This window comes from Lampris incognitus, chromosome 20 (genome assembly GCF_029633865.1).
Source record: "Lampris incognitus isolate fLamInc1 chromosome 20, fLamInc1.hap2, whole genome shotgun sequence".
NCBI lineage: Eukaryota > Metazoa > Chordata > Actinopteri > Lampriformes > Lampridae > Lampris > Lampris incognitus.
In genome coordinates this window covers 26,656,333-26,728,065 of record NC_079230.1, presented here as the reverse complement: position 1 = coordinate 26,728,065, position 71,733 = coordinate 26,656,333, and the positions used below count along the sequence as shown (strand labels likewise).

The 71,733-nt window shown below is 45.6% G+C and overlaps 2 protein-coding genes across 2 annotated transcripts; one reads left to right on the top strand and one right to left on the bottom strand.

The window, feature by feature from the left end:
- Positions 1–5,249: 5,249 nt before the first annotated feature.
- Positions 5,250–22,714, bottom strand: cckar (cholecystokinin A receptor). The gene is made up of 5 exons (XM_056300578.1): positions 22,385–22,714; positions 21,171–21,422; positions 7,869–8,130; positions 7,343–7,470; positions 5,250–6,698 (listed from the first exon to the last, which is right to left on the bottom strand). Exons 1-5 carry the CDS (start codon positions 22,509–22,511, stop codon positions 6,100–6,102), a joined length of 1,368 nt encoding a protein of 455 aa, XP_056156553.1. The 5' UTR covers positions 22,512–22,714; the 3' UTR covers positions 5,250–6,099.
- Positions 22,715–26,179: 3,465 nt separating this feature from the next.
- tbc1d19 (TBC1 domain family, member 19) lies at positions 26,180–56,866 on the top strand. The gene is made up of 21 exons (XM_056300644.1): positions 26,180–26,300; positions 26,991–27,063; positions 27,448–27,493; positions 29,575–29,650; positions 29,948–30,022; positions 30,427–30,490; positions 31,531–31,577; positions 31,666–31,776; positions 31,993–32,065; positions 32,916–32,954; positions 35,665–35,777; positions 42,290–42,364; positions 43,521–43,583; positions 48,853–48,937; positions 49,073–49,117; positions 51,114–51,146; positions 51,282–51,391; positions 51,693–51,784; positions 54,026–54,141; positions 54,462–54,532; positions 55,816–56,866. The coding sequence occupies exons 1-21, from the start codon at positions 26,205–26,207 to the stop codon at positions 55,888–55,890; spliced, it is 1,578 nt and encodes a 525-aa protein (XP_056156619.1). The 5' UTR covers positions 26,180–26,204; the 3' UTR covers positions 55,891–56,866.
- The last annotated feature ends 14,867 nt before the right edge of the window (positions 56,867–71,733 follow it).

Sequence of the window (71,733 nt, the reverse complement as noted above, 5' to 3'; positions counted from 1 at the left end):
GATAAAAAGTCATAATTTATGAGATTAAAAAAGTCAAATTATGATAAAATGTCATAATTGTGAGATTTTTAAAAAAGTCGAAATTATGAGATAAAAAGTCATAATTATGAGATAAAAGTAGAATTTATGACATAAAAGGTGGAAATTATGAGATAAAAAATTGAAATTATGAGATTAAAAAGTGGAAATTACGAGATAAAAAAATCGAAATTATGAGATAAAGGGTTGAAATTATGAGGAGATAAATCGAAATTATGAGATAAAAACTCATAATTATGAGATAAAAAGTGGAAATTATGAGATAAAAACTCATAATTATGAGATAAAAAGTTGAAATTATGAGGTAAGAAGTGCGCATGTGCTCCAATGGCGCTGTCGATAAAGGTGTCATCATCACCTCACTGGCCCAACCATCGAAACAATATGGTAACTTTTTTTTTGTGTTACTGGCGGAAATGAGCTTCCATACTACTGCGTTGAACTCGCAGTTCGGTGTGAATTTGATGTAACCTCCATATTAGCCTCACACCCCTGTCTTGCATTCGTTTTACGAGGGGTGCAGGTGGAGGACAGTTCTGTTTACATGTTCATTTGCCTCTTCACCCCCCCCCCCCGACTCCTCTTCATCATACATGGCCATGCGAGTCTGAACAGTTTGCCTACAGTACACTTACTTAAACTAGTCAAGGACAGGGCCGGCCCAAGCCTTTCCGAGGCCCCAAGCAGAGGTTGACCCCCCCCAACCCCCCCACACTGTGTCCCACCACCGCTTTGTTGCGGGACTGCACGTGGCCGCATCACTGTATAAGCAACCGCTTAGTTTGCTTACGCCTTGGGGCCGCGCGGCCCAGCCTCCGTGTATTTACACGAGTGGAAGGAACACGTGCGCGTTTCTGAGCGCGTCCCGTCGACGCTCCCAGCTGGTTCACGGTTTACAGTTCAACGTGTTCACGTCTTACGCGTCCAGAGTAAGAGAGAGACGGGAGAAAGGGAGGATCCGGAATAACTTGATGAGCATGCACGCCCCCTGCTGGCGGCGCCCGGTAAAACGGCCGAACTGTCAAGGGGGGGGGGGTCGATAAATGTTACACGCCTCCTTCTGCGCAAGCTACGTTAACCTCGGTGAGGAAATAAAACCGCGTGAGCGTTTGCAGCGCTTTTTGTTTTTGTTGTGTTGTGTTGTTATTTTTCCTCCAGAAAACATCCACTTAAACTGGTTTCCTTTCACTCGTTGTGTAAGTCTCGTCATACGGTTTGTTTGTTTTTAATCCTTCCGAAAGCAGCTGTTCTTGTTTTTTTTAAAAATTTGTTTTGTTTTATAATGAGCTCTGAACAAAGTATGTATCCTCCAATATGCCAAATGTCTTTTTTATAACGTAGAGTTTTCATGCACTGCTGAAAAAAAAATTCCAAAAAAAATAAAAAAAAACAGGCAGAGTTAGAGGCAGCTTTAAAACAAATGGAAAGGTGTGTGGAGCTCTTTCTCTGTCGCACTCAGCCTTACATTCTCCTTAAGACTATTTGGCTGTTTGCACTACAGAGCGCTAACTTTACCCCCTCCCCTCCCCTCCCCTCCCCTCCCCTCTCTCTCTCTCTCTCTCTCTCTCTCTCTCTCTCACACACACTTTTTCTTCCCCTTCATCCTCAACTCTTTCTCCTCCATGTTCATATATGTATGTTTGGAAGTCCCCCCCTCCCCCTCCCCCCCAGCCTCACCACCCCACACACATGCACATGTAGCTTGTTTATGCTTAGCTTTTTGCTACGGTCAGATCAGTTGATTTGTTGTCATTTTCCCCTTTTTCTTCTTCTCCATCTTCTTCTTCTTCACGTGTCCTTCCACGGTCTCCTCCTCCCCCCTCCCCCCCTCACTCTATCTGTGTATTATTCTAGTGATGGTAAGCAGAGGTGTCAGTGTGGTAGTATACTCAGTGCTCAAAGGGTTGCTGATGATAGAAACCTGTGCCGTTTGTAACATTTAGCAATAACGTCAAAACAAAGGGGATGTGTTTTTTTTTGTTTGTTTCGTTTTTGATAACATACAATAGTTTGTTTTTTTGTACATATTGCAGTTTCAGATCATGCGCAAATCCGTATGTCATTTGAAAAAAAAAGGAAAAAAATTGCAATATTGGCATAAAAAATAAATAAAAAAGGTGATATAAAAATGTCATTGGGTGTGCGTTGTGTCGCTCGAACGATGTTGCGTCATTTAAGGGTTTGATGTTGTGGCTCGCGGAACCCGCTCGAGGTCACGTGACGCCGCTAAGCGCTGACATGATGAGTCGATTAATCGTCGTCAGAAATTCAATCGCTCTAATTTTGGAAATCGATTCAATTGATTTGGTCGTTTGCTTTGTGAAGACGCCGAACATTTGCTGGTTACAGTTTCACAAACGCTTAATATTTGCTTGCCTTAACCTTACCGTTTTAATTAGGAAAGGAATACCAACTCAAGACTAGGTAAACTGAAGAAACTATTTTCTACTTTTATTTTCTTTTCTTTTATTATCAAAAAGATTTCTGCTCCACTATGAGTAAGGCGTCCTTGCGTCCCTTGAGGGGCGCTGTTTGGATTTAAGTTGCTGTTGTTGAAGACGTCACTTCCGGCTCTGGGGACTTGTGGTGGGCGTCTGTCAAGTCTTTTCAACATTTTCTTAGCAGCTCATTAATAGGAAAAGTCATCGATAAGAAAACTAATAACTGTTAGTTGCAGCCCTGGTGCTTCTGGGAGCCAGCAGAACTGCAAATCAAAATACACGTTTATGACTTGGTCACCTTATGCAAGTACTCGGCTGCAACCCCCCTGTTGGGATGTCTGAAAACGAGCAGAACGGTTTTCATAACCTGCCAAACCAGTGATTTGTCAGTGTCTGCTGAAGGCAAGGCAGGCATTCGGACCACCACCCTCCACCCCAAGTCCCCCCCCCCCTGCAAAAAGAAGCCCAAATGGAGCTCTTATCCCTGGGAAGAGGTCCCGGCAGAGTCGTCCTCTGTCGGGAATTCATTTGACTGTGTGAGTTTAATGCCCCTCTGTCATTTAGACCCACTTTATTAAAGCTGTTAAAAGCAGCACGTTGATCTCTCCCGTGTCTTTGTAGGAACAGTTGTACATTTCACACTGCAGCAAAAAATCTCTGTTTGGACAACCAGGCGTAGGTAATCTGGATGACCTGCTGGTTTATACATTACCAAGAGAACAAGTAAGTACTGTTTGTTTGTATGAGGGAACATTTTGAGGAGAAGTGTAAATGGAGGGGGAAAAAACAGTTCGAGGATACGTTGAAACAAGGCTTTATGCGCCTTCAAGATTTTTTTTGACAGATGACAGGATAGGGTTGTAGTTAAAGCTGAAATCCATGCTTTTTCCCCCACTACTTGAATAGTTATTCTATCCATCTGGACAATGGAGTCAGGTTACATAATAATTATCATCTTGACCACGGTTGGAGGCACTCTCCATGTACTGCTGTTGGATTTTTGGACTGGGCAGGATGAACACTGGTGCAGCAGTAAACACAAACAAGAAACAGGATGGAAACATGACGATGATGTGGTGATGCTTCTGTTGGACAGACAATATCACCGTACAACAGTGTTCCCATGTAGTTTGATGCAGTTTGCAATACATTAAACCAGGGGTGCCCAACTCCAGGCCTCGAGGGCCGCAGTGTCTGCAGGCATTTGTTGCAACCATGCACTACACCGCCTGATTTAACTAATTAGCTCACCTCTTGGACCAAGGAGGGAAAGGAATTAGTTAAATTAGGTGGTGTAGTGCATGGTTGCAACAAATACCTGCAGACACTGCGGCCCTCGAGGCCTGGAGTTGGGCACCCCTGCATTAGACTGTCTGTGTTAGCTTTGGTCCCAGGATGCATTTCTACAAGGAGCTGTTTACTGCTGATCAAAGAAGGTTTAATCAGTTCATCTGGATACAACGTTTATTGACAGATACGTTTCATCACGCAACTAAGTGACCTCTTCGGTCTAAACTGACTGCAGGTATCCCCACCCCTTATAAACGATACAGTACAATACAGTTGCATCACGACGGAAACCAACGACCAGTTTCATGTGACTATGAGTGTGAGATTAACTGAACAGTCTCTCGTCCTCTGAATGGCACACGTGGCCATTGAAACTCTAGTTAGTGGTCACCCATATGCACATGAAACTGGTCGCTGGTTTTGGTCATGGCAGCTGTGTTGTTTATAAGGGCGGGGGGTACCTGCAGTCAGTTGAGACTGAAGAGGTCCCTTAGATGAGTGATGAAACATATCTGTCAATAAACGTTGTGTCCAGATGCACTGGTTCAACCTTGTGTGATTTTCTTACCCGGATTATTGCGCATAAAGACACGTTTACTGCTGAGCTGATGACACACCAGCCATGACGGCTGCTACACCTTGTTTGTCGTTCTCACTGCCAGGTGGAGGGACGGATGAATTTCACCTTTAAATGTCTTAGTGGGCACTGGCAAGCAGTGGCGGATCTAGAGATTTTTTCCTGGGCTGGCAATGGGGTGGCATGAGGTTCAAGGAGGGGGGGGCAATGGACATTATTCTAAACGTATTATTATTCAAAACTCGGATTTCATCGAATGTATTTTGTTCTCTACTGTTTGAGATGAGTTTGGTGCGGGTCTCGTTGACCTTCTCCATGCATGTACATAAAATATACTTTAAAAACATATTATCTGATTTTTAAATGGGGTGGCAAGACTGTGTCCCAGAGGTGGCAGCTGCCACCCCTGTTGCCACCCCGTAGATCCGCGCCTGCTGGCAAGTAAATAGTTGAATCAGCATCATGTAGTAACACCGTAGACCTCTAAGAGGAGGAGTTTTACATCGCCCACATGTTGGTGACGGTTTGCCACCCAGTGTTGCCGCAGTCCAAACGGTTACGTGGCAGCGTGTTGTGATGGGTAAACAGAGGGGGAAACAAGTTGCCACTGTTGCGCTGCGGTATTTAACAACATGACTCACTGGATGTGGGGCGACACCGACAGTGCTGGGAAATGGTTGTTTTCAGCGAGGAGGCAGGTGACACAAGTCCCATGAGACGATAAGGCCGCTGTGTCCCCGGCGGTACACCTAGTACATAAAGGCAAATATGTCCACACTAGGTCAAGGACAAGAGCGGGTCCGTTTGTGGCCCGAGAGATTATTTTAGAGATGCTGAGAAAGGGGTTATGGTGTGATAATGTACATGCATATGAGCTGCTGAGGATGACAACTGAATATTATTTACACCTGTGAGTATAATATCTGCCGTGGACTCTTGAAAGAGGTTTGGTTGATTTGGTGGGGTAGGTTTTACGAGGCATCTTTAGCACTTTGTTTTTTAATCTTTTTTTTTTTTTTTTTTTTGCAGTGCCAAGTGAAAGTGCCGTGCAGATGCTGTGATCCCTTCACATAAAACAATCCAACCAAGTTACCAGTCTTTAAATAAAGACTATCATTCTTCACATCGTCTGAACATCTCCCCTGCCGTAGTGTCCAGTGTGGCAACAGCCACCTCACCTGCTCCTTAATATAGATTAAAACAACTGCTGGATTATCAGCACGTGCTATTTTGACTCAGGTTAGCATACACACTTATAAGTGCAATTTCAGTTTTTGTGCGCAGAGAGTACATAGTAGATTAACTGGAACGTGTCTTGCAAGAGCGGGTGAAGAATTTACAGCTATTCTGCTTCATAAACAATTTACACTAAATCAGACTTGAGATCCGACAAGGCTCCATGTGGTCTTTTGACCTTTGTCAGTTTCAGTCTGGTCGCTTGGGAGGACTGGACGGAAATAGATGCCATAAACTCTAGGAAAGCAAAAGAGAGGCTGCATAAAACATGACTGTGCTGATCTGTTGAAGGTTGGTGGTCTGTAAAATTACTGAATGTACACCACCTCTGCAGCACAGAGGATATCATGTCACACTCCAGGCTAAGGCAGCAATTTGGCCATTCACCAGTTGCGTATAGCGCTTTAAGGGCCTTACATAAAATCAGGATCGCAAAGCACACCACAGATCCTCCTTAAGTCTTTACGATGGTCGTTGCAATTTTCTCCATCCATTCCACGTTAGCTTGATCCGAGTCTAGGTATGGACACTGCTGTAGGATACGGGTATGGCAGCGCCGCTTGAAGGAACGTAGCCATTCTCCTCAGCACTCATCCTCCCTCTGACTGTCCCTGTTCCTCCGCCTCTGGCCGTCCCACTTCCGGCTAACCTCCCCAAGCCGGCGCCGGCGCCTGCATCTGCTCGGCCTTCCCTCAGGCAGCTGCAGCAGCTGAACGTGGCCAGCATGCCCTGACGGAAGCGCCTGTTCATGAAGCAGTAGATGATGGGGTTGACGCAGGCCGAGGTGTAGGACAGCAGGTGGATAAAGGAGATGGGCGCCCCCGTCAGGCGGTAGGCAGAGCGGCGGTCAAAAGCCTGCCATGCGTTTACCACGAATACAGGAGTCCAACAGAGGAAAAAGAGGAAGACAATAACCAGGAGCATGCGGATCACGCGTTTCTTGGCCATCAGGTTCCCCGTCGGGTTGCTGCTGCAGACGCGGGTCAGCACAGGCTTTGCGGCACGGCCCGTGCCACCGCTACTGCCCCACGTGGTCAGGCTCTTCCTTTTGGAGGGCTGCAGGTAACAGCCGTCACTGTCACCCGGCTTGATGCTCCCAGTGCTGGACTGCCTCTCTGTCGGGGGTTGGATAGTTAGAATAAGATTAGGAAATGTTAGGCCACACTGGAGATTCTTGGAAAGGGCTTTATGATCAGCACATTAACACAGCAAAGTGAAGGAAAACGTTTCAGAAAGTGCGCCAGATCAAAAGTAACAGTAACCATGTTTCCATCCAAGTGATTTTAAGCAAACATTGTCATTTCGACAAAAATAATTTTGATGGGAACCGCAAATGTTGAATAAAATCCAGAAAATTCCCATACACGTTTTTATCCTCGCTTTAGATGAATAAACGCTTCGTTCGATAAGAAAACAGACATGATAAGTTGGAATGAAATATCAATTGCCTAATTAAAAAAGAAAAAGAAATGCAAATACAACTGAATCGGCTGTTCTTAATCTGAAGTGTGGACATATGACGCAGGACAAGTAACAATCAGGGTTTTATTCATTTAAACTTAACATGATTTTTTTGTCACATTCAATTATCCATTTGAAATGTATTTGAAAGTTGGATGGAAACATAATCAGTGAAAGATGCTTTGAAAAGGTCAAGTTTGGGTTTCCTTAACGCTCTTTAGCAAAAAGAGTAACACAATTATACTGTAAGTGAAAACACAACATAATACAATATGCTTGATGTGACCCCTTTCCTCACCTCTGCTGGATTTCTGACTGATCAGCTCAAACTTGATGCCGCGGTACAGCTCCACGGTGATGAGTCCGTACGCCGTCATCATGACGATTCCAGGAATCAGAAAGAGCAGCAGCAGTAGGGACACGTACCTGTAAAACAGAGGTCAACCAGTCCACAGGAGTGGGTGAGGGGATATGTACCAACAAGTACTTTTAAGTGCAGTTGTATTCGTAGAGGATATTGAACAGGGACACTTCAAAACTGTACTGTCTTGTTTTCATTTTTTGCCAACAATTCTTCTACAATTTCCCAAATGTTAATGTGTCATTCTAGAGGACCAAACGCTGGACACGACCCCACCACCACCTCAATGTCCCCTATATTTTCTCCTGTTCAGCAACGCCTGCTGCACAAAGCCCTACTAAATTGGTGCTGAACCCCCCCCCCCCCTTAACACAGAACTGCTGTGTGTCTAAGGCTAATGAAAACCTGAGAGGAGCATAACAGGTGAGAAGCCCTCTCCCATGCCCCCCCGCCCAATCCTCACCAGGACTGCTGGATGACGTCATTGGACCAGACCAGGCGGCACATGTGTCCGGTGCTGTTGTCGAGGCGTGTGAAGGGCTTCAGTGTGCTCGAGATGGGGTAAGGCAGCATCAGTATGAAGGACGCCGCCCACGTGGCCGAGATGACCTTGGCGGCGTGCGACTTGGTCTGCCACGTCATGGAGGTCAGCGGGTTGCAGATGGCACTGTAGCGCTCCAGCGAGATGGCCACCAGGCTGAAGGTTGAGACGCTCACCGAGACACCTGCACACGTCAGACCCCCCAAAAAAAGTAGTATTTTGATTTCATGAAAAGGGATAGTTTGGGTCTTATTGACTGAGTCATAATCAAGGCTGTTTTAAAATACCACATAAAGGCACACATACTGCATAAATATAAGTGTAATACTAATGCCTAAAGGGCAAAGATATAGAATCATAGTCACTGACATTATCATCTAGGTACCTTAATTAGCTACCTTGTGGAGGAACACTATCGCCATTATATTGTAACCGGTTATCTTTTTGCCCGGTGCGGGATTCGATACGGGTGTACTGCACCACAAGGCGACATCACTAACCGCTCGGCTAAAGGGTCAGACCCGTTACCTAGGGGCTAACGTGTCTTATTAGTAGTTTACAATATGTTATTACCAATTACCATTGATTAAATACGAGCTTTAACTGTGCAAATATCCTTGTGAAACATGGTGAATTGTGCCCTTTTGCTTAGACCTAGAAATGAAAAGCAGTTTACATTGTCTGAATCAACGGTTTTTAAAAATATGCTTCCTCCTGACTGGCACTGTATATGTATTAACTGAATGAATGAAGGCGGCACATTGTCGTGGTAAAAAAAAAAGTTGCGTTTCTGATGGATTCTTAAATCAGTTTGCTACACAGCGACTTACAAATCACACCGCGATCACTGCTGAGGGGATCGATGGTGAAGTTGACTGCCAGAGCTGAGGGGAGATGAGGGGCACATCCGGTAACCCCCAAAATGTACAGCTCGCGTTAGTTTCTGACCGCTGGCAGCATGATTTGTGACGACCACCGATAAGTAGACTCGCTAGCCCGTCTAACGTTAGCCAGTCGACTAACTGGTTAGCGTAGTCGCCCGTGGTGCGGGAGACCCGGGTTCGCGTCCCGGCTGCGGCGGTTCCCGGGCGTCACCCCCCCCCCCCCCGAATTCGTCACAGACTCACGTGCACAAAATGTTGACTTTACTGTGACAGACCGTAAAAATAAAGGCCGTTTATTAATTGGATTAATGTTTAAACGTTTTTTTTTCTTTATTCTTTGTTTAGCTCTGGTCTTGAACACAGGAGACTACAGTCGTTGGGTAAGTGATTTAAAACTTGCTTGAGTTTTGACTCGGATTTAGGCCGTTATCAGGCTTTCTTGTGCCGAGTAGCTGCCGGTTTCACTCTCTGAGCTTCAGTAGCCGGGTCAGCAGACGCGGGTCGCGCCCTCTATTGCTTCCTATTAGACGGGGGCGGGTTCAGCTGTGGTACTTCCTGGTATTTAAACACAGAGCTGCGCCGTTGCGTCACCGGAAGCGTCAGCCTTCGTCGGGTCTAAAGACCTGCGCGAGGACACTGACTGGTAATTCCCTTTTCTACTATTCTCTCTCCTTGCCTGCCTCACCCACCATGTGCTACAAGACACCCCTGTCATTCACGGTTATCGAAAAAAATCGCATCTGTCGCAGACTATGCAACCCTGAGAACCTCCATTCACTCATGAAAGGCTCATCTACTCACTCCTCCTTCACTTTTGGCTTATGGAATTGCCAACCGGCTGTAAATGAAACAGAATTTATCCAAGCACTTACTGATCTGTCAGACATTCAGGTATTAGCCCTGACCGGAACCTGGATACGCCCAGAAAACACTGCCACACCAGCCGCACTCTCTCTGATGACGCTGCTTTCTCACACACACCCCGTTCTGTTGGCCGTGGAGGCGGTACGTGTGTCCTCATTTCCAAAGACTGGAAATTCACTAAGCTTTCCCTGCTAAGCAACAACTCCTTCTTTGAAGACCATGCAATCATGGTTACTGCTCCTATTAAGCTATTTGTGGTTGTCTTAATATACTGCCCACCGGGATTGCCATTGTCAAGATTGAGATGGCTTGGACATGTGTGGAGGAGACCTGCTGGGTATATTGGGAGAAGGACGCTGAATATGGAGCTGCCAGGGAAGAGGAGAAGAGGAGGGCCAAAGAGGAGGTTTATGGATGTGGTGAGGGAGGACATGCAAGTGGCTGGTGTGACAGAGGAAGATGCAGAGGACAGGAAGAAATGGAAACAGATGATCCGCTGTGGCGCCCCCTAACGGAAGTAATATATACTGCCCACCAGGGTGTCAACTGGGGAACTTTGTAGTCGAACTAGACATGTTACTCTCAGCCATTCCTGATGATGACACACCACTGACTGTCATGGGAGACACGAATATCCTTACTAAAAAAAAAACCCCAAGCGACTAACTTCCCGTCTCTTCTGTCCTCCTTTGACCTCAGACAGGTCTCCACCCCTCCCACACACAAAGCGGGCAATACTCTTGACCTGATCTTGCCCCGGAACTGCTCCACAGCAAATCTGTCACCCTCCTACATCAGTCAGACCACTTCTTTATTCACTTTATGGCCTCCTTACTGGAACATCCTCATGGTCCTCTACAAAGGGTCTCCTTCCGCTGAAACTTTCAGTCCCTTACACCGACCCAGCTCTCCAATGAGGTCTTGGCTTCCATGCCTCCTCATAATGTCATCGAGGCTACAGACACACTGTTCCTCACTAGCCTCCTCTCTTAACAATCTCTGCCCTCTAGCATCCAAACCTGCTCACAATGCCCCCGCCCCAATCCATGGCTCACTGAGGTCATCAGGGAGCAAAGGGCGGGCCTCAGAGCGGCAGAGAGAAAATGGCATAAAACCAGAGAGTCCGCTGACCTCAGTGACTATCAGCATCTCCTAGCGTCATTCTCCTCCAGCTTAAAAACAGCTAAGACCACTTAGTACTATCAGTACTAAGTACTAGTATCCACTCTGCTCACTCCTGACTTCTTTACCTCGTACTTTACTGATAAGGCTTCTGCCATCAGTAACCGGTTCTCTGAGCCTGACCAACTCCATCTGCTGCTGCCAGCTAACAGTGCCACACTCACCTCATTCTCCCTCCTGACTGGGGAGGAAGTCCCCAAGCTTCTGCTGGACTCTCGTCCCCCTACCAGTCCGCTGGACCCGATTAAATCTCACCTCCTACAGACCATTACCCCCGCACTTAATCCTGCAGTCACACACTTCACCAACGGCTCGCTTACAACGTGTGTGTTCCCCACTGCATTTAAGTAAGCTCGGGTCACCCCGCTACTCAAAAAACTTACACTCAACCCAGCCCAGGTTGAAAACTACAGACCGGTTTCACTCCTATCCTTTCTTTCAAAAATACTTGAGCACACGGTCTTTAACCAAGTCTCTGAAAACAATCTCTATGATCCAAATCGGTCTGGTTTAAAGCGGGGTCACTCTACCGATATTGCACTCCTGTTGGTAATAGATCACTGCGTTTGGCTAGAGCTGCTGGTCAGTCCTTGGCTTTATTGCTGCTAGATCTGTCAGCTGCCTTTGACATGGTTAACCACCAAATCCTCCTCTCCACACTCACTGAGCTTGGTATGTCAGGAGCTGTCCTCCGCTGATTCAAGTCCTACCACTCGGGGAGATCTTTTAGAGTATCTTGGAGGGGAAAAGTGTCCAAACTGCATGGTTTATCCACAGGGGTACCTCAAGGGTCAGTGCTCGGCCCCCTTCTTACCAGAAGGCTTCCGCTTTCGGTGTGGGAAGATGGCGGAGCTAATTCACATTTGCAGCGGCCTCACCGAGTACCGGTGTGGGAAGATGGTGGTGCAAACTTACATTTACAGCGGCGTCACCCAGTACCGTCCATGTGTCTTTGGCCAAGTCTGCGTCTAAGCTTGTGTCTTCGTTTGATGGCTAGGAGAGCAGGCACTGAATCAGCTGGGAGAGTTTGGTCTGCTGTGTCCTGTGGGCCCAGGGACCACGGCCCTGCCTGGAGCTGCGCCCGAAGAGGAAACACCGAGGGCGGTCTGAGAGGACGCAGAAGAGGGGCAGTCTAAACTAACTGTTAGCCCATGCAGTCCGGCAGTTCCGATAACACCGAAGGCGGTCTGGCAGTGGCCTCACCTAGCGCTTACTGTGTTTTTGGTGTTGTCGTGTGGAGTGCGGGGAGGTGTGTCGAAGGTTTCTGGCTGGGAGAGCTGGCGATCGGCTGGGGGAGCCTGATCTGCGGCGTCCGGTGGGCCCAGGGACCATGGCCCTGCCGGAGCTGTGCCCGAGGGGGAAACACCAAGGGTCTGACAGGACGCGGAAGTGGGGCAGTCTAAGCTAACTGCTAGCCCATGCAGACCGGCGGTTCCGACAGTCATCCTGGCCGGTGTTCGTTCTATGGACAGTGGAATTTTTGGACTGTGTTGCACTAAGTGGACTGTGTTGTTAACTGTTTGTGTTTTGTTTTTGTGCTTTGTGCTCTCTGTTTTTGTATGTTTTTGGTGGTGTCGTTTTTGGGCAATTTGGGTTGTGTGTTTTTGTCTTTCGTGTGACACTGCTGTGGGCTAGGGGAAATGGAATTACGTTTCTTTTTTGTACGCAAGTGCGTGAAGGCTATGACAATAAATTGTTCCTAATTCCTGATGTGTTCTTGTAGTTTGGATATGTGTTTTTGTCTTTGTGTTGCACTACTGTGGACTAGGGGGAATTATATTTCATTTCATTTCATGTGCGCAGGTGCATGGAATGAAATGACAAATAACTTTTGCTTATTTCTGATTCAGGAACACTTTATTTGTCGTTTCATTTCATGAAATGACACGAAATATCATTTCCCCCAGCCCACAGCAGTGCAATAAAAACACATATCCAAATACCACAAGGACTTCAAGAACACATACTAGCTAACTCATACATCTAAACTAACACATATATCCAAACTAAAAAAAATAAAAAAATAAAAATCACTGCCCAAGAGAACGAACGCCATCCAGGATGACTGTCGGAACTGCCGGTCTGCATGGGCTAACAGTTAGCCTAGCCTGCCCTGCTTCCGTGTCCTTTCAGAACGCCCTCGGTGCTTCCTCCTCTTCTCATTATACACCTCCTCACTTGGTGCAATCATCCACTCCCATGGTTTCTCATATCATTGCTATGCTGACGATACCCAACTCTTCCTATCATTCCCAACAGATGACCTCACAGTCTCGGCATGGATATCGACATGCCTTGCTGATATCTCTGGATGATGAAAGCACGCCACCTTCAGCTTAACCTATCTAAGACTGAGCTCCTTGTCATCCCAGCCAGTCCATCCTTACACCAACAGACCAATATCCAGCTCGGATCATCGAAACTCGTGCCCACAAAGTCTGCTCGAAACCTGTGTGTCATGATTGATGACGAACTAACCTTTAAGGTTCACATGGCCTCGATTGCTCGGTCGTGCCGATTTGCCCCGTACAACATCAGGAAAACTAGACCCTACCTGTCTGAGCATGCAGCACAAGTCCTGGTACAGGCTCTTGTTATATCATGCATTGACTACCGGAACTCCTTATTGGCAGGTGTCCCTTCATGCACTTTCTTACCTCCGCAAATGATTCAGAGCACGGTGGCGCGTCTGGTCCTCAACCAACCCAAACCAGCGCATGTCACTCCGCTGTTCATATCCCTCCACTGGTTCCCAGTTGCTGCCCGCATCAAATTCAAAACCTTAATGCTCGCCTACAAAACGCCAGCTAAAACGGCTCCAGCTTACCTGAACTCCCTCATTCAGGTCTACACTCAGTCCCACTCACAGCGCTCTACCAATGAAAGGTGCCTTGCAGTTCCCTGGTGGTGGAGCGAATCACGACACTGCCCCTTTCCATCTTTAAGAAGACGCTAAAGACCCAGATCTTTCTCGAACACCTCCACACCTGATGGTATAAAAAAAATCGCTTCTGTGCACCTTTGCCTTTGTGCACTGCCTATTGACACCTATGTCCTATCGGACTTGAAACTAGTTTCTTTTTTTACACTTACTTGCTTTGCCATCTCCTGACCAGCTCCTTGCTTGTGTTGTGTTAATTCTCAGATGTACGTCGCTTTGGATAAAAGCGTCTGCTAAATGAAATTATAAATCGTAAATTGTTTAAAGTTGAACCGAAATTGAAACGCCATTCTTTAAAATCATTTGTAACTTTAATTGTCATACATTTTGTGCTGTTTTTCTATTGAATAAAAACGAGTTTGAAAGGCAGAAATCATTTTATCTATTTTTCCCTTTTTAAGAGCTCACCTTAGCTCAGCTTCTCAGCCAATATTTTTTCTGATACTCCTGATGTCATCAGACACTCATTTTCATACAGCCAATCAGTTCTTGTTACTCAAGAGGGTCAGCTCATGAATATTTATGGCTGAAGGCCTGGCGGCCTGTCCAGGGTGTCTCCCCACCTGCCGCCCAATGACTGCTGGGATATGTCATATATGTATGGTTAATTAGATTAAAGCAGAACACCTAAATATGTAACCAATGCAAATAAACCTCAATCATGTAATAATAAACTCAAATAACAACCTAAGCATTGTTAAAGCATGTACGTGCTTCATCTTTGAGATGTTTATCCTTAACTTAAAGCCATTAACTTTCCGTTCTCTTTCTTTTTTCCTTTTTCACTTGGCCTATTTTACTAATCAGCAAAACATCTATGCAATGTTACTTTCAACTCAGTACCAACATTAAACAAGTATGTGACCTGTAATGTAACAACACGAATTCACCGTTACATTCACTCTACTTTACTTCTTTTTTCCCCTTCTTTTTGTTACGTTGAATAACGTTGTGAAGGTTTAATTACTCTCCCAGAGCGTGAGATCTTTACTGGACCTGTTGTAGTTGTAGTCACCTCCAGTGTTACAGTCTCTGTTATAGGAGAAGTGACAGGTGTTGGCATCACTGTGATGTCTGCTGGTTCACTAGCAGACGCCGTGAAGTCCTCCTGTTCCTGACCTGTTCTGTCCAGTTCTGGAAGTGTGTCCTCTCTGCAGTTTAGCAGATGTCGCCGGTTTCTGCGAAAGGTGTTGCCTTCAGGTGTTTGGATCACAAAAGACCTTGGCTGAACATGGCGATGTTTCACAACAGCTGGCTGCCATGTATTGCCCACTCTGAATCTCACAGTCTCACCCTCCTGCAGGGCAGGCAGGCCTCTCGCCCCTCAGTCAAAGCAGTGTTTGTGTTTGAACCGTCTTTTCCTCATTTGTCCGTGCACTTCCTTGTACAGCTGAGGCTTCAACAGCTGCATAGTTACTGGTAGTTTTGTCTTCAGTCGTCGACCCGTTAGCAGTTGGGCAGGAGACAGTCTCACTCCATCAAAAGGTGCATTTCCGTACTCAAGGAGAGCTAGATATGGGTCTCCTCGGCTCTCTCGTGCTTTCTGGAGCAGGTCTTTTATGGTCTGGATCGCTCGTTCAGTTTGACCGTTGGATTGTGGGAATCCTAGGCTTGATGTAGTGTGTTTAAACTACCACTCTGCTGCGAACTGTTTAAACTCCTCACTCGCAAACTGCAGTCCATTGTCCGACATAACCTCATCTGGGATTCCCTGTCTTGCAAACACGGATTTCAGAGCTACAATTAAATGTCTGCTTGTTGTCTGGGGCAGCTTGGCAATTTCCGGATACTTTGAGTAGTAATTTAAACTGAGTAGATAATCACCTTGATCAAAATGGAAAAGATCCACATCCAGTTTTGCCCATGATCGATCTGGAATGTCATGGCACAGCAGTGGTTCTTTCACACTGCTCTTTTTGAAAGTGTTACAGACGCTACACTTCATCACAATGTCTTCAATTTGTTTGGACATCCCAGGCCAAAATAATACATCTCTTCCACTCTCTTTGCATATGACAATCCCTAAATGGGCTTCATGGATTTTTTTGAAGTTTTTTCTCTCAGTTTTTCAGGGACGAGTCTGGAGTTTTTGAAAACAAGTCCTTCTGAGCAGCTGAGTTCTTTGTTGAGCTTGAGATTTATGCTCCTTATTCTGTCCAGATGCTGTCTCAGCCTTTTGTCATGTTGTTCCTTGTCAGCACCCCACACTAGGATGTCGTCAATGACGTTCACAACACCTTCTAGGTCCTCCAGTCTCTGCACTATGCATTTATGGAAAATCTCCAGAGCTGACGAGACACCAAAAGGAAGCCGTTTGAATCGGTACCGACCGAAGGTACACAATTTAGAACTATCCTCGTCTAGTTGTATTTGCCAGAATCCATGGTTTGTGTCTAATATAGAAAAGACTTTTGCATCTGGCATCTCGGCTACAACCTCCTCTACTGTCCTCAGGGGATAGTGTTCCCTCTTTATGGCTTTGTTGAGGTCTTGGGGGTCTATGCAGAGCTTTAGTTTTTTATTTGGCTTGTTGACAGTAACCATGCTGTTAACCCAGTCAGTGGGTTCTGTTTGTTTTTCAACCACACCGAGGTTCTCCATTCTATCTAGTTCACTTTTGATTTTGTCCTTCAGTGCTAAAGGTACTTTTCTGGGCGGGTGGATAACTGGAGTTACTGCCGGCTCTATCTGAATGTGATACTGTCCAGGCACACACCCAAACCTTGTGAACACATCACTGTAATCCTTTAGGATGTCTGTTTCCACTTCCTTTTCCACCTTGTAGAGCCTTTTTATCAGTCCCATCTGAGCGCAGGAATCACCACCTAGAATAGCTTGGAAGTTGGGTTTTATTATCTGGAACTCCAACTCATGCACTTCAGTTTTGTACTCACATTTTAGCTTTGCCTTGCCCAATGGCATTACCTTGTGGCGGGAATATGCAACCAACTTGATGCTGGACTCAATTAGTTGTGCATCCTTTTCAGCCGCTTGTTGATTGGTTGTGAGAGGCAAAAAAATTGCAATCTGCACCGGTATCCAACCTGTATGTGAGCTTTTGGCTATTTACTTTGAGTACTTCAGTCCATTTTTTTCTGTTTTGTTTCTATGTTAGTTTCTTGTCTTTTGTCTTTTCTAATTTTTCGTCTTTTCTTTCCACTTTTCCTTGACTCAAGAGCTCCAAGAAACATTTCACTCTCTTGTTCTTCAATTTCATTTACATGTCTCTCCATTTTTCGATAGCCTTCTGTCAGTTTCTTTGCTTTGCACATGCGACCATAGTGTTTTTTTTTTCTTTTGTACACTTTGCATGTTTGACCATAGGCAGGACATTTGCGAGCCTCATTGTTTGTATACACATTTACTGCAGTCATATTTATTATCACTGACACTGCTCTCTTTAGGCTTTTGTTAGCTTCGTTTTACTTAGCTTGCTAACTGCCACTTCAGTTTCTTCATGCAAAGCTCTCAGGTGGCTTTGTGTAGCTTCGTTAGCTCTGCAGATATCAACAGCTTTTGCCAATGACAAGTCGGGCTCTCTGAGCAGTCTAGCTCTCGCCTGATCATTTGTTTTGTTACGCCACACACGATGCCGTCCCTTATCAGCGAGTCTGTGAGCTGCCCAAACTCGCAGTCCTTTGCTTTATTTTTCAAGTCAGTCAGGTATGCATCGATTGACTCACTCCTTCCTTGGACCCTTTGGAAAAGCACGTGTCTCAGGTATGTTATTGTAAGCGGTTATTTTCTTGCCCGGTGCGGGATTCGATACGGAGTGTACTGCACCACAAGGCGACATCACTAACCGTTCGGCTAAAGGGTCAGACCCGTTAGCTAGGGACTAACGTGTCTTATTAGTAGTTTAGTCGTCACCCTCCCCGGAAGCGCGCCCTCGCGCTTTGTTATTCCCGCGCTCCGAAGAGACTTCTGAGGATCTGCGCACTTCCGGATCCCACCGCTGCCGCCAAAGTAAGCGGTTATTTTCTTGCCCGGTGCGGGATTCGATACGAGGTGTACTGCACCACACGGCGACACCACACCGCCATCATCAGAGTCCATGGCGTTAAATACCTTGATCGCTTCCTCTCCAGCCACATGGCGAAAAGTTGCGCACTTCACCTTTTCTGACTTTTCGGAGATGCCGCGAGCAACGAGGTACGGCTCAAACCTCTGAATCCACGAAAGCCAATCTTGCGCCAGGTTCCCTTCCAGGCACAAGCTGTTCGGTGGCTTTAGTCGCTCCACACTTTACTTCTGACACCATGTCATATATGTATTGTTATTTAGATTAACAATGACGCGACACAACAACTCACACGGATAGCGCGTCGATTCAGCTTGACCGTCTTTTTAACTGAATGTCTTCTTCTATGGTGTTACATGTCATTCAACAGGTGGGTTACAGCAGCAGCGCCACCACAGGCTAAGCCTATTTACTACACATCACAGGATAGGCTCCAGCATCCCCGCGACCCCGAGAGCAGGATAAGTGGTTCGGATAATAGATGGATGGATGTTTTGAAACATGAAAAGTTAAATCTGTTAGCTGATATGAGTTTGACGTGTAATTTGAGATTTTACTTAAGCATATATATAGTATAGTTAGTATAGGTTATAGTTGTTGTTAGTTAGTGCAGGGTTATGTCTGTGAACGTTCTCATTCATCCAGGTCATGGTTATCCAAAGGATCAAGTCCAGTTGCACTTGATTCAACTCCTTTGGAGAAGTGCAGGGTTATAGTAGTATAGGTTATAATATATATAGTATAGTTACTATAGGGTATAGTAGTGGTTAGTTAGTATAGGGTTATAGTAGTATATGTTATAGTATAGTTAGTATAGGGTATAGTAGTGGCTAGTTAGTATAGGGTTATATTATATTGTAGCGAATTCGGGGGACAACGCAACCACAGGAACTGCCGCGGCCGGGAAGCGAACCTGTATCGCCCGCACCGCAGGAGACATCGCTAACCGCTAGACTAAAGGGTCAGACCCGCCAGCTAGCGGCCAGCGTGTCTACTTATCCATGCACGTTACAATATATAGTATAGTTAGTATAGGGTATAGTAGTGGTTAGTTAGTATAGGGTTATAGTAGTATAGGTTATAGTATAGTTAGTATAGTTAGTATAGGGTATAGTAGTGGTTAGTTAGTATAGGGTTATAGTAGTATAGGTTATAGTATAGTTAGTATAGGGTATAGTAGTGGTTAGTTAGTATAGGGTTATAGTAGTATAGGTTATAGTATAGTTAGTATAGGGTATAGTAGTGGTTAGTTAGTATAGGGTTATAGTAGTATAGGTTATAGTATAGTTAGTATAGTTAGTATAGGGTATAGTAGTGGTTAGTTAGTATAGGGCTATAATAGTGGTTAGTTAGTATAGGGTTATAGTAGTATAGGTTATAGTATATATAGTATAATTACTATAGGGTATAGTAGTGGTTAGTTAGTATAGGGTTATAGTAGTATAGGTTATAGTATAGTTAGTATAGTTAGTATAGGGTATAGTAGTGGTTAGTTAGTATAGGGCTATAATAGTGGTTAGTTAGTATAGGGTTATAGTAGTATAGGTTATAGTATATATAGTATAATTACTATAGGGTATAGTAGTGGTTAGTTAGTATAGGGTTATAGTAGTATAGGTTATAGTATAGTTAGTATAGGGTATAGTAATGGCTAGTTAGTATAGGGTTATATTATATATAGTATAGTTAGTATAGGGTATAGTAGTGGTTAGTTAGTATAGGGCTATGGTAGTATAGGTTATAGTATATATAGTATAGTTAGTATAGGGTATAATAGTGGTTAGTTAGTATAGGGTTATAGTAGTATAGGTTATAGTATAGTTAGTATAGTTAGTATAGGGTATAGTAGTGGTTAGTTAGTATAGGGTTATAGTAGTATAGGTTATAGTATAGTTAGTATAGGGTATAGTAGTGGTTAGTTAGTATAGGGTTATAGTAGTATAGGTTATAGTATAGTTAGTATAGGGTATAGTAGTGGTTAGTTAATATAGGGTTATAGTAGTATAGGTTATAGTATAGTTAGTATAGTTAGTATAGGGTATAGTAGTGGTTAGTTAGTATAGGGCTATAATAGTGGTTAGTTAGTATAGGGTTATAGTAGTATAGGTTATAGTATATATAGTATAATTACTATAGGGTATAGTAGTGGTTAGTTAGTATAGGGTTATAGTAGTATAGGTTATAGTATAGTTAGTATAGTTAGTATAGGGTATAGTAGTGGTTAGTTAGTATAGGGCTATAATAGTGGTTAGTTAGTATAGGGTTATAGTAGTATAGGTTATAGTATATATAGTATAATTACTATAGGGTATAGTAGTGGTTAGTTAGTATAGGGTTATAGTAGTATAGGTTATAGTATAGTTAGTATAGGGTATAGTAATGGCTAGTTAGTATAGGGTTATATTATATATAGTATAGTTAGTATAGGGTATAGTAGTGGTTAGTTAGTATAGGGCTATGGTAGTATAGGTTATAGTATATATAGTATAGTTAGTATAGGGTATAATAGTGGTTAGTTAGTATAGGGTTATAGTAGTATAGGTTATATTATATATAGTATAGTTAGTATAGGGTATAGTAGTGGTTAGTTAGGGGTTATAGTATGCCTCATTTTAAACTAACAAAAAGCAAGCACACCTTTATTTTACCCTTGTTGTTCTTGCAACAGGTAAACCTGAAAACAGTATGCTTAAACGTTACGTGTACTTTTAGACCTACTGTACACTTGTTTTATGTACACTTTTAGTATTCGTGTAGCGCCAACTAAACGTGCACACTTCAGCCCCATCAGCACACAAGTATACTCCTAGTTAGCTTCAAGTACACTGACAAGTATACTACCATGAACTAAAAAGTGGGCCAGCTTGGTCCCGAAGAGTAATATTTTTTAGTTTAAGTTCATTTAAGGACACTTTTAGTGTGACCCCAAAATGGTGTACGTACCTGGTACGTACACCATTTTGGGGTCTCCATGGCACATGTGTGAGAAGACTGGTCTTCAGTTTCGTAGATAACTTCCTATAATCTGCAGATATTGTAATGAATGATGTCTTTATTTATTTATTTATTTTGTTGCCCAACCATCTGTCACGGGTGTGGGGGGGGGAATAACACAGTGTTGTTGTTTTTTAAATGGGTTAAATGATGCTGTGGCTGGAAGCATCGGATGTGCTCGCGGTTGTTCCGTCAGGCGTCCGAACTCCGTTCGGAGCCACTTCTGCAGACAACACCCTTGATCGCAGCATGGCGGATTTTGGGTCGGTGGGTCGACTCGAAAAGGGAAGAAATCCGCAGTGGTCCCGAGATAAAACAGTACAGTCCTCGCCACTTACCCATGAAGTACATGACCAGCTTGCACATGCAGGTGCCGAAGATGAAGTCCCTCATGAGGTTTGGGATGAGGGTGAAGGGGATGCAGACCAGAGAGACCATCAGGTCGCTGACGGCCAGAGACAGCAGGAACAGGTTGGTGACGGTCCTCATGCGCCGGTTCCTCACCAGGACGACGATGATGAGGCTGTTGCCCAGCAAGCTGAGGAGGAAGATGAGGCTGTAGAGGAATATCCGCACTGACTGGTCGATGTCTGGGGAATGCCAAAAAAATGAACGGCAAATGTACACGTTAGGTGGAAAGAGACAGTGGTGTGATCTCACAGACAGATGGCAGGGATGGTCACAATCACACCAGGAATAAACGTGGGGTCATTATGACAAGACATGTCTCTCTGCCGCAGTTGAAACGCCACGATATTCCAATCACCCGCTCTTTAAAGAGCTGCTGACTTTCACCAACAAGTGATCATGGAAAAACAAAATATTTGGTGTGTTCAGCTTTTCAACAGAATCCCAGTTTAAGCGATGAGGACATTTGGTTTTAAGACAGTATGAAGAGCAAGTCCCCACTCATCTAGTCAGCCTTGCCCTACAAACCCAGTCCCACAATAAAACAACCCCACAACCACATTACGCACACACACTGACACACTTCTACACGCTTGTCCGTCAGCAAGACACTTCCATAGACAGCTTTGAGCACTAATGAGTGTATATGATAACTCTGCTGGTACGATTTGAACGTCTATGCTAATTTATTCGTAAAACATCGCAGTACATGGTGATGAAGACCTGAGAAGAGCGCGCGCGTTTTGCGCATTGGCACCGATATGGTGCACGGCTCGCTATTTATGCGTAAAACACTTTTTTTTTTGGGGGGGGGGTGTTATGGGATAAGACATTTAGGATCAACCTATTGCGGGTCTTTTTTATATCACAGTTTGCAATATTTATTGGATTTGGATTTATACAAGTTTTTTTTTTTGTATTTCGAGCTGCATTGAATTGGAACAGCTGTTCCCTCCAAAAAATAAACCCCTCTCACCCCCACAGAGCTAAAGTGGGATGTTGTGAACCCCTTGCCCTTTTGTCCACCCGTATTTTTACTATCGGAATAAAGACACTAAAACTATAGTTGTGCAATCCCCCCCCCCCCCCCCGCTTCAGAGTTTGGCCAGCTCGGACTGCGCAGAGAGCAAACGCCTGTCTGTACCTTTTGGCTCGGCTGCAGCCTCTTGTCTAGGTTTGCACTCGGAGACATTCTTGATCCCGAAGTTGCACAAAATCTTGTCGAGATCTGTCGAATTCATGAGCACGTCTTGCAGTGTGACCGTCTCCATGGCTTCGTCGTGCGAGCGCCGCGAAGCCTCATGTGCAGGAATCAAGACGTCCCTTAGAAAAAAAGAAGAAAAAAAGAAAAGAAAGAAATGGAGGAAAAAAATAAAAGAAATAGGGCGTTGAAAGTGAAACGGAATTAGTGTTCCCCCAGACAGAGGAATCGTGGAACGGCGTTGGACGGGTTCATAATGACGTCCAGTCTCCCCAAAAAGCGACTCGCAAAACTGGACCTTTCCTCTCGGGTCCTCTGGCGGGAACAGCGTGGTTTATAAGGTGGAAATGGAGGGAGAGCCGTTGGAAGACATGACCTGTGTGTGTGTGTGTGTGTGTGTGTGTGTGTGTGTGTGTGTGTGTGCGCGCGCGCGCGTGTGTGTGTATGCGCGTGCGTGCGTGCGTTTGCGCGCTCTCGGTCTGCCGCGCTCCCTTCTGAGGAAGATGGTTGCTATGTGTTGGGAACAGGGCCACGTGTGGATGGGTTACATTCTTGGATGCGACCTCCTCCTTTCGAGTCGATGCATGTATAAAATCTGTACAAACACGCACAACAAAAAGACAAAACAGAGAGAGAGAGAGAGAAAAAAATCAGTCAGCCATCGAGATGATTAACAGGGGTTGCGCAATATAGCCTATGGCTGTTTGCAAGTGTTTCACGAGGACATGGTAATTAGACCTATACAGCAACAGCGGTGAATTTGGTTTTTATATTCGACAATCGGATTTGGAAGGCTAATAGCTGCCGCACGTTGCAGGGCAGAGTGAGGATAATTACATGTTCGGCTTTAAAAGGGGAGCAACAGGCCAGTCCTGCTTTTGCAGCCCCACGTTTTAATTTGATTTAATGGAGAGTGCCGGGCGCTCCCTGCGTTTAGGGAGCGTCAGCAAAGTTCAGTAGAGAGGATTTAACGACCAAAGCCGTCATTTCGACGGTTTTGGATTTTCAAAGTTTCATAACTTTGTGAGGAAAAAAACCAAAATACAGACCTGGTCGTAAAGTTGCATATATTTGCATCAAAATGAGTTTTAGATCAATTGCAAAAAAAGAAATAAAAAAGTTATGGTAAGTTCTATAAACGATCATGAGCCGTCAAAAAGACCGCTGGTAATTTGCACGTGATCGTGCGCGTCATGTCACTATTTATGACGTGTGTTGGTCACGTCATTTCCTTCGTGAAGTTCGTTGCGCTGTCCTAGAAACACACTGGCGTCCTCCAGTGCAGACAAATAGTCTGAACTGGATTTTTGATTATACAGGCGTTTGACAGCAGCGATTTTAAATTGCTTGAAAAATAGTATTAAAGTTGTTAAAATGTTAATTTTGCTGTCAGTGGTTTCTTAACAGACCTACTAACATATGCAATGCATTAATATCTTCGTTGGGTATTTATCTTGACAACCGTGATCTTGACGTTCTAGTAGTTTTTAAGTCCCGGTCGTTTGGGACCGTTTCAATTCAGTTCTTGTTTTACATTTCATGTTTTATAGGCCTTGTTGCGTTTGTTAGATTAGCGATATGGGGTTCCTGTTTTGTTTTTCTGGTGATATTTTCACTTTTTCAATTTTGCTGTTCAAGTTCAACCACATCTCTCTGAAGATTAAATAGTTTAAAAATAGTATTACAGTTGTTAAAATGTGAATTTTCCTGTCAGTCGTTTCCTAACAGACATACTCACACATGCAACGCATTAATATCTCAATTGGGTATTTATCTTGACAGAATATAGAGTTTAAAAACCGGCCGTCATTTCGACGGCTCATGGTCGTTTTTTGGGTAATCCCGGTCGTTATTTGCTTCCACCGCATCTGGAGACTTAAAATGAACTGGATAGGATTCAAATTAAGATATTATTCGACCCCATTAGCTAAAAAAATAAACAATTACTCACAGATTGCCCCAGTTATCACGTTAATTTAAACGTTATGGTTAAATGTCATTATACGTTCTATGACGTCAAAGCAAAGGAAAATAGGCGTAGGTCTTTTTGAATCTTCAGAGGCCTCAAATCTAAAATAGGCGTCTTTTACTTTTTTAATTTTCCGCCAATGCTAACTGCTACAGGCTAATGTTTTCCTAGAATCGTCGTTGTGTAGTGGTTATGGGGATACATATGTAACCGGTTATTTTCTTGCCCGGTGCGGGATTCGATACGGGGTGTACTGCACCATAAGGCGACATCGCTAAACGCTCGGCTAAAGGGTCAGACCCGTTAGCTTGGGGCTAACGTGTCTTATTAGTAGTTTACACTTAATTCCCCTTATCAAGCTAGTAGGAACGTTGGTTTACAGCTGCTGTTTCCTCGGTTCGGGTTTGCAGTGACACACTTCCGCTGCGCGGGTTTCCGTTGTTGCTGTAATGGTGGAAGGAATAAATGGTGCACGTTGTGTAGCCGAAAGAGAAAGTTGTCACGACTCCTGATTGAGCTCCTCTGCAGTAGCTCAAAAACGAGATACGAAAGGGATGTACAACTTGTATCTCACTTGTTCAGACTCCTCACATCTAAAATAGGCGCCTCTTACTTCTTTAATTTTCCGCCAGTTTTCCACCCAAACCACAGACCGTTTCCCCCTCTTCCCATTAGGATGGCGCTACACCAAGCAGCCAAACTGCAAACTGCACGTCTTACTACTTGCGCTGCAGCGACGGTCTAATTTTACCCCCCCCACTGAACCTTGTTGACGCCCCCTTAACTCCGGGTGCGCTCGGCACCCGCCTTTGAAACAAACGTAAAGTGTGGTTTTTAAAACGTCATGGATCTGCAAAAGCACGACGTGCCTGGTGCTCTCCGTTTCCAGTCCAATGAGCATATGTAATTATCTTAATTCTATCGTGCAGCGTTACTGAACTTCTAGCCTTCAAAGTCGAGTATAAAACCTAACTCGCCGTAGTCCTACACTATAAACAGTAATATGAGCCGGCTTAAGGCCCGAACTGACCATAGCCATGTAAACTACAGTCCTTCTGATGTGGTGAAACCCATAGACCGCCAGTACAGCTCAGGGCTCCCCATATTCGATATGCTGCAAGATCTGGGGTGGGGGTGGGGGGGCTTCTTCGCAGGGCGGCAATTTTAAGTGCCTGTGGAAATTATAAGGAGTTTTGTTTTGACAACCCGTGTTCATTCGTCTGTTTTTAAACTCATGAATTGATTTAATGTTTTAATGTGTTTCTATCTATCTATCTATCTATCTATCTATCTATCTATCTATCTATCTATCTATCTATCTGTCCATCTATCTGTCCATCTATCTGTCTATCTAGCCATTTACCCTTTTTACCTCTATTATTACCTCTATTATAATTTATTACATCTATTTACCTACCTATTTAGCTTCTTTTATATGTCGACGCATGTGTACATTCACTTTATGTAAAGTGCAGTTTACATCGCATTTTGTTGAACGAAACGCGCCATATCAGTAAGGTTTTATGTTATTGATTCCGTCACTGATGGACGGAATCATTCTGTAATTATTCTGTAATCACTCTGTTTTGCTCTTAATTAACACTTTCTCCGGGTTTCAAGTGGGACCTGAGGTAGGAACCCTTGTAGCCGTGTTCGCGTTTCCTCGGAACACGCCGTCCTCAGTTGCTAAGTAACAGCCACGGGGGACCGCTACTGCCGCTGCACCGCCGGATACTCGGCGGATGCGAGAAATTTAAGTGTTCTGCGGCGACGGAGAAGACGACCTTGTAAAAGATGGACGAGGGAACGGATTTGTCTCTGACCATCTCTCAGATTGTCCAGCGGCTGAGGGGAAGCCATCTGCACTCTCAGATGGAGAGACAGGCCAAAGTGAGTCGCCTTTTCTGCACACCGGCGGATTCCCCCACCCCATCCCTCCTCCCCCACCCCCCACCCCAACCCGTTTAACCCATACAAACGGCGTGTACCTTACGCCAACCTGCTCCCAGCCCTTTCTGTATTGTTATGGATGAATCTGAATGCGTTTTTCTACCTTCCAGACTACCATTGGTTTCCATTCATTTTCAGTGCAGTGTGAAAGTCAACTTTTTAGGATAGGTACACCATCACAGAAAAAAAAATCAACGTTATTCAAATTTTTGCCACGGTTGCGTTATTTTTGCCGGGTGATGCAGCCGAGAGAGAAAATAGTCCGTGGAATGACACGCTGTTTTATTAACGAGACTTAAACGCTCGCGGATTCTTCATGGTCACCGCGTTAGCCAGAGAAGCGGAGGGATGGACGATTATTTAAACACCTGAACGTTTGGATTAAAAGAAATAATGAAATTAAACTTCGATGTATTTTGGGAAATGTAAACCATACGTTGTACATCACGGACAAACGTACAAAAACAACCGGTCGGGTCCTTTAAAAAAAAAAAACCTGTGCAACCAAGAATGTCGTCCCGACTCAGCTGTCACTCAGGTAGCTTTCTATAGACCACTAGTTTAAAACAAAAGGCACCCAAGAGAAAAAAATACTGAACCTGTGACTTGCTTTTGCATGTTATTATTTAGGAGTGTTTGCACCAGCCCGAAATAAAACTGGAGTCGCTCAAAGAGGACGTGCGCAATTTTCTCAAAACGTCAGGTGAGCGCGGTGACGTCATATCATACGTCAATCAACACTATCTTGCAGGTGGGCTGATAAAGGAATCATAATGATTGATGATGGTAATGATTGTTTTTATTATTATTATTAATTTCACTACTATTGCGGTTATTGTATTTGCTGTACCTCTACAAACGTAACTCATTGATCTTTATAGCAAGCGTTCAAGTAATCGAGCAGTCGAACAGTGTTCGTTGTTGATGTGGATAATGTTGATTCTGCGACTAGATATTGTACATTTGTCTCATTTGTTCTCTTCCATTTCTGTTTTGTTTTCCTATATAGACATATTTCATCTATCTTATCTATCTATCTATCTATCAGTAAAGTACACTTTGCTATTTTTGCTTTTTTCCCTAACAGGGTGGGAAAGAAAGCTGCAGAATGCTGTATATAGGGAAATACATGTGTAAGTAATTCTGAGTGTTATATTTCTGTTAAAAGCCTTACACAAACACACTGAGGCACCTTATACGATTCATTTTAAGCCAACTCTTAAAGGGTTGCAATCATGCTGATTGGAATATAATACACTGCTGTTCGTAAAATCCATATGCAGGAAATGGTCAAAATACACATTTGAATGATCAAGAACTGAAAAGAGACTTTGATTAATATTTGTGTACTCATTAAGAGTAATTGCACTCTTAAATAGGTTTTTTGAGTAAAAATCTGGAATATTTGGCTTGTTTTAAATGAACGACATCTGCCCTGGATAAAATCTCAATATTCTGTGCAAGTCTGGTAATATTCACATTTCCTGCAATAAATCTTCCAGCTTTGTGCTCCTGCTGTTTCAGCTCTGCCATTAGCTCGCAGTCCTGAATGCTTGTGTGTCCGAATAGTTTCGACACACATGCAAATAAAACATTATACATTTTCCTGCTCCCTGTCTGATTCCAACCAGCCAGCCACCGACCCCCTGTTCTTGTCTGTGTCCGACTGCCACCCCCACCACAAAATGCCCTGTTTCTTCACATTTTTTAAAGAAATAAAAAGGGTAGAGCAAATCTGATTCTTTCGGGTGAGACAAATGTGTCTTTTGTATGAGCGCTCAGAGCAAATGTTAAACTAATTTCTTGACCCCTAGAGCAGTTTATTTCCCAGCTCTGTGCTGTGGACACTTAGATATGTTCATAGGTGGATTACCAAGTGGGCCTAATGGGCCTGGGCCCGGGGCCCCAACAGCTCAGGGGGGCCCCTAAACCAGAGCCTCTGCATGAAGTCGCTGTTATTAACTTTGCATTTCTTGTCGTATACTCAAAGGGCTTAGTCATTCATTTCAATAACAGAGCCGCAAAAGTCCTGCTGTTATACTCCCCCCACCCCCACCCCCACCCCCGGCTTCTTAATGTTATTTGGGTTCTCGTATCTCGGGCTATTAGGAAGAACACTTTAGTTCAGCCTTCCTAAGGGAAATACACAGCAGTTTACCATAACCCAGATATCAACTCCCGGGTCATACTGGATTATGCCGTCCTGTGTTTTTTTTTTTTTTAACTTGTAATATGCTTAAGTTTTCAATTCAGTGTTTTATTGCCATAATATGCCAAAGTAAAAATGAAAAAATGTCCAATAATGTCAGATCAATTAATCAGTTGAGACATTTGTCAAGGGACATAAAATCTCGAATTTTTCCGTTGTAAAAGAAAATTATGTCCAAAACTGCAACATACAGTCATACATATTTTGCTGCTTATTCCTTTTTATTTTATTGTAATTTTTAATTTTGGGAACAATTTTTGACATTTACACACAACATTAAACTGGGGTCGCTCCATAAGTTTCTGTTATTTCCGTACAGTTCAATGTCAAAGTTGCTGCAGCTTTGCAGTACAAATACTACAGCTTGATTCTAGTTATTACAATATAAGGTAAATATGCACAAGTGGTGGTAACTTTTGAATACTGGCTATTCCTCAACTGCAGCTTAATGGGGACATGCACCCCTCATTTATGTTCCCCCGGCCACAAATTCAAAATTCATTCAGGACATCTGCTGCCTTTCTTTTTAAGGAGAACATACGGCACTGTCTGATTCCTGCTTCTCTTGGACCCGAGTCAAACCCTGTCCTCTTAAAGCTGTTTACATTGGGTTGGATGTTGTATTACACAAGGGGACCATGAGTCATTAAATATGTCTTAAACAGAAGAAGTGGAAGAAGACATGAGACGAGTGGTGGATGAAGTTGTGGATGACTTTTGACTTGGCTGAGCTCTGTAATGAAAGATACTTGCAGCAGCTGCTCGCTTTTCCTTTTCTGAAAGAAAAAAAAATCTCAAATTCTGCATAGCGTGCCGTCAACATTTTGCATTTGTTGTGTCTTTTAGTTAATTGTTGCAGTTTGACAGCGCCATCAGACTGCAGTTCTGCAGGTGTTCAATATCAGTAGTAAAAACATGACAGCATTTCAATGCACTGAGTCAGGCAATAACACCACCACCAAACACCCCCCCCCCATGTTTTCTCTTGTGCTTTGGCTGAGCTAGCCAGCCCCCCCCAAGCCATCCCGGGGCTCCTCTGGCACATCTGAAAGAACCGCTGGCCTACATGCGCGAGGCACAGGTCAGTCTGTCTCTTCCTATTTCCATCGGGCTGTCTCGCTCTTCTTCTTGTCTCAGTGACTCTTGTCTTTTCTGTCTTGATGCATGCTCGTTAATCCAGGTAAGAAAATCAAAGACGGTTGAATCAGTTCATCTGGATACAATGTTTATTGATATATCTTTCATCACTCAACTAAGTGACATCTTCTTTTCTGTTAGCTTGAATTCAGAGATACAGTTTGATTTCTTTTTACAGCTTAGGTCTTTAAGAGAACGGGATCTGGTGTGTTTGTGTGTTCGTGTGTTTGTTCTGTTACAGGCCAACTGGGAGAGGAGAATCCTCAAAAGTCTGAACAGCATGAGTACGGAGCTGGGAGTCCCGCTGGCTCGCAAGGTGCCAAAATCTGTTGTCAAAGCATAATGCTCTCCAGCGTAACTGTGATAATTCCGAGTTCAAGCTTTCAAGAATCATTATGTGTTCATGAAAACCCCCCTTTTCTTGCATATTTCTCCCCGTATATCTCTGGGTTGACCGAGCTGAGAAGTGGCTCAGTCTTAACTTCAGCTAAGGGCCTGTTAGCATCAAACCTTGCTCAGAAATCCAGTGGAGTGGTAGAGCTGAAGAGTTTTGACCAAAAATACACAAAGTTATTTGGTTTAATGCTGAGATATATTTATTTGTCTTTACAGAAACATGTTTTTTATGTTATTGGTCTTTTTTTTTTTAACTGTATTGGCAGTAAAATAATTTAAAAGTAGATGGGCCATTTTTTGTTTTTGTTTTGTCCTGCTCCACAGAGACCTGCCGTGGAGCAGAAGGAGTTCATCAACAAGTGGAATGAGATGGGCACAGATGAACCAGGTTTCAAGACTTTATGCAAAAGTTTGGCCCAAAAAACATTAATTGATATAAAAGTTTAGCAATAACTTGTACATGTACCTGTACAACTTTGTATTAGTGTATTTCTTGTTTTTACTAATGAATTTCATGTTTTGTTTTTTTAACAATAATTTTCCAGGGAATTTGGATGTATATGCTTTTTTTTCAGCAGTGCCTTGTCTCTGACTAACTTTAAGCAGACTGGTGCAAAAATAAACTTCCACAGTTGACTGCTGAGCAGCACTTGTGGTGTCGCTCAGGTTTAACTGCCTTGCTCAAGTGCAACTTGATGGTAGTCGTTACAAAAAGAGAGTGAGCTGCAGCTTATTTTGGGATACATCGACATGAGACGACGGGGGTCTCTTGCCCTCGGTGTTAAACATCACATCTCTTGATGTTTTAACATGGGGGTGCTTGCAGAGCTTGCTCCTGACAACAAGCGAAGGAGTTGCACAAATACACGCGTTGCACAAGATGTATCTTTGTATCCTAACAGTGCTATCTGAGCATGTTGGGATATGATAACATTTAGGACTGTGGGCTGTCACCTGGCTGTAAACACTCGGGGTTGTAGAAATTATCCAGACCCCTTGGACTGAGCCCCGATATCAAGCGGAACTACACCATACATCCAAACCTAACCATGCCCCCCCCCCTTCCAGGGCTGACAAGGCACTTCACTTTATTGCTGTGCTGGATGGTCATCGGCTGGAAGTCCCACTTCAGGCAGCCTGAGGCTGCATTAGCTTACCCAGGCCACTCTGCTGCAGTTGCAGACGTGTTCAGGTCTGCAGTGGTCTGCAGGTCTGACTGCACTTAGTCAAGCCTGTCAGGACAAGTTCATGCTGAGAATGAGCAAGTTCAAGTTTTTTTGAATGAAACTTAACTGATAAATAAGTTAATACTCATGATAGTATATAGCTTTAGCAACCAAAACGCTATACTTATATAATCGCTGTCATCACTCAGTGATATTACCAATGAATCACGTTTACACATATGTGATTGTTTGTCCTCCACAGATGTAAGTCATGTCAGGCCCGTCTATGCCCCGAAAGACTTCCTAGAGGTAAATGGCCTTTGTGTTGAAATCCACACCAGAGGTTGGTCTGGATGAGATCTGGTGTAACTAGAACCACATTTCCAACACCTTCCAGGTGCTGATCAGCCTGAAGAACCCCAACCACGACAGCAGTGATGAGGTCAGCGTCAGGAGCCACTGGGGTCTCATCCAGGTACCCCTGAATGTCCGGGATATCCCACAGATGGTAAGAAAGTGGGATGTGGGTGCATATGTGCATGTAGTACATGTGCACGTGTGTGTAGTGTGTTTATTATCACTGCTCTATAGGCATCATGCACATGTTTCTTACCAAGCTGGCTTTGGACTACGTTAATGATGCCAAGACTTTGATTTAAAGCCTACTTTTGTGTTTGTTTGTTTATTTGTTTGTTTGGTTATTTATTTATTTATTTACCGACAGAGAGAGGCCTTTTCAGAGCTGAGCCTGACCACAGGACAGATGGGCATCGACGACCACACCCATGTACATCCAGGTGACGGAGAAAAGACTGGGTCTCTATTGGGCTTTTGCCCTTCTTAGTGCTTAGATGTCAGATTGGTCACAAGGGTTTTTTGGTCTTAAGATCTTCTCAGCTTATGTATTAGTTACTTATTAATGCAAAATTTAGATTGATTTTCCAAAAATTATGGCCACCAGAGACATCTTCACTCATGTGTGTCGGTTTCCTTGTTTCAAAACAAGAGATGTGATCAGTTTGCAAGGTTGTGCTTGTTTATATTGGGGCTAATCAAGTGGAAATATGCTAATTCTATTGCTTAACTATGTTATTACGCATATCGCATATGTATTTATTCCTGCTACCGGAGTTGTAGGTAGCCATGAATTGGGCAGATCGGTATCACTCATACTATGAATAGTCACCTCCTATTTTAGTTTGGTCGCGGGGATGCTGGAGCCTATCCCAGCTGCCCAATGACTGCTGGGATAGGCTCCAGCATCCCCGTGACCCTGACAGCAGGGTAAGCGGTTTGGGTAATGGATGGATGGATGGATAAAGCAGTATTTGTCTAACAAGAGATAATCTGAATCACCAAGATGAAGACTTGTCTAAATTGTGAACATTGGTATCAAATGATGTAAACCTCTCTAGCTGGTTGTGGCTCCCATGCAGATTCAGGCTGTCTGGGACCTCTCAACCTTTATCTCTGTGTCCACAGACTGTCGGTTTTGCGGTTTATGGCTCAGGTTTGAAGCGGCATGGTGTCCACTGGCCCTGTGTTTGTAAATGAAGCAGATAATGTTGGAAGGGTTTTCAAAGGGCAGCCCCTCCCAGCTGACTACTGATGCGTTCCTGTTGTTCATTCTTTCCTTCCTCTGCACAGACTTGTTTGAAAGCGAGTATGTACACATCGGAAAGAAAGGTAAGGCAGATAAAGTGTTGGGTTCAGTGATTTAAATCGCTTTTATGTGTGTGTGTGTGTGTGTGTGTGTGTGTGTGTGTGTGTGCGCGCGCGCATGTGCATGTCTAGCTCCAGTGGTTTAGCACTTTCACTGCTATAGCCACAGTATTTGTCTCTGAAAAATGTGTTGAACGTTGGAATTTGCATCTATGGCTGCCATTCTCTCTTCACGTTTTCAATCTTTTTATTTTTTCAATTTTCATCATGTCCTGTTTATTGGTGAATACTGGAACACATGAGCTGTCTGAAATCACTCATTACTCACTATATTAGTCCACTTTGTAGTGATTTTGTCATATTGTAGTGCTGTCCATCCATCCATCCATCCGTTATCCAAGCAGCTTATCACAATTGGGGTCACGGGGATGCTGGAGCCTATCCCAGCAGTCATTGGGCAGCAGGTGGAGAGACACCCTGGCATGTGGTAGTCTGCAGCCCTCCCCTGATCAGCAGAGGGGGTGGAGCAGCGACCGGGATGGCTCGGAAGAGTGGGGTAATTGGTGGCATACAATTTGGGGGAAAAGTGGGGGGGTAAAATCAATTCTGCTTCTAAATGAGGATACCTGTGTTCATTTGAAATGGTGTCTGTCCTCCATCTGAACCCTTTGCCACCCAACACAGGTGTTTTTATTTAGAATGTCTTTTAGCATCAGTAGCTGGCATGCTGGGGTGCTGGAGCCTTCTGCCTTGCTCTCTCTTTGTCCCAGAGTGACGTCTGGCTCACCTTCTCTTTCGTCTTGTCCACTGTTCATGTCAGTCAGTGTCAGTCTAGGATCCAGCTTCACTGTGGTATGTAAAGCACAGGTTGTTAGACTGCCCTGTGATGGACTGGCGGCCTGTCCAGGGTGTCTCCCCGCCTGCCACCCTATGACTGCTGGGATACGCTCCAGCATCCCGCAACCCTAAGTAGGATAAGTGGCTTGGATACTCGATGGATGGATGGAGGTTGTTAGATTGACACACCTGAGGCTGATCACTGTTGCACCTGCTCTCTTGCGATCGATGCCCCCTCTCTTTCCCCTTGCAGCCAAGGCTAAACCACACACCTCTACCACACGTGGTAAATACTAAATGTAGCTCTTGGCAATATTGGCAATACTGAATACCTCATTGTCAACAATGTGATGATGTTTTGTGGTGCTTTCCTAAGATATTTACACACTAATGAAATGCAGAGAAATGATCATTAGTAATGTGGATATGATGACCAAGCAGACATGCGTTGTTCATTTCGGTCAAACAGTCAGATCAGTTCATAAAATTGTCTCAATGTACTGTAAATGTAGCCTTTAAGACCAGGGACTAACAACATTTGAGTTATATCACCATATTACCACAACCACAATCCAACACCATATCTAGCCGTGTCACAATATTGATTTTATCGATACATTTCCCAGCTAGGGCGGCACGGTGGCGCAGTGGGTAGCGCGGTCGCCTCACAGCAAGAAGGTCCTGGGTTCGAGCGCTGGGGTAGTCCAGCCTTGGGGGTCGTCCCGGGTCGTGCTCTGTGTTCTCCCCGTGTCTGTGTGGGTTTCCTCCGGGTACGCTGGTTTCCTCCCGCAGTCCAGAGACATGTAGGTCAGGTGAATTGGCCATACTAAATTATCCCTAGGTGTGTGTGTGTGAGGGGGGGGGGGTTGTGATGGCCTGGCAGCCTGTCCAGGGTGTCTCCACGCCTGCAGCCGAATGACTGCTGGGATGGGCTCCAGCATCCCGCGACCCTGAGAGCAGGATAAGCGGTTTGGATAATAGATGGATTTCTCAGCTCTAAGCAAATGATAATTGTCTCTGCTCTTGCCGGTGGCCTACAGTATGGTACATGTGCATTTTTCTTCCCGCTCTTTCTCTTTCGCTCACTTACTTACAATACATACACCACCTGGCCCCATTAGAAAATCCCTAATGATAGCTCCCGCCATTATTAATCACCTCCTCTGATCCCTAAAGTGGTGTCGTCTGGCCTAACAGGCGAGAGGGGCACTTTGACTCTTCAGTCATCACGGTGCAGTGAGCGTGGCGTAAACACAACCCTCTCATGGACACCGATCAGACCCCGATTGATGGGACTCTTGGAGAGCACAGCCGGTGTTTCGTATACACAACCCTAAAGACTCGTGTCCGTTCTTTTTACCCTTCCGTCTAGTGTGTGTGTGTGTGAGCTCTAATACTTGGCCTGGGGTATTCCAGGCCAAGAGTTTAATGCACTTAAAATATCGAAATAATGAAGAGAGGATTTTCTTCAGTTTATGTTATGGCTGGCCAACACCTCGAGTCGAGGACTGCGATTTTTTTTTTTTTTTTTGGCAGCCGTCACGCTGGATGGAGGACAGGTTGGAGATAAGATGGAGAGTTTGGAGAGCGTGTCGAGATGTGTGGGTTTGAGTGGTTCTGAGAGGGTTTACGTAATGACCGCTGTTGCACACATTCCGGTGTTACGTATTTTGTGTTGACACAGTTTTTGTGCCCTAAAGCAAGGCAGTGGAATGTTTGTGTTGTTGTTTGCAGCAATGTCCCCATTTACACGGAATAAATGACAATATATGTCGATATATTTTGTCTCTGCCTCTTTGTCCAACTTTCTCACCGTCTGTCTGTTCATCTGTCTGTCAATCTGTCTGTCTTGCTGTCTGTTTATTCTGTTTTCACATCTCTCTCGCTCTCCTGTCAGTGGTTATGGAGCAGGACAGTGCTGCAGCACAGCAGTACAGCAGGCAGGGTTGCCCTACAGGGCTGCGGGCGGACCTGTGGGCCCTTATCCTCAACTCCACTAACCAGCCACAGGTAACACACACACACGCACACGCACGGTCAAATTACTCTCCAGCGGCCTCTGTCAGCTGTCAGTGTTTGTTATAAAGTGCTCATGCGTGTACAGCTGCAGCCATTCCCAAACTCCATGTTTTCTACATCGGGAGCCTTTAAACTGCCGTCGTTTCTGCAGTTAATGATTGGGCCGTTGAAGGCCTCTCTGCCCAGTCATGTCTGTGCAGATTCCTAGAAATACTTTCTGGCCGACATTGCATGTTGGCATATTTCCTGTACATTGAGGTAGAGGTTAATGCATACGACCCTCCAGTGTGTATGTGTGTCTGTGTGAATGTGATGTGTAAATCATGTTGTGTGAGGTTTAGGATGCTCTTATTTTAATGCTTGAACATTATCGCGGAGCCCAGAAAGACTTGCTGACTGTTATTGTCTGAGCTATTCGGTATCCAAGTAACAAACATAAACATGTTTTCTTACTGTGCGTACACGTGAACTGAATCACTTAAATCTATATAGTAATAAATACACTCTTATGATATTTGAATATCGGGCGCCGGGTAGCATAGCGGTCTATTCTGTTACCTACCAACACAGGGATCGCCAGTTCAAATCCTCGTGTTGCCTCCAGCTTGGTCGGGGGTCCCTACAGACACAATCGACCGTGTCTGCAGGTGGGAATCTGGATGTGGATATGTGTCCTGATCACTGCACCTAGCGCCTCCTCTGGTCGGTTGGCGCGCCTGTTCGGGGGGGAAGGTGAACTGGGGGGAATAGCTTGATCCTCCCACGCACTACGTCCCCCTGGTGAAACTCCTTACTGTCAGGTGAAAAGAAGCGGCTGGCGACTCCACATGTATCGGAGGAGGCATGTGATAGTCTGCAGCCCTCCCCGGATCGGCAGAGGGGTTGGACCGGCGACCCAGATGGCTCAGAGAGCAGGGTGATTGGCCAGGTACAATTCGGGAGGAAAAAAAAAAAAGGGGGGGGGGTAATGTCAATAATATTTGAATATTGTGTTAATAAAAATATTTAGGGTTCCGCCCCCTCCTTTGCTTTGACTTCAAGGTGACTATTGTTTGTCACGTGGGTGTCTAACCTGTGTTTGCCAGGTCTTCAGAAAACTTGTTTCTCAGACTGAACCCCAACCCAACTGGCAATCTGCAGGTTTCGCTCAAATGTTAAATAAGCCTCTGCAGTCTTTGGTGCCCCACGGGCAACCTAATGTACCTCTGTCTGGTCTTTGGATGCACACATGCCAACATAATCAGATGGTGTTGGTTTGACATCGCTGTCTCCGACAGGACGGCTGTGGCTCTTTGTGTGGCAAACTGCTGTATAAACGCTGAGCTGCAGGGACCCCGGACCACCGACCCTGGTGACGTGGTCGACCTGATAAAATAACACAGTGCCAAGGGAAGATTGATGTTCAAGGGCGAGCTTAGAGGAACCCAATGGAGGTCTGGAGAGTGTTAGCTCAGGCCCCAGACTGCGCCAGGGCAAACACATTTAGCAAAGTCAGCTAGCTACGTGCACACCCCCTCACATTTCCAGAGTTGCGTGACATGCATCCTATGAACGCTCGTTGCTAAACTGTGCTGTTACAGATGATTAATAACCCGACACAATGTAAATGTTTTAATTAAACTGGTAAATGTTTTAATTAAACTAAACACAAGTGTTTGTGGGGTCCGGCTCCTCCTTCCCAAGCTGGCGGTAGTAAATATTTGTATTCAAGGGAACTGTTTATTTAAATGAGCAGAAATTATTTCCTACCTGTGATTTTCCTTTGTCAATACGCCTCTGTGTCTCATTTTTAAAGTGGACAGAGAACTCTAGTATCGAGGAGACTTCAATCCAGGTCTTGTTAGATACTGAAATTCAGTTGGTGGTGTTCTATCTGTCGTGAGGTTGTAAAAATGTCAAATTTTGCGACCTTTTCTCGATTTTCGCCACATCACCTTTGCGACGTGTCGTAAATCACCGAGCCGATCGTCGCAAAACTTGGCCAGGCTCGTCTACACTCTCAGACGAATTTAAAATACATTTTAATGTCAGTCCGATGCGATTAGTCAGTTTTTACGATAATAGCTCATTTCCAAAAATTCTCAGTAACTCGTGAACGCGTTGAGAAATCAGCCGGAAGTCTAAGAAACATGTTCAAGCCTTCGTATTGAACTACACTGCACTTCACCGCTAGGGGGCGACAAAACGCGAAAAGTTTTTATCTCGCAATCGGCTGCATGGATTTGTACAAAATTCCGTTTGCTCGAGCTCGGGTCATCAAATTTGGTAATGATTGTTTAAAGGTGGGTGTGGCTTACTACAACAAATCTAAATTTATAGACATCTCCAAATTTCAATTAGAAAAAAATCACCCGTATGTCCTACAGAGCGGATTTTTTTCAGCACATCCACTGACGCGTAATTAAATTTTGCCCCGCTGCAACTTATGGTCAATTCAGAAGTGCAAAATCGAAATGCGAAATGCAAAATCAATCAACATCTATATCTCCACAAGTCTCATTCAAATGCTACCAAAACTGACACAGGCATTCTTTAGATACTAGAGATCACATGTTTCTAAAAGTATACAGATATGTCAAACAATGATTCTGCAGGGACATTCAATGTCTTACTGCCATTAGTACTATATGCACAACATTTTCTGTTTCGCCAAATGTTTGATCAAACTTCATCAAAATCTTTGACAATACAGCTGATATCAGCAGAGGTTTTTGTGATTTCTTTCAGGATTTTATCACCAACACTTTTGCTACAACTGGCCCCCAAAGTTTGCTCAAACGCTGTGGTAGGGGCTTATATTACAAAAAATATCACATCTCCTGAACCCTTTGTGTTATTGCAACCAAATTTGGTGTACTTGTGTATGACGTCTGAGTGACCATGACAAATTTTGTGCCATTTGACCAAGAGGTGGCGCTGTAGAAGCATCATAAGTTTAAAAGTCATAATTCATTAGCTGTGAGTTCTATTCATTTGAAAATGTGTATGCTTCTTCATTGTACAAAGGTTTAATGATATCTAGCAGGACGTCCTCATGCTCCAAAACATGGCCGCCATCAGCCAAATTTCAGCTGCCAACACACAATTCTGTACGACTGATCATCATGAAATTTGGTACACATTTGCAGGCACACTCCAGATGCAAGCCTCCAACATTTGGTCATAATCAATCTTGTGGTGTTGCTGAAACAACTTACTTTACGTTTTGGCATCTAGCTCAAAAAAAATTTGGTCTTGAATCAAAATTTTGGCTCCTCCTGAATCCATGGGTCATGCCAAATCATGTGCAGGTACACCCCAGATGCAAGCTGACTACATTTGGTCTGAATTTGCCAATAGGTGGCACATGTGTGAAACTGTTTAGACCCCATTAATTGCAGCTTGGGGCTATATTTTATGATTATTTCTAGATTTTACCTTATTTTTCATATATTTCTTAAAATATGATGATAGTAAACTCATGAAACCCTCATAATATAGATGTCATATCTATTAGAAAGCAGGACATGGCTTTACCTTATAATGGAAGTCAATAAATTGAATGTATATTGTCATTTACTATCAGCAGAATGCTTTAATTAACCAATCAGAATCCAGTATTAGACATCCCTGTGTAATTAAAATATTTATTATAGAGGGCCAATCCTGACTTTTTATGAAATAAAGTAATACATAATTTTTAAAATTGCTCAAATGAATTGAGAAATAAATACATGAATAAATTAATTAATTTAATAATGAATAAATAAATGAAATGATCAAATAAATTAATAAATGAATTAATTAATAAAAAATGCGCAGAGAAATGAATTTATAAATGTGTAAATGAATTTATCTCAGGCATTTTCTGTCATTCACTATATCATATCAGAATTTATTTTACCTTGCAGGATTTATTTTTCTTCAGAATTTTCTAAAGTGGTGTGGCCCAATTTATTTCACCCACAGTATGTAAATTATGCATTGTCTTAGATTTGTGATTGGACGGTGTATGGCACAGTATCTGGTTAGGTTGCTAATGCCTAGTGCCTATAAGTATGAGGTGGAAGCTAAAAGTCTGTGTTCACGCATGCTATACAGGGTTCAGTCTGAATGCTTGGACTCCCCCCCCCCCCCCCCCCCGTTTTTCTCCCCAATTGTATCCGGCCAATCACCCCACTCCTCCAAGCCCTCCCCGTCACTGCTCCACCCCCTCTGCTGATCCGGGGAGGGCTGCAGACTACCACATGCCTCCTCCGATACACATGGAGTCGCCAGCCGATTCTTTTCACCTGACAGTGAGGAGTTTCACCAGGGGGGTGTAGTGCGTGGGAGGATCACACTATTCCCCCCAGTTCCCCCCTCCCCCCGAACAGGTGCCCTGGCCGACCAGAGGAGGCGCTAATGCAGCGACCAGGACACATACCCACATCTGGTTTCCCACCTGCAGACATGGCCAATTGTGTCTGTAGGGACGCCCGACCAAGCCGTAGGTAACACGGGGATTGAACTTTTCTACGGTGTCAACAGGTGGAAACTAGGATGGGCACCCAGCATTCCATCACCATGTGAACTTTGACTCTGTTGAAGAGCAACTTCCTCCAGGTTGCGCCAAGCAATGAGGGCCACATCTACATTCACAGATGAAGAGAATACAGCCAGTTTTTTCCGTCAACACTTGAAGGTGGCGCTATTGGTGGAGCTGTTGATGTGAAAGGTCTATAGAGACAGTTTGTGTAAACAGACATGTTCAGGTTCAAGTTACTTTATTTGTATCCATAGGTAGATTTGGTTCATGGTAAGACAAGGTATCTGTCTTGACACCTATTTTACAAACAACACAGACAGCAGGCAAGTACGATAAAAGTGTTATGTTGCTACAACTTGTTCATCAGCGTGATGGCTGCTGGAACAAAGCTAGTTTTATACTGCTTTTGTCTACACCTTGGGACTACAAACTTCCCTTCAGAAGGAGGAAGCTGGAATTCACTGTGCAAAGGGTGGGAGTCGTCATTTAAAACCAGTCTGGTTATCCGCGGTAATGGTCTGGTGTACAGGCATGCTGGGTGAAGCTGTGACTCACCAGTCAGCCTACTGGACCATTTAAAGAGAGCTTTCCAAATCACGACACGAAAGAAAAAGATAAAATCAATTCAATAAAAGCACGATAGATTGAGCTCATTATGGTTTTGTCAATGTGACAATAGGACAGTTTTCTCAAACAAAACAAACATCCTCTAATACTCCCAAACCGGGCATTAGCGATCGAACCAGATACTGTGCCAAGGATCGTCCAATCATGAATCTGGGACAACGCATAATTTGCATGCTGAAGGCAAAATAAACTGCAGGAAAGTCCTGCTGAAGGAAAAAAAATCCTGCTAAATGTATTTTTGAATTTATTTTTGAATTAATTTCCCAATTTGTTGAGAAATAAATAAATAATTTATGTATTATGTGTTATGTGATACGTAAATAATAATAATAATACATGTATTAGTATTATTTATGCATTATGTATTATTATTTATGTATACATTTTTAAAATGTATACCGCTTATCCTGAGGGCAGGATAAGTGGTTCAGATAATGAACAAATAGTTTATTTATTTCCTAATGAGTCAGGTTTGGTCCTCCATGATTTATACCATGATCACAGACAATAATGGTCTCTGATTGGCTGGAGGATGTGCATTAATTTCCCCTCGGGGGTGAATAAAGTATTCTGATTCTGTTTAAAACTGTATAATGCACACCTATAGACTGGTTCAAATCACTGTTCTGAATGCATGCGCTGTAACCATGGCAACAGACTGAATCAGTAGCAATCGCGGTGAACATTCAGATTTAGCTCAGCGGTCGAGACCACCGTTCTGTGATTCACGTCGGGGGTTTTTTGGCCTCAGCGTTGAGCGTACCCTGTCACGTATTATCCCACAGGTAATCCGCCAGGCATGACTGTAGCATAACCTCCTCTGACACCGTCCAGATTACTGTAGCCCTCCATCACGTATGGACTCAAAAGAACTACCCTGCACTCTGTTTCTGTCCTCCTCACATCCGTTAGCCATCGCTGGGGAACTTCATCAACTGACAATTTTTTTTCCAACTTCCATTCATAATATGTTCCTTCCTTCTTTTATGATGTCTCAAACCGGAGATGATCCCCAGTTTAACCCCGCTGTCGGAAACATGAGCATATCCATCCTTAAACCTCGGTTGAATCCTGCTAGTGTCAAGTGTCAGAGAAGGCGCATAAAGCTGATTTAGTCGCATCCATAAGGTGGGTTATGGATTCATAAATCTGAAATTCGGTGAACGGATCCCTGTCACGTGATTGTTGGAAAATGATTAGGCCTCAGCCACTGTTTGTGTGGTATTGTGTTGTCAAATGTGAGGTTTTGAGTTTACGATGATGTCGATCAATCACAGTGTATAATATGTGTTTATATGTACTGAGTCGTCTGTGGGTCGGTGTCGGCAAGGCTTTTCTGTTCGGTGACTGTCGGTTTCTTCCTGTTCAGGATGTGATGCACTACGAACAGCTGAAGGCGGGGGTCATCCAACACGACCTGCTGGTGGACAGCCTCATCTACAAGGTACGCTCTGTTATATATCTGTTCTGGTCAGGTCGCCGAGGACAGGACCATCCAACACCAGACACCAAACATCTGCTTAACTGTGCTCTCCGCTCAGCCCAGCTGATTCTGCCTTTATTTATTAGCTCTTCATCTGCTCCTGATCGTCTATGGGTTCAGTTTTCTTTTTGGTTTTATTTCCATTTTATTCATGTCATTCTTTTTTTTAAATTCTTGTATACTTTCTTCACTTTATTATGGTTGAAATTCATTTAAACTTTCTTACAAATAACCTGAGAAATTTAAGGATTTTCAGGTGATGTGAGCCATCTGTAAATATCTGTTCATATCTAGATTATAATTATAATCAAAGAATTATTATAAACATCGGGCGGTATGGTGGTGCAGTGGTTAGCATGGTCGCCTCACAGCAAGAAGGTCTTGGGTTCAAACCACAGGGTTGTCCAACCTTGGGGGTCGTCCCGGGTCCTCCTCTGTGTGGTGTTTGCATGTTCTCCCCGTGTCTGCGTGGGTTTCCTCCGGGTGCTCCGGTTTCCTCCCACAGTCCAAAGACATGTAGGTCAGGTAAATCGGCCATACTGAATTGTCCCTAGGTGTGAATGTGTGTGTCGGCCCTGTGATGGCCTGGCGGCCTGTCCAGGGTGTCTCCCCGTCTGCCGCTCAATGACTGCTGGGATAGGGTCCAGCATCCCCGCAACCCTGATTGGGATAAGCGGCTTGGTTAATGGATGGATGGATCGACTTTCTTCACTTTATTATGGTTAAAAGTGCTCATTCTACTTTTTAATTGGTCTGTCTTGTTTCTTTTATTCTCACCTTCATTTTTTCTGTGCACTTTCACTTAATGTAAAGAGCATTGCATTTTAATGTATGAAATCTGCTATATAAATAAAGTTTGATTGGTTGGTTGATTGATTGAGCTAATGTTTTTATTTTGTTTGCCCCAACAGCTGCTATGGATAGTACATAATCAATATTTACAGAAAATATGTTAAAGTTTAAGCCTGAAATGGTTCTGAGATGTTTTTTCGGCTTCTGGTGTATACTCTGGCTACTGTCCATACGTTTGGTGTTTTTTAATCACTGAGCTGCAACGTCGGAAGTGATGAATGTTAAATGTTCTTCTCTCTCCTGTGGCGACTGGCCTACCCACCAGGATGTAAAGCTCACAGCCAGTAATGATGACCACTACTTCGTGTTTGAAGATTTCCTCTACCAGGTGGGCTCACTCTCACTCTTCTTCCTTCATTCTCCACCGGTTTGTTTCTTTCGTTTATGTGCACCCATTTCCTCCATCCGTCCACAGTGCACAGGCAGCATGAGGAGTCTGTCTTTCTTCACCTTTTCTCTTTCTGCAGTTTTCACAGGATTGCAAGCTGTTTGACTTGACTTCTGGCATTTAACTAGTTAACATATTTCTGGGGCGTCTGGGTGGTGTAGCGGTCTATTCCATTGCCTACCAACACTGGGGTCGCCGGTTCGAATCCCTGTGTTACCTCCGGATTGGTTGGGCCTCCCTACAGACACAATTGGCTGTGTCTGTGGGTGGGAAGCCAGATGTGGGTATGTGCCTCCTGGTCGCTGCACTAGCGCCTCCTCTGGTCAGTTGGCGCGCCTGTTCAGGGGGGAGGGGGAACTGGAGGGAATAGCATGATCCTCCCACACACTACGTCCCCCTGGCGAAACTCCTCACCGTCAGGTGAAAAGGAGTGGCTGGCGACTCCACATGTATCGGAGGAGGCATGTGGTGGTCTGCAGCCCTCCCTGGATTGGCAGAGGGGGTGGAGCAGCGACCGGGACGACTCGGAAGAGTGGGGTAACTGGATGGGTACAATTGGGGAGAAAAAGGGGGAAAACTCAAAAAAAAAAGTATTTAGGTCCACATTTCAGCGTTTCCCTCGTATTCCCGCTCTCCTCAGCAGTGATAAAAGTAGGTGTTGCTGCGCACCGGGCACACAAAACCCTTGTGTTAGTACGACTCTGACACTGTTCAACATCAGTTCACACATCTCAACAATTTATTTTGGTTGAACACATAAGCACCGTGAGACTTCCAACCCAGCAAGTTTACTGTGTTTTAAGGGCATTCGTCGAAAGCTGCGCTAGCTATTTCCAGTTGCACGTAAATCCGGGACGGCGAGAGAGCGTCATGACGATGTGTGCACGGCGTGTCGGAGATGTTGTAATGGCCTACTCTGTTAGCCACAGGTCTGTTTGCGTTTTCTGCCTTTATCTGATAGGTAACTAATAACGGACCCACTGAGTGGTTTATTCAGAGCTACTGAACATGATGTCAGCCTGCAGTCGTCTTATCGCTGGGCACACAGGTGTGGTGGGAACAAAGCGACCGTGTTATGGTCAATATTGACAGATCCTGGACTCACTAGGCAGTGAAAGAATTCAGAAGCATTGAGATTGTGAGACTCGACTGAAGCAGGTGAATTGGTGTTGGACAACCCTTTCTGGTCGTGCGTACCAACAACCCCTCCTCATGGCTAGCTTATAGGCCGAGTCTCTTTGCTTTATGTTCTGGTCCTACTTATTTTTTCTGTTTATCGGTTCTATGGTTGATGTCATTCTCTGGCAGGGAGCTGACATTTGGACTCACTATATTTTTTGCCTATAAAGTTTGGTTGACTTTGCCCTGATCCTACCCTGCTCAAACACACCGGCACCTGACGTAGCAGTCTAGATGAAAGGTACAAATATATGTTGCACAGTCAAAAAGGCCCACAACATCATGACACAAAATGCCCATCTGGAGACTCCAAATGGGCATTTTGGAGGTCTTTCTATACATATCCACCATGAAAAACATGCTCATATTTTGGTACTATGTCATCAAATTGGAAGAGGCAACTGGTAAGACTTGTAGCAATAGCTCCATTGAGTCATGGGCTCAGGAGAAAACCCAAATCTGACACTTGAGGAACAAGCTATACTTTCTGGAGAGACCATGATCATGCGTATATCCAAAAGTGTTCTAGAGCTGCAGCCATTTCAGCTTGGGTGCATCATTTTGAATAATAATGGCAATAATAATACATTTTACTTGCAAAGTGCTTCTTATTGCACAACATTCCCAGAGTGCTGCTACACATTTTTTGGTATTGGGTTCAGAAATCTAGGGGCATCTTAATGGGTTAGCATCAGTAGACGCTTAGCCCTCGACACATAAGGGGGAGATGGGAGGGGTCCTGTGTTGTCAGCAGGTGGATGCTTGGCAACAAGAAGTTCCCACTGGATGAATTTACACGTGATTGAAGATTTACCTTCCGCTTCTGGTGTTGGAAGATGGCGGCATGAACTCAGGTTTGCAGCAGCCTCACCCAGTACTGGTGTGGGACGATGGCGGCGTGAATTCAGTACCATCCATGCAGTGTCTTTGTCCACGTCTGCGTCTAAATTTGTGTCTTCATTTGATGGCTTGGAGAGCTGGTGCTGGATCGACTAGGGGAGCTTGGTCTGCTGCGTCCTGTGGGCCCAGGGACCACGGCCCTGCCCGGAGCTGTTCCCGAAGAGCAAACACAGAGGGCAGTCTGACAGGACACGGAAGCGGGGCGGGCTAAGCCAACTGCTAGCCCATGCAGACCAGCGGTTCCGATAACACCGAGGGCGGTCTGGCGGCGGCCTCACCTAGCGTTGACTGTGTTTTTGGTGTCATCGTGTGGAGTGCGGGGAGGTGTGTCAAAGATGTCTGGCTGGGAGAGCTGGCGTTGGATCGGCTGAGGGAGCCTGGTCTGCTGCGTCTGGTGGGCCCAGGGACCACGGCTCTGCCAGGAGCGCGCTTAAGGAGGAAACACAAAGGATGGTCTGACAGGACGCAGAGGCGGGGCATGCTAAGCTAACTGCTAGCCCATGCAGACCGGCCGTTCCGACAGTCATCCTGGCTTTGGAGAGCGACGTTTTGTATTTTTCTTGTGTGTGTTCTTGTAGTTTTTGGATATGTGTTTTTGTCTTTATGTTGCACTACTGTGAGCGTGGGGAAACAACATTTCATTTCATTTCATTTCATGTACTTCCGTACATGAAATGAAATGAAATGCCAAAGTGTTTCTGATTCCTGATTCGTCTATCTGAAATGTATTCTCTGACCTTACTAGAACTGGAAAGTATGTGACAGTCGTACGTGACTCTTACACGTGTCCGGGCTGTGAAAGTTTTACATTCGTAAACTCTTAAAGGAGTTTTTTTGTAACCTTAAACATTGACATGATCAGTGCAGTGATGATTATGTTTCCATAGGTAAACGTTAATTAGTTTTGGCTGTTTCCAGCTGGGCCAGAAGGGGACTCCTCACAGTTCATGATCCAACTCAAATAAAACGGGTGATACTTGAAGCAGGATGGCGGACTACCGGCTCTCCATCAGACATGAGTCATGATGTGGTCTGACGGGGGACTGACGGGGGCAGTCTGGATGTATGCCCCTGCCTTCGTCTCCTGAGGTTTTTCCAGTAATCCTCCACATAACGAGGTCTCCCACACAAACCACTCCTGGTCTCATTTGGCGGGTCGCCCTGAGGGATCATTTCCACCACCCAGTTCAGTTTAAGAGGCGACTGAAAATTGAAATCCATTCATAGACACAAACATGGGACTGGGTTGACCCCCCCCCCATTACTTTTATGTCGTTATATAGTGAAGCGACTGATTGGGGCTCAATGAAGGCTCGAGGAGGTGAATCCAGAGAGCCGGGCTACAGGTGGGCCTCTTTAATCGACTCCTTTCTCAAGAGAAATGAAATACGCTCAAGCACACCATTCACTATTTCACAAATACACATGTATTAAGAGATGTCCCCGCTTTTCAACAAGAGTAATACTGTGTGTGTGTGTGTGTGTGTGTGCGTGCGTGCGTGTGTGTGTGCGCGTGCGCCTGCATGTGCAACCCTCCAATCCCTCATTTTTGTGTGTGCAGTGTGTATATGTGTCTTTCTATGTGTGTCTGTGTGCAAGCCTCCAATTCAAGCTGCTCTTTGTGTGTGTGTGTGTGTGTGTGTGTGTGTGTGTGTGTGTGTGTTTCTATGAGTCATACAGATTGCAGGCCTACTAGGTAGCATGACCATGTGACTAATGTTTTTTCCTCAAAGCTTCATACACCACATTAACTTCTGTTTCAATTATATATAAATTAGGGGCTGCACGGTGGCCCAGTGGTTAGCGCTGTTGCCTCACAGCAAGAAGGTCCTGGGTTCAAACCCCAGGCCATCCTAGGTCCTTTCTGTGTGGAGCTTGCATGTGCTCCCCGTGTCTGCGTGTCTTTCCTCCGGGTGCTCCGGGTTTCTCCCACCATCAGAAAGACATGCATGTTAGGGTTAATACTGCTGTCTGTGCCCCTGACCAGGGCAGTGCTTTTCACCTGCTCCCAGTGTGGGAAGATGGCTGTGTGGATTCCCATTTGCAGCGGCCTCACCCAGTACCGGTGTGGGAAGATAGCGGCATGAACTTACGTTTGTGGCGGCCTCACCCAGTACCGTCCATGCAATGTCTTTATCCACATCCGCATCTTAAGTTTGTGTTTTCGTTTGATGGCTGAGAGAGCTGGCGCTGGATCGGCTGGGAGAGCTTGGTCTGCCCAGGGACCACGGCCCTGTCTGGAGTTGCGTCTAAGGAGGAAACACCGAGGGCGGTCTGACAGGACGCGGAAGCGGGTCAGGCTAAGCTAACTGCTAGCCCATGCAGACCAGCAGTTCCGATAACACCGATGGCGGTCTGGCGGCGGCCTCGCCTAGAGTTGGCTGTGTTTTTAGTGTGGTCTTGTGGAGTGTGGGGAGGTGTGTTGAAGGTGTCTGGCTGGGAGAGCTCACGTTGGATCGGCCGGGGGAACCTGGTCTGCCGCGTCTGGTGGGCCCAGGGACCACGGCCCTGCTTGGACAGGACATGCAAGCGGGGCAGGCTAAGCTAACTGCTAGCCCACGCAGACCGGCAGTCTGACAGTCATCCTGCCGTTCGCTCTCTTGGACAGTGAATTTTTTTGTTTTTGTTGATATGTTGGATATGTGTTCTTGTAGCTTTTCTGTGGTTTGGATACATGTGTTGTTGTAGTTTTTGGATGTGTGTGTTTGTCTTTGTGTTGCACTGCTGTGGGCTGGGGGGAACAGTATTTGGTTTCATTTCATGTACGCAGGTGCATGGAATGAAATGACCAATAGATGTCCCTGATTCCTGAGTTGGTCCCCAGGTGCTGCAGTTGCCCATGGCTCCTCGCTACACAACTACACAACACAGCTAGCTACACAGCTACACAACTAGGATGGGTTAAATGCAGACAGTAAATTTCATTTGTGTGTGTGTGTGTGTGTGTGTGTGTGTGTACAAATTGACTAATAAAGAGTATTTTATTTTATTAGAATTTAATTTCTCTGATGGAAATACATCAGTTGTAAGTGTGTGTGTGTGTGTGTGTGCGTGTGCGTGTGCGTGTGTGTGTGCGTGCACGTCTGTCTAAATCTTAAGTGCAAATGTAAACATACATCTGTTTCCGTAGGTGTTGCTGTGCTTTTCTCGAGACACGGCCATCTTGGAACACTTCAGCTACAACAGCGCCACCCCTCCTAAATCCTACATCCAGGGTGAGATGCCGTGACCTTTACCGAGGGCAGCAACCCCCCCCCCCACACACACACACACACACAGGAATCTTAACTGGGAGGTCCAGACAGCACTGGACACATCTTGCATGTCACTGTGTGTGTTTCTGCCCACAGGGACGGCAGGAAGTGAGGAGTGTGCTGTCGTGTATCCTCCAAATGGTGAGACCACCTCCTGACATTCACCTGGGGGGGGGGATTATGGGGGATCTGTGTTAATAAATATCAAATATAACATTTAACATTATCAAACACGTTCCAAAGTCTCTTGGAAAAGTAAATTTTTGGCACTTTTATGTTGGAAAAGAGTTGGCTTTTTTTTTTCTTCTCTCCTGTTGCCAAATTTCAGGAAATTGTGCAACGGCACAAAAGTGACATATTGCCGCCGTTCCATTAAAACCTCTTACGTTTTCCAAGATGAGAGATCCATCCGTCCATCATCCAAACCGCTTGTCCTGCCCTCAGGGTCGCGGGGATGCTGGAGCCTATCCCAGCAGTCACTGGGCGGCAGGCGGGGAGACACCCGGACAGGCCACCAGGCCATCACAGGACCCACACACACGCACACACACACACACACACACACACACACACACACACACACACACACACACACACCTAGAGACAAGTCAGTATGGCCGAGTCACCTGACCTGCATGTGTTTGGACTGTGGGAGGAAAGTGGAGTTTCCGATGAGGCTGATGTTAATTTATTAATTTATTTTGTTGGGTTTTCAGATGATTCTGAACTCGTATCCAGATTATACAGAGCCATCTAAACATCAGAACCTGTCTGAGAACTGGTCTGAAGACTGGGACCGGTTTGACGTGACACCAGTAAAGTTGGACCTGAGACACAAACAGCCGTAGTGCGATGGAGGTTTTGATTTGAGTAAACAGTGTGTTGACTGACGGCGGCCATAAAATGTAAAGTTGAGCTCCGTATCCAAATGTCTGTTTGATGGCTTCCAAATGATATCTCCTCCATCCCTCTCTGGTCCTCTCCTCCTCCCCCACTGGGGCGCTTTTACAGTCCATCTTCAGTTCCGTCTCATCGCCGCGCTCCTTCAGGACCAGACTGATGATGGCGTAGTGCTCTCAGGAGAGCAGTATAATAATACAAATTGTTATCATCGGCATGGTGGAGCAGTGGTTAGCGTGGTTGCCTCACAGCAAGAAAATGAGAAATAGAAAGAAAAATATATATAAAAAAACAAAACTGGATCTGGGAGAAATGGCGTGATGGGCCGATCATGATGGTTTGCTATAATGTTTCTCTACTCTTTGGTATCGCTTTTAGCTCCTTTTTTAAATGTCTTCTGATCGTATTCTGTGTTTCTTATCTAATGCCTCTTTGTGCCTGATGTGAAGCACTTTGAATTCCTTCTGTGTGTATGAAACACGTCGTACCGATGTCACGTTCCCCGTGGTTGGCGCTACGTGTATCGGAGACCGTTCGTAGACGTCCACACACTTCCCAACCACCTTAGCTGACATGGTGCGGCCTTAAGAGGACAAGGAATTGGACAAGCTAAATGGAGATAACGAAATGGATAGAGGAATAAAACAAATTGTGTGTGTGTGTGTGTGGGGGGGGGGGCAGCACAGTAGTGCTGTGGTTAGCACGGTCGCCACAGCAAGAAGGTCCTGGGTTCGAACCCCGGGGTAGTCCGACCTTGGGGGTCGTCCCAGGTGGTCCTCTGTGTGGAGTTTGCATGTTCTCCCCGTGTCTGTGTGGGTTTCCTCCGGGGGCTCCGGTTTCCTCCCACAGTCCAAAGACATGTAGGTCAGGTGACTGGGCCGTGCTAAATGGTCCCTAGGTGTGAATGTGTGTGTCGGCCCTGTGACAGCCTGGCGGCCTGTCCAGCGTGTCTCGCCGCCTGCTGGCCAGTGACTGCTGGGATAGGCTCCAGCATCCCCGCAACCCTAAGCCGGACAAGCGGTTTGGATAATGGATGGAAAAAACCCACAAACTTGTGTAAACTCAGAACAAAGTGGTTGGGTGGGTTCTGGTGTTTTATCCAGGAGCCATACAATATGAACTGCGTGATGATGATGATGATGATGATGATGATGATGATGATGATGATGATGAAACACACACTTAAAGGGTCGCGTTGCAGACCAAGCCCTGACTCGACAATGTCTCCCCTGAACAGGTGTCATCCCGTTTCACGGCTTTTCAATGTATGGTGAGTATGGTTTGTACCCTTCCTCCCCCCCAGTTACCGGCATATGAGCAGGGTGTAGACCCGAGGACCACGTACGGACCTGTGTGTGTGTGTGTGTGTGTGTGTGTGTGTGTGTGTGTGTGTGTGTGTGTCTAGTGGCGCCCCTGTGCTTCCTCTACAATGAGCCGTCCAAGCTGTACAGTGTCTTCAGGGAGATGTACGTGCGTTACTTCTTCAGACTGCACTCCATCTCCTCGTCTCCCTCGGTGAGCGCACACCACAATCTCAGACCTCTCACTGTGTGTGTGTTTGTGTGTGTGTGTGTGTGGTTGTTTGAGAGAGGCGCCGTGTGTGTCTGTGTTTGTCTGTGCTGCATGTCTAGTGTCCTTTCTGTTTATAAACCGTTACTGTTGTGAATATTGTGTCAGTGTGTTCTGCCAGGGGACGGCAAGATCGTTTTTATGGTTTGTGTGCCTGTATGTACGTATGTATGTGTGTGTGTGTGTGTGCGTGTGTGTGTGGGTATCTAAACAAATGTATTATACGTGTGTGCATGGCCCCCTGCAGGGTATCGTGTCCCTGTGCTTGCAGTTCGAGCGTCTGCTGCAGACTCACCTCCCCCAGCTCTTCTACCACCTGCGACAGATAGGCGCACAGCCGTGAGTAGCCCACACAAGAAAGAACAACCCCCCCCTCCCGTTACCCCGCAGCGCATCACATGGGGCAGTTACCTACGAGCACACCTCATGCTCGTATTCATTCCAGCTTCCCAGCTTTTCAGAATGGTACTTTGCATACAATACTACCGCATGCTTTACATGCACAGCGCAAATATTGGCATGAGGGGACGGTAAACCCAGACACAACTTTCTGTTCTAGTTTCTATTTTCACTGATGTCTCTAAATCCCCTGCAGTAAAGAAAAGAAGTGTTATGTGCTTCCTGTGTTGTCAGAGCAAATACAGAAATGGGGAAATGTGCTGCAGCGTTACCGCTCCGGCCTGTCAGACTGATCCGTGACTATGAATCAAAATTTTGGTTCAGTCCATGTTAGCTTTGGCCCGAGGTCGCCTCCGGTTGGTTGAGTGTAAATATTTGGACTCTGAAGGGCTTAGAAACACTCCGCGGTTCATTCTTGAAGTAGCCTTTTAGTGTCGCAGGAGGAGCGATCTTCTCTTTTGTTGTTTTTGATGGTGTTCATTCTCAGATGAGCGCAGCATTCTGCAGACCGCCTTAAAATGAGCCCTACAGGGGCGTCCGGGTAGTGTGGTGGTCTAATCTGTTGCCTACCAACACGGAGATCGCCGGTTCGAATCCCCGTGTTACCGCCGTTTTGTTCGGGCGTCCCTACAGACACAATTGGCCGTGTCTGCGGGTGGGAAGCCGGATGTGGGTATGTCTCCTGGTCGCCGCACTAGCGCCTCCTCTGGTCAGTCGGGGCGCCTGTTCAAGGGGGAGGGGGAACTGGGGGGAACAGCGCGAGCCTCCCGTGCGCTACGTCCCCCCGGTGAAACTCCTCATTGTCAGGTGAAAAGAAGCGGCTGGCGACTCCACATGCTGCAGCCCTCCCCGGATCGGCAGAGGGGGTGGAGCAGGGACCGGGATGGCTCGCACAAGTGGGGTAATTGGCAAAGTCAATTGGGGGGAAAAAGGGGCCAAACCCCCCCCCCCCAAAAAAAAAGATCCCTACATGATTCCAGCTCTCTGTGTGTCCAAATACCACACAGGTACTGCACGGTGGTCTTCTTGATGAAGGTCCTCGTGTTGAAAATGCACACTGACTGAAATGATTATGATGCAATTAACGAGGCAAAGGGGAAATGTGTAGGGTGTCCGGGTGGCGTGGCGGTCTATTCCGTTGCCTACCAACACGGGGATCGCTGGTTCGAATCCCCATGTTACTTCTGGCTTGGTCGGGTGTCCCTACAGACACAATTGGCTGTGTCTGCAGGTGCAGCCAGATGTGGGTATGTGTCCTGGTTGCTGCAGTAGTGACTCGTACGGGGGGGGGGCTAGGGGGAATAGCGTGATCCTCCCACGCGCTACCTCCCCCTGGTGAAACTCCTCACTGTCAGGTGAAAAGAAGCGGCTGGCGACTCCACGTGTATCGGAGGAGGCACGTGGTAGTCTGCAGCCTTCCCCAGATCAGCAGAGGGGGTGGAGCAGCGACTGGGACGGCTCGGAAGAGTGGGGTATTGGTCAAGTACAATTTGGAGAAAAGGGGGGGGATGTATGTGTGTGTGTGATCGATCTACCTATCGGTCTGTCTGTCTGTCTGAACGGATTAAAAAAAAAAAGCCCAGGAATATCTAAATTCAAAGAACTGTTACCCCAAAGAAAAGATCATTCTTACCGCACACATTCTTTAACATCCTCATGAAATACTAGAAGTGTTGTTTTTCTGTAAACATACAACATACCTGTCATGTAACGTTTCAAAAATACTCCTTCAAAATATTACTATGAGCAGACGTCCTGCAGCAATGTTGCAAAATGTTTAAACCAGTCGCGCCATCTGGTGGTGGATTACTGCAAACACAGTCTTGCCCTGTAATAGTGACACTGCTGTGAGTCACATGTAAACTACGTAGAGCTTCAGTCTCAACCGGATTGGCTGAGCTTCTGGTACGAGGAATAACTGAACAATATAACGTGAAAAAATGAAATACAGTATGTAAACGTAGCTAAACATCATTTTAGGTGTTGTGAAGTAAAATAATCTATGTTCATATACTGAAAGAATTTGCAGCTCAACCCTCCCCCCCGTGGTACAATGCCAAGTAAAAGGGATCCAGGGTATAGTAATGTACAGTATGCTATGTGTACTCTGAGGATCTGCAGCTCTGACATTTTCATTTGAAGACCTCACCATGCCCTCAGACTCGACCGTTGTGTTCCCAGGTTGCGTATTGCCTTCAAGTGGATGGTACGCGCCTTCTCCGGCTATCTGTCCACTGACCAGCTGCTCCTGCTCTGGGATCGCATCCTGGGCTACGATTCTCTGGAGATAGTTGCAGGTACGCCAATACGAGGCCTACTGCCAGCCAGAGCCTCCGCTGCCCTTAATATTATTTCTAATGATTTATTCTCCCTCCCTCTCTCTCTCTCTCTCTCTCTCTCTCTCTCTCTCTCTCTCTCTCTCTCTCTCTCTCTCTCTCTCTCTCTCTCTCTCTCTCTCTCTCTCTCTGCCACTCCCCCCCAATTCTTCACCACCATTCTCCTCTCACCCCTCCCGCACCACATCCTGTCTTCCTCTGCTCCCCTCTGTCTCTTTCTTCCTCACCCTCCTTTCCTGTAAATACCTATTTATACCCCCCCCACCCACCCACCCCCCAAGTCCTAGCAGCTGCCGTGTTTGCCTTCCGCGCTGAGAATCTGATGGAGGTGACGTCACTGGCTTCAGCTGAGGTGAGTTGACCCATGTGCACTGGTTTGTGTGTGTGCGTGTGTGCGTGTGTGTGTGCGTGTGTGTGTGAGAAACTTTGGTCCCAGACCACCCCCTTGCCCCCCCTCCCTTCCGCGAGAGCCCACGACGGGTTAGAAATAGCCATTGATGACCAGCCAGTACCAGTAACCCAGTCTTCTACTTGCACATGCCTGAGAAAAAAAGCGCTGGGCTGGACACTTAGGAATCCTCACCGCCATAACCGGCTCTTTACACCCGCTCTTCTCCGGCAACTCTGCCGGCAACTATGTCCAGCGTCTCCTGATCATCACGGACGGGTCTCCATCCAGACCTCCCGTGTCCACCGAAATAGAGCAGGGTGGGGATTATTACGCCTCGAACCCAGCGTGTGTCTGTTAGCAGATACACACTCGCCATGTTGCCGGGTCCGATGATAAATTACTGTTCACCTATCAACATGTGCCGTGTGAACTGGGCTAAAGGTGCGGCTTATTGCTCATGTCCGGATGGCCACACGCAAGGCAGTTTTGCGCTCGTGCAGATTCGTGTCGTCCATTGAGGCGCTGTTACAGTAACCGGTAAGGTAAATCTGCAGCCTCTGTGCTTTACAGCCACACTGTGGTCCCGCTATCCTGTGACCCAAGAGGGAACATAAACCATATGATGACTCGTGCACCTCTCGCCCCTACTCTTCCCCCATGAACCATCTGCCCCTCGTCCCCCTCCCCTCCCCGTGGGGGGAGTTAATCCCGGCTGTAACACAGGGGGCGTCAAGGTTGACCTGATGGTCTAAGACGCTGCCTGGCACTCTCCGCTATCTGCTTGCTCATTTACCAGCTGGCCCGACGGAGCAAAGATATCATAACACAGTGCTCCTTCCCTTATTTTTAGAGCCCCGAGCCCAGCATTGAAACATTAGAACCCCCCCCCCTCTGTAAACATGAGAGGGTTCCTAAATTTAATCTGCGCCCGATCCCGAAAGGCCAGGGTGGGGAGCGGCGTATCCCTGCGCGTAACCCGTCATCCGTCGAGGCACCTGCATCATCAGCATGCACATTGCTCAGCACAGTTCTTTTTTTAAATGCTGAAGCATGTTTCTCAGAGGAACTTGATGTTCTGTCTCGGGTGCTCGCTGGGTTTGGTCAGAGGGGAGGCCGTTGTCGGCTGGTGTGCGTGGTTTGTTCATATGTGTGTTCAGTGTGCGTGGGCGTGCACGTGTTTGCGTGTGAGCCACGATGACAAGTGGGTTTTCTGATCTGCGTTTTGTTTGACAACCTCACCGCAGGCCGTCCTCGCCGACCTCTCGACTCTGAAGGTCATGCCACTCATCCAGATTTTCCTCTTCGCCACCGCTGTCTAAGGATGGGTCAGTGTCTGTTTGTGTGTGTGTGTGTGTGTCTGTGTGCGTGCACGCATACAGTACATACCACTTGGGCAATAACGAGAGACCACAAAAGAGCCAGTCCGCCGCCATGCTGCTCCCATGCTAGCGCCATCGATCATCTATTGAGGGTACGACCTAATGTCTGACCACCGGGGACATTCCCCACTTTAATAATTACTCTTGCATAAGGTCAAGAAACCACCCAGACCCCCTCAGCACGCATGCTCTATAAATAATATTGACCACGTATCATGTTATTAGATATTATACGGTATGTAAGTATAGCCTGCGGACGAGCAAGGCTACCATAGTCTGCTTAAGCCATATGCCCTGGGTGTAAGACGATATGCACGCCAGGGCTCGGGCCAGCGCCATAGCTCATTAGGACACCAGTTGCATGAAGCAGTTAATTGTGTTGCGATAGCATCATGTGAGAGAACAACGGCATCGTCTCCGAGCCCGTTTAATGAAGTGTTAATTAGATTTCGCAGCTTACTCTGCCCTGTCGCTGCCGCATGTTAAAGCACCATTAGATAGACGGGGCCGGCTGATTAGCGAGAAGACTGGAAGTTCTACGACGTGCCACCGCTTTGGAAAACAGCGGAAAGCCACAGACGTCTGTGTTCCGCAACTGTTGTCGTGAAAAGGTTTTGAGTTGTCTGTACTGCGGACGAACACCGAGAAACACCTCATGACTGCTTTCTAATGAGAAGAGCGAGCTCTTTGACTCACAGTATTTATTTTGTTAATTTATGGAAGTCTGTTTTCTGTTGTTGTGTTTTGAATCTTCCGTGCTGCATTTCATATATTGTCCCTCACAGGTGCTCTCATTCCCTGTTTTCCTGACTGTATTACCCACTGTAGTATTACTCCGTGACCTTTCTTTTGAATGTTTTCGAATGTGGTTTTGTTGTTTTTTTTTTGCAGTTTCAGTCTTAACAATATTCGTTGCCAATCAATGCCAAGATCACATTTCTGGTGGATGAAAAGTTGGTCGCACCATTAAATGACACAGCTGATTTTTATTAACTGCAATAAATCTGTTTTGCCTGCCTCATGATGACTTCTTCAGCACAACACAGCTGTTGGACAGACAGAGGCACTGAATCTGGTCACAGTCCCTGTTTGATCTGGCGTGGTCCCTCGCTGAATATCACTATTATGTGAGAGGGTAAATATTTGGTCAGGGCGCACTCCTTTTAACTCCGGCAGTTCACTGGAGGCATCGAGCTGGCAAGGATGAAATGGAGAATTGACAGGTAGCAGAGCCGAGGCCCTCTGTTCAGGCCTCCCTCCCGGCATCTGCTGTACTCCTCCCTTCCTGTTGGCAGCCGTTTTCACTGCGGCCCCCCGTGTGCGCATATCGAATTATGCTGCTCACCTCTTTCAACCCCCCCCCCCTTCTGTCTGTCTGTCTTTCATGCTGGTCCCAGCTACATCTGCCACCTGTTTACCAGGACTATCACGGCCGGCTCTGTTATCTGTCATGCACCTCCTTTGGCCCCCGCCGAAGCTTGACTCCCACTGCAGCCATCATCTCCCACCACATAGCCCATCCAAATGCCGGCCCCTCCTGGTGGCTGATGTGTTGCATTACAGGGGTGTCTTGCCTTCTATCCATCATTGGTGTGTGACTGGCCCCCGCTGAAAGACGTCTTGTAGATGGCAGTGTCAGGTTGCCTGGCTTCTTCAACCCTGTCTTTACAGTCAGTGTATATGCATTTGGAAAGTGGCACGCTGAGGTTTTGGCCCCTAATATGATATTGCATGATAGTTAATAGGTTAAACTGTAGATATGGCTAGCTTTAGGGATTTTAAGCCATAACAAAAGGAAAGTTTTTATATTTATATAAATGTATATAATTTATATAGAAATATATATAAACATATAGAAATATATAATTTATATGTTTTATTTACATACATTTATATTCATACAGTGCATCCGGAAAGTATTCACACACCTTCACTTTCCCCACATTTTGTTATGTTACAGCCTTATTCCAAAATGGATTAAATTACTTTTTTTTCTCGTCAATCTACACATAATACCCCATAATGACAATGTGAAAAAGGTTTTGTAGAAATTATTGCAAATTTATTAAAAATGAAAAACTGAAATATTGCATGTACATAAGTATTCACACCCTTTGCTATGACACTCAAAATTGAGCTCAGGTTCATCCTGTTTCCATTGATCATCCTTGAGATGTTTCTACATCTTGATTGGAGTCCATCTGTAGTAAATTCAATTGATTGGACATGATTTGGAAAGGCACACACCTGTCTATATATGGTCCCACTGTTGAAAGTGCATGTCAGAGCAGAAACCAAGCCATGAAGTCAAAGGAATTGTCTGTGGACCTCCGAGACAGGATTGTATCGAGGTACAGATCTGGGGAAAGGTACAAAAAAATGTCTACAGCTTTGAAGGTCCCGAAGAGCACAGTGGTCTCCATCATTCGTAAATGGAAGAAGTTTGGACCCACCAGGACTCTTCCTAGAGCTGGCCGCCCAGCCAAACTGAGCAATCGGGGGAGAAGGGCCTTGGTCAGGGAGGTGACCAAGAACCCGATAGTCACTCTGACAGAGCTCCAGCGTTCCTCTGTGGAGATGGAAGAACCTTCCAGAAGGACAACCATCTCTGCAGCACTCCACCAATCAGGCCTTTATGGTAGAGTGGCCAGACGGAAGCCTCTGCTCAGTAAAAGGCACATGACAGCCCGCTTGGAGTTTGCCAGAAAGCACCTAAAGGACTCTCAGACCATGAGAAACAAGACTCTCTGGTCTGATGAAACCAAGATTGAACTCCTTGGCCTGAATGCCAAACGTCACGTCTGGAGGAAACCAGGCACCTCTCATCACCTTGCTAATACCATCCCTACAGTGAAGCATGGTGGTGGCAGCATCATGCTGTGGGGATGTTCTTCAGTGGCAGGAACTGGGAGACTAGTCAGGATCGAGGGAAAGATGAATGGAGCAAAGTACAGAGAGATCCCTGATGAAAACCTGCTCCAGAGCGCTCAGGACCTCAGACTGGGGCAAAGGTTTACCTTTCAACACGACAACGATCCTAAGCACACAGCCAAGACAACGAAGGAGTGGCTTCAGGACAAGTCTGTGAATGTCCTCGAGTGGCCCAGCCAGAGCTCAGACTTGAACCCCATTGAACATCTCTGGAAAGGCCTGAAAATAGCTGTGCAGCGACGCTCCCCATCTAACCTTACAGAGCTCGAGAGCATCTGCAGAGAAGAATGGCAGAAATACCCCAAATATAGGTGTGCCAAGCTTGTAGCTTCGTACCCAAGAAGACTTGAGGCTGTAATCGCTGCCAAGGGTGCCTCAACCAAGTACTGAGTAAAGGGTGTGAATACTTATGTACATGCAATATTTCATTTTTTATTTTTAATAAATTTGCAAAAATTTCTACAAAACCTTTTTCACTTTGTCATTATGGGGTATTGTATGTAGATTGATGAGAAAAAAAGGAATTTAATCCATTTTGGAATAAGGCTGTAACATAACAAAACGTGGGGAAAGTGAAGGGGTGTGAATACTTTCCGGATGCGCTGTATATTGTATAGCATTTTCTATATGTTATCCCTGATTCCAGGCTGGAAAGAGAATTTTAATGTGACAATGTATTTATACACACATCCTTCATTTTTTTTATGCAAAAAAACAAAAACCCCATGATTTTTAAAACCAAAAAAATTTCTTACCAAGTCTTACTCAGTAACTATGAGTCCTTGAGTTTTGTTGCATCATGGCCAAGTGCTGACAGGGCAATATTCATCTAAATGAATGCACAGCTGTATAAAATGAGTCTGTGGCCAAATCGTAAACTATTTATCAGGCCTATGAAATGCATCATGTATTGAGACAAAAGATTTCAGGATGTAACAGTCATGGTGTATTCATAAACTAGTCCAGTCGAGCTTATTTGTGTAGCCCAGAATCACAAGTTAGTCCTGAAGGGCTTCACAATCACTACAATATACAACAATATAGGACAGACACCCTCTATCCATGGACTAAAGAGAGAAAAGTGTGTGTGTGTGTGTGTGTGTGTGTGTGTGTGTGTGTGTGTGTGTGTACCCTCATGGTAGTGTACATAACGTTTGGTGGATTGGTGGAGTAGTTAAACCAGGAATACTTCACAGTGTCTCCTATTGTACTTCACCTACAAGTGTGCACAGGCCAACATTCGACATGAACCGGCTGACCTACATTTAAACTGATAATGAAACTTAAAAAAAGACTTAAAGCTGCGAACCCGATGTTTCTCAAAACATGGACGTCCCTTCTGCCTGGTGATTATTAATGTCCCCGGGGGGGTTGCTGTTTTAACCGATCGATAGCCAAACAAACAAGATGACACCTAAAATATAGGGTTCACGTTTTTGGCCACCCAACCTTACTTGCAACCTGCAACCAACTCAGGACGGTTAAACCTGTGGACCAGGATGACACCCATAACCAGGATGACACCTATATAACGTTTTATTGGACAGGATAAACACACAAAGAACTCTCAACACTTCTTTATACTGTAGCGAATTCGGGGGACAACGCAACCACAGGAACCGCCGCGGCCGGGAAGCGAACCCGTATCGCCCGCACCGCAGGAGACATCGCTAACCGCTCGACTAAAGAGTCAGACCCGCGAGCCAGTGGCCAGCGTGTCTTCTTATCCATGCACGTTACACTACTATCTCACACTTGCACCGAATCTCTTATAAATCCCCACGGTATCGTTTAACCCAGCCACTCTACTCTGTGCAGTATCCAATAGCGGCCTACTTAGTATTTATTGGGTGCTATCAATTTGTCTCGTTTTTCCTCAGTCACTCATGAGTTCATATTCCCTTTCGAGACGCAAGAGTGGAGTTACTCCACACGGGGACGAAGACACGACCAGTCGTCTTGTTTTGGCTTTTAACCCAAGGCCGCCATGTGGAGGGGGAGCGGAGGGGATGTTCAGAACTGTCGATAGCGCACCAGGTGTGTTAGCAGACTCGTCAGTGACGTCAGGTGGGCTACTGAAAGGGGGGGTAGGTATCCGTCAGAGGAAACCGGAATATACGCCACACACACACACACACACTCAGACTTAACGATTTTACTAATTGCTCTCCTGATGACGTCATACTTGGCGCGTATCAGCGGGTGTTTGTTTCCGTGCTTTACTCGCCATGTGACGGTTCTTAATTAAAACCGAGAGCTAGAGGGCTGAAAACGCCCCTTCGGTCGTTGCCGGTGAGTCATGGTGATTTTATTTGATCTCGCCAAACCAAAATTCCTGCACACTGCGACCCTGACCCGTGATGTACGATTCGTCCTTGGCCTCCCGCTCGTCAATTAACAGCTCAGCCCCCGGAGCAGGATGGGACCGCCGTTTCCCGCCTCGCAGAGCGTCCTCGGGGTGGGGGGGTGGGGGAGGATCCTGTTGTCAGGGGCAACCAATCACACGCTGCCATGTTGGGACGCGCTGACCAATGGAGGAGCGCGGCAGGGAGAGAAACTTGGGAGGGCCGGCGAGGAGAGTGGGAAGTGGAGAACAATGGACCGGCGAGCGTCGCGTCACCGTGACGAGGGAGGAAAGAAAGAAGAAAAAAAAGAGGGGAGGGGTGGAGAGAGAGAGAAGAACACCCCCGAAGTTTCTGACGAGGATTCCTGCGCTTTGGACGCAGTTCAACATCCAGATTCGACTTCGGCGCAGTGTCGATACAACGCTCGAGTTGTACGCGTCACTGGCGCGCTGCACCCGACGTGTAATGAATACAATAAGTAGTAATGGCGCTCAGTGCTGCATGACAGAAGCCATAACTCGCCACTGCATCATTTCATAAGGAGTATCTTGCACGGTGTGTGTGTGTGTGTGTGTATAGGGGGGGGGGGTAAATTTGGTCCCTACTGATGTCAAAACGATTTGCATACTGACTTCCGCCCTCCAGGCTTCCCCCTGCATCAGCCGGCCAGCAGTTGCTATGTCGGGAAGACACGGGATCATACGGAGCCACCAAAGCCCGACCTGAACTTCGTATAGAAAGTATGTACACGTCGCCCGCGACGCGATATAGGTCGAAGACGGATTAGAAGCGACGGGGGAAATCTGCAGGGAGGAAGAAGAAGAAGAAGAAAAAAAAATCATCTTGTGTTTCTGTGCAATGGGATTTGCCGCTTTGGTTTGAAGAGGCGGACCTCCGTCAACACGCTGCGCGTTCAGTATGCTGAAGCTGTCGCCGATGTTTGCATACTGTACGTGGAAGTACAGAGACTATCTGGTCCTGACTCGCAGGCCTACATAAGGATCTAATACGACACTTGCCGCCGGGGGGGGGTCCGATAGCCTACGGATTTCCACGGTACCCAGGCTGAGGTTTCGCCTCTTGTCTGCGTGTTTTTGCTGTCGATAAGGGATTTTGTTGGGCTTTTGTGCGTGCGTGCGCGCGCGTGTGTATGTGTGTTTGTATATGTTTCCAAATAGGCTGCATGTGCACCCCCCCTCCCCCCTCCCCGTAGGAGTTCTCCTTCTGCAAAAAAGAACCGGTTTCGTAGATTTGTCTGCATTTGAATTCTATGAAGTCGGGAGCTGAAATGCATGGAGGGTTCGGTTGACGTAGTTCCCAGTCACCCCAGTAATGTATGGCGCTTACCTCTTAGGGGTTATACTGGAGTTTTTTGTTTTTTGTTTTGGGGGGGGGATCTCATAAACCAGTCTGCCCCCTCTGACTACCTTTGCACAAGAGGATATAGTCTACATGTATGTATCGTAGATTCACAATGACTGCCTTTATTGTGTGTGCGTGTTAGGCGGTAGTGTTGCCGAGATCTAGACTGTTCCACAAACTGCTGGATCTTAAAGTTGGTGCATTTTTTTGTGTGTGGGTTAAACGGGTCTGTCTCTTGTGGCACGACGTGTTCATTGACTTTGTACCAAAAAAAGGCACATTTGGTGACTGCGCATTGTTTTGCGTGCAGCACCATCCAGACTACACTTGCACATTTTTTTTTTGCTCCTCTGGGATTGCCCATACTTGCTGTAATAACCTTTTTGTTGTTTTTTTGTTTTTTGCACGGATAAGAAGACGCATCAGATTTCTTTTAAAAAAATGAGTTGCGTCCACAAGATAGTGAATCTTCTGCTACGTGGACTCGTCATCTATGCGGTACTGGGCTTGGAGAGCGCTTACTCGAATGATCTCCCCAACCAGTCGACTGATGCTTCAAACGTGGCCAGCGCAGGTAAGGGAAATTGCACTGTTACACACACACGCACACGCGCACACACACACCTGCCACTGTTGTTTTTCACGTATGTTAACTTCTGAGAAATTTCTGGGAATGCACATGCAGCCTGCATAGTCCTAAACCGGGAAGTGATTGCAGAATCCCCCCCCCTCTCTCTCTACACATTGCCGAGGAATGCCGGCACGACTGGAATGCATGATAGAGGGCAACAGTGACACGACTATTTACTGTAATTGTACTAATCAGGTATAAGCCGATGACAGGAGGCTATGCGGTTGGGGTGCAACTCTTTTTCTTCCTCCTGCAACACTGACTGACTGGCTGATTATTCGAGAGCCACATGCACCTACACGGTGGGTTGGATAGATGACACAGATGGATTGTGGTTGTGGGACGATGATGCATCATGGGGATGCCGGTGCAGCCTGTAGAAGAAATGCCCTTGGCTGTAAACGAAATAACCCCTCAGATCAAAGCACAACACTCACCTATCTCCATAAACCGGCTGTGTTTGGCTCCATCTGATTTTCCTCCGGTGTTTTCCCCACATTATGGAAATCGGGTGCTCATGTTCTCCATAAAGTCAGGAATGACTGGCTTGGACATCAAAGCGCTCGGCGTGCAGGGTATGTCAGCGTATATTAATATGTTTAAGAATACGGTCCGTCACGTTATGTAAAACATGACATTAATTCAAAACCAGTTTTTGCGTAATAGCTTCTCAAATATTTCAGACCTCATTTTGTGAGAAACGTTAGGTAACACATTGTCACTGTCATTGATTTAAACGTCAAAATTGTGCGTCATGATATGGCAAAATCCAAATTTCCTCCCGATACAAAGCGATTTAAAGACAATAAATGGTATTGTGGCGACACGGTGGTGCAGTGGTTAGTGTGGTCGCCTCACAGCAAGAAGGTCCTGGGTTCGAGCCCCGGGGTAGTCCAACCTTGGGGGTCGTCCTCTGTGTGGAGTTTGCATGTTCTCCCCTTGTCCATGTGGGTTTCCTCCGGGTGCTCCGCTTTCCTCCCACGGTCCAAGGACATGTAGGTCAGGTGAATTGGCCGTACTAAATTGTCCCTAGGTGTGAATGTGTTGGCCCTGTGATGGTCTGGCAGCCTGTCCAGGGTGTCTCCCCGTCTGCCGCCCAGTGACTGTTGGGATAGACTCCAGCATCCACGCAACCCTGAGTAGGATAAGCGGTTTGGATAATAGATGGATGGAAATGGTGATATTGAATTATTGCCCAGTCCAAAAGGTGGTGACTATGGGCGTATTTTGTTCCTCAGATAACTGCTGATTTGGTTTCATTGAATAGGCTCTAGTTAGACTTTAAGGACCTTTCATTTTTTGGGGGTAGGTCGAACAAACCAAACGACCCCCTCTTGGCTATATGCACGGCATGCATGACGGCATTGACTGCCTCATTGTAAAAGCTAGACCCGTCATTGATGACTGAAGTGGGATTGAAGGTCACCTCAGCCGTGAGGAATTCTCTCCCAAGTCCTCCACTGGAAGGCTGGTAGGTGTTGTGTTCGATGTGTGCCCTCTCAATCAAATGAGATCCAAAATTTAGATTTGAGCTTAAGTTGGCCAAAAAATTGCAAGTTGAGGTCAGAATCTGTCGTCAGCGGTTTTCAGCATGATGTTTTCTGAGGAGATGTATTTAACAAGTGCAAATAGTCCCAGCATAGCTCAACCCCGCCACTCACAGCAGTTTCCCCTTCTATAGGATAAATTTCAATACTCAGGAAGCTCGTTCAGCTGTCAGAAATGCAAATCTTGACCCTTTTGCATTAATCTCTGGCATGGTTTGAAGTGGAATCCATATGTATGGAGATAAATGTAAAATGTTAAAATGAAATATGTATGGTTTCTGGTTTTTCAACAGCCACTATTTGTACAAAACCCTAAACTGACAGTGTTTGAACTCCAACATTGACAAGAGTATAATTAAGACCTGGAATCGAGGATGCACTCAGATTCCTGAAACTTTATCGGTCTCTGCATATGAACACACATCCGCTGTTGTCTGCCAAATCACCGCTAAACCCATGACTCCTTCGTTTCCAATGGCTGGAAATGCATTCATGACCAGCTGTTAACACGCGCTAAGCGTCCCCTTAAAGCTAAGTGAGGCCGTAAATCGACTAACAAGGCGAACGCGCGCTTGCCATTTTCCGCAGCATCAGTCCGCCGGTGCAAAATGGGAAACTCGGGCAATGTCAGGTTTCCCTCTCAGAGGACAATGACATGCAGGGGATGCTGGGAGTGAATAAAGGGTCAGCAGTCTTGGCTTAGTGACCCATTTCCCTTCTGCTGCCCTGGAAAAGGGGTCATCTGCCTTTTTCGGAATGCCTCGGCATTCCCATGGAAAGAACCACTGTGTGTGTGTGTCTGTGTGTGTGTCCATTAATGTTTAGGAATAGGTGCACATGCGTGTATAAGTTTAGTGCACATGCGTGTTTAAGTTTAGTAAAATAGCAAGATTTTTGCAGTCAAGAGCGTACGTACAGTGTGCAGCTGTTGAGTGGCGTCGGCCCATGGCCATGGTTGTAGTGTATCCTCTGATGAGTGTGCATATGTAGACATCAGCTTATCCTTTCTGTGTGTGACACAAAGTGTGTATGCATGCAAACACATGAAAGTGTCTCACTAGACTTCACAAAGGCCCCCTGCCACAGACTCCCAAATAAGGGAATATCCTTTGTCATTGATGGGTGACATGACAAAGACGTGACTGTCTCCTCCTGGACAGCTACGTTCAGGTTGTCGTGCTGTACCATACTGGGCGACCAAAGGGTAAAGATTTTTTTTTTACTACATTTATTGATCCTGGCGGGGCAGCTCTTTCTCTGCATTTAACCCATCCTAGCTATGTAGCTAGGAGCAGTGGGCAGCCGCCGTGCAGCGCCCGGGAACCAACTCCAGTTCGTCTTGTCATGCCTCGGTCAGGGGCACAGACAGGAGTATTAACTCTTAACATGTATTTCTTTTTGATGGTGGGGGAAACCGGAGCACCCGGAGAAAACCCACCGCAGATACGAGGAGAACATGCAAACTCTACACAGAGGACGACCTGGGATGACCCCCAAGGTTGGAAAACCCCGGGGTTTGAACCCAGGACCTTGGATTTGGCACCGAAATCGTCCATGAGCCACTTTGCAAGGTCCAACGACTTTGTCAAAAGGCACCATTGGATGTTCCAGGAAAGCAGGGCGAGAGAGGGTTAGGGGTGGAGGAGGGTTTGGGGTTTGTGTTTGTTGTGGAGGTGCGAGGGTCGATAACTTCAAGTACACCATTTGTCATATAGTAGCACACTTTATTGCTCTTGATTTTGTAAATACGTCGTGTAACAAAACCTCTGGACCCCTCTAGAAAATCTCGTTAAAAAAATGACTGGACTTATCATATACAGCACTTGTAGAACTGTTTTTATTTCACATGTGTTGATGTGAATTACTTTGAAGCATAATACCTTATATTGTTGAGCATGCATAAAGACATAATACCTTATAGTTGGACGTGACCTTGTTGGCTGACACCAAAGCCTCAAAATCTCGTCTAAAGTTACACTCCAGGAAAGGGTTGTAGTTTCTGACTTCCAAGAACTAATGAAACAAGAAGGTAGGAAAAAAAAGGAGTTTGGTTAAGTTTTTTACTTTCTGTAGTAAATAAGATACAGACAGTTTAACAAGTAAAAAGGCACCTAGTCCTGCACACCAAAAGCCAAAGGGAAAGTTCTAGTTCTCTGCTTGGATTTTGTCGGTCGAACTCGCATTTCATCAAGTTGGTAATTTTTGGAGATGAATACAACTGCGAGGCCTACTTTCTGTTGTTGATTATTATCAGTACTTTTAAACAGTTGCAATAAACATCAGATTTAGAGTACTATAGCACATGGACCCGCATCAGAGGGTCTCTCAGATGTAAATGTGGTTCCGGACTGTTTGGCTGTCAGCTGAAGCGATGTGAAGAGAATGGGAAAGGGAGCGCGGGTGATTTGTTGGGGGGGCTCATTTGAGTGTCACTGTGAATGTGGACTTCCTCTTAATGCTCTTGAGGATTTAGGCTGCTGGCATTCCAACAAAAGTCCTTCTGTCTGGCTAAAGAGGAACAATCATTTCTCATGTGATGCTCCTTCGAGACGACGGACGTCAAATACAAGGAATCGCCGTTTTACACGAGCTTTATACAACTTTACTTCTGCCCTTCACAACCGTCAGAGACTTCTGTATGTTGTGTTACGTTGGTGTGCAGCCAGATACAAATAAGTACAGTCAGCGTCTTTTCCATGCATTATAGCATATAGCTGGGCAATAATTCAATATTATTGTTTATCGGCTTTCAGTGGTATTGAGATGGAATTCGAATATTGTCAAATTCAAGTTCAACTTTATTGACGTGTAGAATACAATGAAATTCTTGTGCCCTGGCTCTCTCTGCCTTAACACAAAGGACACAAAGACAAAGGGCACAAACGACACCCCCCCCCCAAAAAAATTAATTACACGATAGCATAACAGTGTAAGGTGCATATGGGTGTGTCAGCTGTTCAGCAACCTGACTGGCTGTGGAAAGAAACTATTACTGAGATGGATGGTGTGTGATTTGATGCTCTGGTAGCGTGTTTTAGATGGAAGGAGCGAGAACAGAACATGAGTGGGCTGGTTGGTGTCCTTGATGATGTTTTGGGCTTTCCTTTTGCAGCAAGTGGTGTAAATATTATGAAATTGTGGTAGTTCCATGTCAATATTTGCTGCTGTCTTTACAGTCCTTTGCAGCAGTCTGCAGTCCTGAGTAGTCAGGTTGCCAAACCACACTGTGATACAGCCTGTCAAAACACTCTCCATGGTACTACGATAAAAGTTCATAAGAGTTTTGGCACTCATGCCAAAACTCTTGAGACGCCTCAGAAAATAGAGTCTCTGCTGTGCCTTCTTGAGCACGCAATTGGTGTTGAGAGACCATGTGAGGGTGTGTGTGTTGTGTAAACGGAGAAATCTAAATAGGAATATTATTTCTTCTGATCTTTGTAAAGTCAACAATGATTTCTTTTGTCCAATTGACCTTTAGAGAGAGGTTTTTATCATGGCACCATATGGTTAAATCTTCCGCTTCCCTCCTAGAGGCCCTCTCATCACTGTTGCTTATTAGTCCAATCACTGTGCCGTCATCTGTGAATTTAATGATGCTGTTGTTGTCTTATTTGGCAACACAGTCGTGTGTAAACAGACTGTACAATAGGGGACTGAGACAGCAGCCCTGAGGTACGCCGGTCCTAAGAACTAATGTGGATGAGTATGTTTTACTTATTCTCACAATCTGGGGCCTGCCTGTCAGGAAATCAAATAGCCAATCACAGATAGAGTTTTCCAGGCCAAGAACTCTGAGTTTCAACACCAGTTTGGATGGTACAACTGTATTAAAAGCAGAACTGTAATCAATAAACAGCATTCTGACATAGATATGTTTCTTTTCAAGGTGTACTAAAGTAGTATGCAAGAGCAAGTGAGATAGCTCCATCTACAGATCTGTTGGAGCAGTAGGCAAACTGTAATGGGTCAAGGGTAGCAGGAATGTTAATTTTATATATGATATTATCAATCTTTCCAGGCACTTCATAATAACAGAACCCAAAGCAACAGGTCTTAAAGGCAAAAAAAATTTTTTTTTTAGGTACAGGCATAATGGCAGTTTTCTTAAAACACAGTGGAACCACACACAATGACAAGGACGGGTTAAAAATGTCAGTAAAAACCTGAGAAAGCTGAGTGTAACATGTCTTCAGGACACCGGAGTGGATGTTGTCTGGACCAGCAGCTTTACGAGCCTTAACCCTTTTAAAAGTTTTACTCGCATCTCGATCTGTCACCTGTAGATTGACACAAAGTTCATGATACACAATTTTGTTGTCTGATAATGGCAATCTTTTTCCTAAAATTCCTCACAAAATGAGGTCTGAAATATTTGAATGTAGTATTATTCCAAAACTAGTGGGTTTCTGCTATTGGTACCCTGGTGGAGTCAGTAAAAGATGGATTGCAGTTTAAGTTTGTCTAAGTTTGGAGACAACCCTACTTCTATATTGGCAAGTTTTGAGGCCGAGTGAACGATGACCAGATGAGAAGTGACATGGCTAATGCTATCCCAGAATGGAGTGGCGGCATTAATAGGTGGATATGTTTGAAAACGATGGTAAACATTTGCCTCTCTTCCTAAGTGCGTGTTGACCTTGTGCTTAAGTGCCATGGGGAGTACAGGAATTTGCATTTTAGGATAGTTCCTCCTCTGCTGGCCCCTGTAGCCTCGACTAAACAAACACACATTTGAGAAAAGACAGGCTTCCCTGCCGTGGAGCCCGGGCCTCGGAGCGAGCTCTGGGACTGCAAGTCACCAAGTGATGGTGTGAACAACATCCTCCCGACAGTGTCTTGGTCCTTTGTAGTTTGGATGAGAGAAGTTTGGATGAGAGACTCGACAAGAGAAATGATTCCTTTTTTTCTAACTGGGACAGTCTCTTCTGATCTTCCGGTGGATGGGTGGGGGATTGCAATGGTTTGGTGCTGTGTGTATGCGCATACATGTGTGTGTGCATGATTGTGTGTGTGTGTGTGCATGATTGTGTGTGTGTGTGTGTACATGTGTGCGTGCGAGAAAGTAAGTTTTACTTTTCCTGCACCACTCAGTGTCTCATCTTTGCACAGTTTCTGGCTCTGTCACACCCCAAAGTGACGAGCACATTAGCTAACATGCTACCGTATTTGTGCTGCAGCTGACTGTTATACTCTCATCTGATTATAGCTAGCTGTGTGAATTAGCATACTGTTAAAGCAAAAAACAAAAAAAACAACACAATTTTAACATTATCTCTATATTTGCTAGGGGTAACACTCCATTGGCAGCCATAATATTGAGCAGTCTTCTGTGTGTCTCTGAAACGACACCGAAATAGTGTCCGTTGGTGATGTCACTGCTGGGCAACATGTGAACATGAAAACTTACTTCCTGTTTGCCGGTTAGGCTGCATTGTATGAGAAAATGAAAAACACGGGCTCATTGAGCCCAAATTAAACGTTAAGCAAACGAGATGGTTAATTTACTCTGGCTGCCCAAATAAAATCAGTATAGAGAGAGAGGAAAAAAAGGATGACTACCATCCACAGATATTTGCTGCCATTTTCACGACCTGACAGAGCTGTGGCACCTGCCCATCTGCATCTTTCAATCAGCGTGGGATTCCAGATTCGGAATCCGTCAGCCGCGTTTTGTCTCCGAGCAGAGGCTTGTGTTGCGTCGTCTTGCTAACGTCACTCTGTCCTCCACCGGCCAGCTGCCGTTCATCTCATTCAAGAAGCTTTAAGGGGTTGTGATTCACCCAAATGGGGCCCGTCACCAAGCAGGGAGGAGCGTGAAGACCCCACTGGTGTATTTATAAAGCCACTGGTAATGTTTTCCGTCCGCGTCTTTCCGTGGCAGGCTTCGCCACCGTCACGCCTTTGAAGTCTTGATGGGCATAATCCTTGACGCTGCTGACCCGGCGGTGACACAGATGCCAGATCCGAGTGTTCCTGGCGTCACAACAATGAGCTGGTCCCGACTGTGTGCCGCGCTCACGGGGTAATGCTCATTCGTCTTATCTTGATGACATATTCCCTTCCCTGCTCCTAGTCACCAGCCTAAAGAAATGAAGTAGAGATACCATCATCAGTATGAGTTGCTAATGCTCACGGAGATGTAATCAATTAGCCAATTCATTGGGTTGTAGCTTGTGATAAGCAACTGTTAATCCCCACCAAGAGACTGTACTTTTCAATCGTTTCATTTGGGGCGGCATTGTTCGTCTGCATTAGGTCACGACCCAGCACCCCTGTGTCTGTACCCATTTAATTAAGTTATTTCTTAATGAAAAGTACAGGGCAGTAGACTGTGACCCCATTGAACAGCTTATGTCTGTCGGCTACGTCTGTGTATCCATCACCATCACTTTAGCCAGGGAGTTTCTCCCTCCAGCGACCATATCTAATGACTTAAAGGGTAGACTCAGTCTATACTAAGTGTGTATCATCAAACCAGTAATGCGCACATCAGAATATTCATCAAAATACCCAGTGGACCCACCACTTGCGGAAATGAGCTTTGGGGTAAGGTGCAAGGCAGGCAAAGGCGGGGACCGGGGCGTGCTGACTTCCCGCTTCGCAGACTGGTCCAGGAGGATCAACTGGGAGGAGACCCCGGGATAGACCCAGAACTCGCTGAAGGGACGACATGTCCAATCTGGCCAGGGAACGCCTTGGGATCCCCCAGGAGGAGCTGGAGGGCGTTGCTGGGGAGAGGGACATCTGGAGTGCCCTAGTTAGCTTGCTGCCACCGTGACCCTACCCTGGAGAAGCAGCTGATGATGAGAGAGAGATGAGAGAGAATATTCAACCACCACTAGTTGTGATGGTCTCCGGTTAGGTCATTACATTCAGCTGTTGTGCCCGGTCTGTCATCTGATCGGGTGGCATGAATACCTGACACAAAAGGGGGGTGTCATTAACTACCTAGCAGAATAGAAAACAA

Bases quoted from the DNA above. Each gene is read 5' to 3' on its own strand.
- tbc1d19 (XM_056300644.1), top strand. From the start codon at position 26,205: ATGGACGAGGGAACGGATTTGTCTCTGACCATCTCTCAGATTGTCCAG. The intron at 26,301-26,990 runs GTGAGTCGCCTT...GTTATTATTTAG, and splicing joins AGATGGAGAGACAGGCCAAA to GAGTGTTTGCACCAGCCCGA. The intron at 51,785-54,025 runs GTGAGTAGCCCA...TTGTGTTCCCAG, and splicing joins CGACAGATAGGCGCACAGCC to GTTGCGTATTGCCTTCAAGT.
- cckar (XM_056300578.1), bottom strand. From the start codon at position 22,511: ATGGAGACGGTCACACTGCAAGACGTGCTCATGAATTCGACAGATCTC. The intron at 8,131-21,170 runs GTAAGTGGCGAG...TGACGTGTGCAG, and splicing joins GCTGGTCATGTACTTCATGG to GTGTCTCGGTGAGCGTCTCA. The intron at 6,699-7,342 runs GTGAGGAAAGGG...AACCCCCGACAG, and splicing joins CAGTCAGAAATCCAGCAGAG to AGAGGCAGTCCAGCACTGGG.